This window comes from Oncorhynchus tshawytscha, unplaced genomic scaffold (genome assembly GCF_018296145.1).
Source record: "Oncorhynchus tshawytscha isolate Ot180627B unplaced genomic scaffold, Otsh_v2.0 Un_contig_5008_pilon_pilon, whole genome shotgun sequence".
NCBI lineage: Eukaryota > Metazoa > Chordata > Actinopteri > Salmoniformes > Salmonidae > Oncorhynchus > Oncorhynchus tshawytscha.
In genome coordinates this window covers 1-66,824 of record NW_024608542.1, presented here as the reverse complement: position 1 = coordinate 66,824, position 66,824 = coordinate 1, and the positions used below count along the sequence as shown (strand labels likewise).

At 44.0% G+C, this 66,824-nt stretch overlaps 4 protein-coding genes across 4 annotated transcripts; 3 read left to right on the top strand and 1 right to left on the bottom strand.

Moving 5' to 3' along the window:
- The first annotated feature begins 18,210 nt into the window (after positions 1–18,210).
- LOC112239082 (gastrula zinc finger protein XlCGF57.1-like) lies at positions 18,211–23,234 on the top strand. Its single transcript, XM_042313338.1, has 2 exons — positions 18,211–19,179; positions 21,710–23,234. The coding sequence occupies exons 1-2, from the start codon at positions 18,744–18,746 to the stop codon at positions 22,699–22,701; spliced, it is 1,428 nt and encodes a 475-aa protein (XP_042169272.1). The 5' UTR covers positions 18,211–18,743; the 3' UTR covers positions 22,702–23,234.
- Positions 23,235–28,681: 5,447 nt separating this feature from the next.
- On the top strand, positions 28,682–35,984 carry LOC112240710 (zinc finger protein 883-like). Its single transcript, XM_042313337.1, has 4 exons — positions 28,682–29,089; positions 29,541–29,638; positions 29,774–29,951; positions 34,158–35,984. The coding sequence occupies exons 1-4, from the start codon at positions 28,867–28,869 to the stop codon at positions 35,309–35,311; spliced, it is 1,653 nt and encodes a 550-aa protein (XP_042169271.1). The 5' UTR covers positions 28,682–28,866; the 3' UTR covers positions 35,312–35,984.
- An 8,910-nt stretch (positions 35,985–44,894) lies between these two features.
- Positions 44,895–50,448, top strand: LOC121843608 (zinc finger and SCAN domain-containing protein 31-like). The gene is made up of 4 exons (XM_042313336.1): positions 44,895–45,261; positions 45,446–45,543; positions 45,679–45,856; positions 50,012–50,448. Exons 1-4 carry the CDS (start codon positions 44,895–44,897, stop codon positions 50,446–50,448), a joined length of 1,080 nt encoding a protein of 359 aa, XP_042169270.1.
- A 9,362-nt stretch (positions 50,449–59,810) lies between these two features.
- LOC112240711 lies at positions 59,811–62,415 on the bottom strand. The gene is made up of 6 exons (XM_042313335.1): positions 62,398–62,415; positions 61,494–62,295; positions 61,191–61,403; positions 60,758–61,095; positions 60,211–60,470; positions 59,811–60,081 (listed from the first exon to the last, which is right to left on the bottom strand). The coding sequence occupies exons 1-6, from the start codon at positions 62,413–62,415 to the stop codon at positions 59,829–59,831; spliced, it is 1,884 nt and encodes a 627-aa protein (XP_042169269.1). The 3' UTR covers positions 59,811–59,828.
- Between the last annotated feature and the right edge of the window lie 4,409 nt (positions 62,416–66,824).

Below are 66,824 nucleotides of genomic sequence, written 5' to 3'. Positions count from 1 at the left end.
AACAACTAGTGTTAAAATATTCCACAATAAACACATGCTGGAGAAACTCTGGCCAATCAGAATCCAACCAGTCACTGACTGTATCTGGACATGCCCCCAAAAATCGACCTTCTTGAGCAGCCATCAACTCGGAACTCAAAAACATTTTTGAAAAAGTGGACATCCTAAATAACAATTTATCCTGGAATTACTCCAGAAACACTCAACAACACAGAAAACAATCACGAGACACTGAAGATCACCTCCAATACCTCCTGGACTGGACCAACATCACCAACAACATCCATCACCTCCAATACCTCCTGGACTGGACCAACAACACCAACAACATTCATCACCTCCTGGACTGGACCAACAATGCCAACAACATCCATCACCTCCAATACCTCCTGGACTGGACCAACAACATCCATCACCCCCAATACCTCCTGGACTGGACCAACAACATCCAATACCTCTTGGACTGAACCAACAACACCAACAACATCCATCACCTCCAATACCTCCTGGACTGGACCAACAACGCCAACAACATTCATCACCTCCAATACTTCCTGGACTGGACCAACAACATCCATCACCTCCAATACCTCCTGGACTGGACCAACAACGCCAACAACATCCATCACCTCCAATACCTCCTGGACTGGACCAACAACATCCATCACCTCCAATACCTCCTGGACTGAACCAACATCACCAACAACATCCATCACCTCCAATACCTCCTGGAACATGGACCAACAACATCCATCACCTCCAATACCTCCTGGACTGGACCAACAACATCCATCACCTCCAATACCTCCTGGACTGGACCAACAACACCAACAACATTCATCACCTCCTGGACTGGACCAACAATGCCAACAACATCCATCACCTCCAATACCTCCTGGACTGGACCAACAACATCCATCACCCCCAATACCTCCTGGACTGGACCAACAACATTCATCACCTCCAATACCTCCTGGCCTGAACCAACAACACCAACAACATCCAATACCTCCTGGACTGAACCAACAACACCAACAACATCCAATACCTCCTGGACTGGACCAACAACACCACCAACAACCAATACCTCCTGGACTGGACCAACAACATCCATCACCTCCAATAACTCCTGGACTGAACCAACAATACCAACAACATCCATCACCCCCAATACCTCCTGGACTGGACCAACAACATCCATCACCTCCAATACCTCCTGGACTGGACCAACAACATCCATCACCTCCAATACCTCCTGGACTGGACCAACAACATCCATCACCTCCAATACCTCCTGGACTGGACCAACAACATCCATCACCTCCAATACCTCCTGGACTGGACCAACAACATCCATCACCTCCAATACCTCCTGGACTGGACCATCATCACCTCCAATACCTCCTGGACTGGACCAACATCATCATCCAATACCTCCTGGACTGACCAACATCATCCATCACCTCCAATACCTCCTGGACTGGACCAACAACATCCATCACCTCCAATACCTCCTGGACTGGACCAACAACATCCATCACCTCCAATACCTCCTGGACTGGACCAACAACATCCATCTCCAATACCTCCTGGACTGAACCAACATCACATCCATCACCTCCAATACCTCCTGGACTGGACCAACAACATCCATCATCCCTCCAATACCTCCTGGACTGGACCAACAACATCCATCACCCCCAATACCTCCTGGACTGGACCAACAACATCCATCATCTCCAATACCTCCTGGACTGGACCAACAACATCCATCATCCAATACCTCCTGGACTGGACCAACAACATCCATCTCCTACCTGGACTGAACCAACATCACCAACAACATCCATCACCTCCAATACCTCCTGGACTGGACCAACAACATCCATCACCTCCAATACCTCCTGGACTGGACCAACAACACCAACAACATCCATCACATCCAATACCTCCTGGACTGGACCAACAACATCCATCACCTCCAATACCTCCTGGACTGGACCAACAACATCCATCACCTCCAATACCTCCTGGACTGGACCAACAACATCCATCACCTCCAATACCTCCTGGACTGGACCAACAACACACATCACCTCCAATCCTCCTGGACTGGACCAACAACATCCATCACCTCCAATACCTCCTGGACTGGACCAACAACACCAACAACATCCATCACCCCCAATACCTCCTGGACTGGACCAACAACATCCATCACCTCCAATACCTCCTGGACTGGACCAACAACATCCATCACCTCCAATACCTCCTGGACTGGACCAACAACATCCATCACCCCCAATACCTCCTGGACTGGACCAACAACATCCATTCATCTCCAATACCTCCTGGACTGGACCAACAACATCCATCACCCCCAATACCTCCTGGACTGGACCAACAACATCCATCATCTCCAATACCTCCTGGACTGGACCAACAACATCCATCATCTCCAATACCTCCTGGACTGAACCAACATCACCAACAACATCCATCACCTCCAATACCTCCTGGACTGGACCAACAACATCCATCACCTCCAATACCTCCTGGACTGGACCAACAACACCAACAACATCCATCACATCCAATACCTCCTGGACTGGACCAACAACATCCATCACCTCCAATACCTCCTGGACTGGACCAACAACACCATCACTCCTGGACTGGACCAACAACATCCATCACCTCCAATACCTCCTGGACTGGACCAACAACATCCATCACCTCCAATACCTCCTGGACTGGACCAACAACATCCATCACCTCCAATACCTCCTGGACTGGACCAACAACATCCATCATCCTCCAATACCTCCTGGACTGGACCAACAACATCCATCACCTCCAATACCTCCTGGACTGGACCAACAACATCCATCACCTCCAATACCTCCTGGACTGGACCAACAACATCCATCATCTCCAATACCTCCTGGACTGGACCAACAACATCCATCATCTCCAATACCTCCTGGACTGGACCAACATCACATCCATCACCATCCAATACCTCCTGGACTGGACCAACAACATCCATCACCTCCAATACCTCCTGGACTGGACCAACAACACCAACAACATCCATCACCTCCAATACCTCCTGGACTGGACCAACAACATCCATCACCTCCAATACCTCCTGGACTGGACCAACAACACCAACAACATCCATCACCTCCAATACCTCCTGGACTGGACCAACAACATCCATCACCTCCAATACCTCCTGGACTGGACCAACAACATCCATCACCTCCAATACCTCCTGGACTGGACCAACAACATCCATCATCTCCAATACCTCCTGGACTGAACCAACATCACCAACAACATCCATCACCTCCAATACCTCCTGGACTGGACCAACAACATCCATCACCTCCAATACCTCCTGGACTGGACCAACAACACCAACAACATCCATCACCTCCAATACCTCCTGGACTGGACCAACAACATCCATCACCTCCAATACCTCCTGGACTGGACCAACAACATCCATCACCTCCAATACCTCCTGGACTGGACCAACAACATCCATCACCTCCAATACCTCCTGGACTGGACCAACAACATCCATCACCTCCAATACCTGGACCTGGACTGGACCAACAACATCCATCACCTCCAATACCTCCTGGACTGGACCAACAACATCCATCACCTCCAATACCTCCTGGACTGGACCAACAACATCCATCACCTCCAATACCTCCTGGACTGGACCAACAACACCAACAACATCCATCACCCCCAATACCTCCTGGACTGGACCAACAACATCCATCACCTCCAATACCTCCTGGACTGGACCAACAACATCCATCACCTCCAATACCTCCTGGACTGGACCAACAACATCCATCACCTCCAATACCTCCTGGACTGGACCAACAACATCCATCACCTCCAATACCTCCTGGACTGGACCAACAACATCCATCACCTCCAATACCTCCTGGACTGGACCAACAACATCCATCACCTCCAATACCTCCTGGACTGGACCAACAACATCCATCACCTCCAATACCTCCTGGACTGGACCAACAACACCAACAACATCCATCACCTCCAATACCTCCTGGACTGGACCAACAACATCCATCACCTCCAATACCTCCTGGACTGGACCAACAACATCCATCATCTCCAATACCTCCTGGACTGAACCAACATCACCAACAACATCCATCACCTCCAATACCTCCTGGACTGGACCAACAACATCCATCACCTCCAATACCTCCTGGACTGGACCAACAACACCATCACAATACCTCCTGGACTCCAACATCACCTCCAATACCTCCTGGACTGGACCAACAACATCCATCACCTCCAATACCTCCTGGACTGGACCAACAACATCCATCACCTGGACCAACAACATCCATCACCTCCAATACCTCCTGGACTGGACCAACAACATCCATCACCTCCAATACCTCCTGGACTGGACCAACAACATCCATCACCTCCAATACCTCCTGGACTGGACCAACAACATCCAACATCACCTCCAATACCTCCTGGACTGGACCAACAACATCCATCACCTCCAATACCTCCTGGACTGGACCAACAACATCCATCACCTCCAATACCTCCTGGACTGGACCAACAACATCCATCACCTCCAATACCTCCTGGACTGGACCAACAACATCCAACAACATCCATCACATCCATCACAATACCTCCTGGACTGGACCAACAACATCCATCACCTCCAATACCTCCTGGACTGGACCAACAACATCCATCACCTCCAATACCTCCTGGACTGGACCAACAACATCCATCACCTCCAATACCTCCTGGACTGGACCAACAACATCCATCACCTCCAATACCTCCTGGACTGGACCAACAACATCCATCACCTCCAATACCTCCTGGACTGGACCAACAACATCCATCACCTCCAATACCTCCTGGACTGGACCAACAACATCCATCACATCCTGGACTGGACCAACAACATCCATCATACCTCCTGGACTGGACCAACAACATCCATCACCTCCAATACCTCCTGGACTGGACCAACAACATCCATCACCTCCAATACCTCCTGGACTGGACTGGACCAACAACATCCATCACCTCCAATACCTCCTGGACTGGACCAACAACAACAACATCCATCACCTCCCAATACCTCCTGGACTGGACCAACAACATCCATCACCTCCAATACCTCCTGGACTGGACCAACAACATCCATCACCTCCAATACCTCCTGGACTGGACCAACAACATCCATCACCTCCAATACCTCCTGGACTGGACCAACAACATCCATCATCTCCAATACCTCCTGGACTGGACCAACAACATCCATCACCTCCAATACCTCCTGGACTGGACCAACAACATCCATCACCTCCAATACCTCCTGGACTGGACCAACAACATCATCCATCACCTCCAATACCTCCTGGACTGGACCAACAACATCCATCACCTCCAATACCTCCTGGACTGGACCAACAACATCCATCACCTCCAATACCTCCTGGACTGGACCAACAACATCCATCACCTCCAATACCTCCTGGACTGGACCAACAACATCCATCACCTCCAATACCTCCTGGACTGGACCAACAACATCCATCACCTCCAATACCTCCTGGACTGGACCAACAACATCCATCACCTCCAATACCTCCTGGACTGGACCAACAACAACCCATCACCTCCAATACCTCCTGGACTGGACCAACAACATCCATCACCTCCAATACCTCCTGGACTGGACCAACAACAACAACATCCATCACCCCCAATACCTCCTGGACTGGACCAACAACATCCATCACCTCCAATACCTCCTGGACTGGACCAACAACATCCATCACCTCCAATACCTCCTGGACTGGACCAACAACATCCATCACCTCCAATACCTCCTGGACTGGACCAACAACATCCATCACCTCCAATACCTCCTGGACTGGACCAACAACATCCATCACCTCCAATACCTCCTGGACTGGACCAACATCACTGGACCATCATCACCTCCAATACCTCCTGGACTGGACCAACAACATCCATCACCTCCAATACCTCCTGGACTGGACCAACAACACCAACAACATCCATCACCTCCAATACCTCCTGGACTGGACCAACAACATCCATCACCTCCAATACCTCCTGGACTGGACCAACAACACCAACAACATCCATCACATCCAATACCTCCTGGACTGGACCAACAACATCCATCACCTCCAATACCTCCTGGACTGGACCAACAACATCCATCACCTCCAATACCTCCTGGACTGGACCAACAACATCCATCACCTCCAATACCTCCTGGACTGGACCAACAACATCCATCACCTCCAATACCTCCTGGACTGGACCAACAACATCCATCACCTCCAATACCTCCTGGACTGGACCAACAACATCCATCACCCCAATACCTCCTGGACTGGACCAACAACATCCATCACCTCCAATACCTCCTGGACTGGACCAACAACATCCATCACCTCCAATACCTCCTGGACTGGACCAACAACATCCATCACCTCCAATACCTCCTGGACTGGACCAACAACATCCATCACCTCCAATACCTCCTGGACTGGACCAACAACATCCATCACCTCCAATACCTCCAATAACTCCTGGACTGAACCAACAACACCAACAACATCCACGACATGGAAAAAAACGTGTACATTTGCCTGAAACTGGACCCTTTTGTAAATAGCTTGACAAAATGAACATCATATATTAACCAAAAGTCAACGGAACCTGTGCAAGCAACAGACCAGATTACAGACCAAAGAAACACACTTAAAGGATGCAGGGAAGAGGAATAACACACCAGGGTGAAGATGGAGGACCAATGAAACACACTTAAAGGATGCACATGCAACAGACCAGATTACAGACCAATGAAACACACTTAAAGGATGCAGGGAAGAGGAATAACACACCAGGGTGAAGATGGAGGTGAAGATGGGGGACCTCTCCCATCATCCTAGACAAATGTATATGTTTAAAAAAAAAAACATAATTGTATTTTATTAAATAATATAGGTAAAATTATTTTATCTTATACTATTGCCTAGAAAAAGGTGGTTATTCTTTAATGCCCAATAGAAATGATTGGTAAATCGTGTATTTTGCTGGTGTGGAAGTTTCATTCAGGGTCATATTCGTTAGTCCACACAGTTGCAGAAGGTTTTGCAACAGAAGACAACAACCCTCCCCCATTTTTGTCCCTCCCAGTTTCGGTCCGTTTGCTTCAGTTTAATTTCTATTGAACATGACCCTGATCTCTTTGTTATAATAAATAATCTGTTTTTGACAGGAGAAAGGCCAGACACAGAGGAACCAGAGCCAGAGACGTCCAAACCAGCAAGACCACACCACTGCTCCCTCTGTGGAAAGAGTTTTAGCCAGTTAATGAATCTGAAAAGACACGAGAGAACACACATAGGAGATAAGCCTCATCACTGCTCCCATTGTGGGAAGAGTTTTACCCGATTAGAACACCAGAAAAAACATGAGAGAACACACACAGGAGAGAAACCTTTCCACTGCTCCCAGTGCGGAAATAATTTTACCCGGTTAGGGAGCCTGAATGAGCATAAGAGAATTCACACAGGAGAGAAACCTTTCCACTGTTCCCTGTGTGGAAAGAATTTTACCTGGTTAGCAAGCCTGAATGAACATAAGAAAATTCACACAGGAGAGAAACCTTTCCACTGCTCCCAGTGTGGAAAGAATTTTGCCCGGTTGTGGAACCTAAAGGAGCATGAAAGAATACACACTGGAGAGAAGATATACAAATGTTCTCAATGTGGAAAGAGTTTTACCTGGTTAGGTGATCTGAAAAGACATAAGAGGACACACACAGGAGAGAAGCCTTAGCAATGCTCCCACTGTGGAAAGAGATTCACCCGGGCATGAGGGAACACGCAGACAAGAAAGCCTTACCACTGTACCCACGGTGGAGAGAGATTTACCCAGTTAGGGAAAGACCATGAAGGAACACACAGACAAAAAGCCTTACCACTGTACCCCAGGTGGAGAGAGATTTACCCAGTTAGGGAAAGACCATGAGGGAACACACAGACAAAAAGCCTTACCGCTGCTCCCAGGATGTAGAGAGATTTACCCAGTTAGGGAAAGACCATGAGGGAACACACAGACAAAAAGCCTTACCACTGTACCCCAGGTGGAGAGAGATTTACCCAGTTAGGGAAAGACCATGAGGGAACACACAGGCAAAAAGCCTTACCGCTGCTCCCAGGGTGTAGAGCGATATCAAATCAGTTCACAAGAGCACACACACTGCTCTGACATTTGTATTCTATATATTAAATGTGTTTTTTTATATGCCACATTAACTCAATTATACAGAATGTAATAAAACATAGAAACGTTTTTTTTATACACATGAATTGAATATTTTGTCTGTTTTAAATGTAGAATAAACCGTCCGTTTGAATGAATCTCAAACTGTCTCTCTGTGTGTGTTTCATCTGCACGTGGTGGAGGAGTATTAACACCTGACTACGAGCTACAGGGGGGGGGGATACACAGAGCTGATCCATAAGAATGAATACTCTCTCAAACTCTGTCTCTCTGTGTGTGTTTCATCTGCACGTGGTGGAGTATTAACACCTGACTACTAGCTACAGTGGGGGGGGGGACACAGAGCTGATCCATAAGAATGAATACTCTCTCAAACTCTGTCTCTCTGTGTGTGTTTCATCTGCACGTGGTGGAGGAGTATTAACACCTGACTACTAGCTACAGTGGGGGGGGTACACAGAGCTTATCCATAAGAAAGGACAGCAGAGGTTCAACTGTTTTTTTTCCTCCAGAAAATAATCTGATAGGATCATTCTGATCCAGATGCCACAATATCACAGAATCACAGAGGCTGTTACAGTGGTAGAGGAGGAGAAAGAATCATTCAGAATGAAAAAAGGGAGGAAGAGGAGGCTGTTATAGTGAAAGAATAACCTTTTAGAGAGGAAGAGCAGGCTGTTATAGTGAAAGAACAACCTTTTAGAGAGGAAGAGGAGGCTGTCACATTGAAAGAAGAAGATGAGGATTTCATAGTGAAAGAAGAGAAAGGACCTTTTGGAGTGAAAGACGAAGAGGAGACTAGAGATCTGATTAACACTAGTGAGTACTATCTTACAAACAGGAGCACCAACTCTGCAGTTGTTCAACTAATGTATGATTCTTAATAAGAGGCGTTCTACTGATGTTTTACACTTGAATATGTTATTCAGGGGTGCGTTCAGTACGAGAGAACAGTGTTCAGCATTTAATTAAACTGTGTGATTGGTGTCCCAGAGATTGTGCTTTCAAATGGTCACATCCATATTAAAGGAGAAATGTGCCTTAAAAAATATATAAATAAATATTTATACAACGAAATGTATATTTTTGATGTAAATGGCATGTTATAGACACTTGTTCTTGATTAATTACCCCGACCATTGATTAATTACCCCAACCATTGATTAATTACCCCGACCATTGATTCATTACCCCAACCATTGATTAATTACCCCAACCATTGATTAATTACCCCGACCATTGATTAATTACCCCATCCATTGATTCATTACCCCAACCATTGATTCATTACCCCAACCATTGATTAATTACCCCGACCATTGATTAATTACCCCAACCATTGATTAATTACCCCAACCATTGATTAATTACCCCAACCATTGATTAATTACCCCAACCATTGATTAATTACCCCAACCATTGATTAATTACCCCAACCATTGATTAATTACCCCAACCATTGATTACCCCAACCATTGATTCCCCAACCATTGATTCATTACCCCAACCATTGATTAATTACCCCACCATTGATTAATTACCCCAACCATTGATTAATTACCCCAACCATTGATTAATTACCCCAACCATTGATTAATTACCCCCGACCATAATTACCCCAACCATTGATTAATTACCATTGATTAATTACCCCATTGATTAATTACCATTGATTAATTACCCCGACCATTGATTAATTACCCCGACCATTGATTAATTACCCCGACCATTGATTAATTACCCCGACCATTGATTAATTACCCCAACCATTGATTAATTACCCCAACCATTGATTAATTACCCCAACCATTGATTGGTTGATTAGGGATGGACACAGTTATTTTAATATTCTTTACATTAAATAACCTTACACCCTCTGTGACATATCTCCATGAAAGGATACAAGGATAGTCCACGACAGTTTCATGAGTGCACCCTGTAAAATATACATACCGGTAGCCGACACACTTTTCATACGTGTAGCTTCTTCTTGTCAGCCAATCAAAGCAGCTCTACAGTCAGAGACTCCATTGAATTACAATTACGGAATGAAGTTGGTTAAATGACAAAGAGTCGGCTACAATTATCAACCAACAGGTAGGCTGCTGTTTAATCTGAATGGAGTTGTTGTAGACATGGACAGGTAAGGCAGCAAAATAGCCTCATTTAGCCTCGCTAGCTTCTTCACACTGCAGCTTTAAAGTCAGAGGCTCCATGTGAAAAAATCTGAATATTAGTCCAATAGTGAAATAATTTAAAATGCCCTCCTCTACCATCAATTCATTTCCTCCTCCTTGTTGTGCAGTATGGGGGTTCTGAACAAACAGGGACAACGGCTCCAAAAACACCCAAATATGTATTTTTAGGAAAAAAATAACAACTAAATAATGACTAGATGATGTCTGTATCATGTAGGGTTCTTGGGGTCTGACAGTATAACGACTAGATGTCTGTATCATGTAGGGTTCAGAGGTCATGGGGTCTGACAGTATAATGACTAGATGATGTCTGTATCATGTAGGGTTCAGAGGTCATGGAGTCTGACAGTATAATGACTAGATGATGTCTGTATCATGTAGGGGTCAAAGGTCATGGGGTCTGACAGGAGGCAGGTAGAGGTCTGAAAAGGGCCTAAAATGGCCACTTTCATCCTGATTGTCTCAGAAAGAGAATATGAGATAACAAAAATATTATCTTGGGGTGGAATCTGCCTCTTATCGTGTGGAAGTTTCATTCGGGGTCAAGTCAAATCAAATCAAATCAAATTGTATTTGTCACATACACATGGTTAGCAGATGTTAATGCGAGTGTAGCGAAATGCTTGTGCTTCTAGTTCCGACAATGCAGTAATAACCAACAAGTAATCTAACTAACAATTCCAAAACTACTGTCTTATACACAGTGTAAGGGGATAAAGAATATGTACATAAGGATATATGAATGAGTGATGGTACAGAGCAGCATAGGCAAGATACAGTAGATGGTATCGAGTACAGTATATACATATGAGATGAGTATGTAAACAAAGTGGCGTAGTTAGTGGCTAGTGATACATGTATTACATAAGGATGCAGTCGATGATATAGAGTACAGTATATACGTATGCATATGAGATGAATAATGTAGGGTAAGTAACATTATATAAGGTAGCATTGTCATATTCATTAGTCCACACTGTAGCAAAAGGTGTTGCAAACAGAAGACAAAAACCCTCCCTGTTTCGTCCCTCCCCATTTCAGACCACTTGCTTCTGTTTCATTTCTACTGAATAGACCCTGATCTCACTGTTAAACTAAATAATCTGTCTTTGGCAGGAGAGAGACCCGACTCAGAGGAACCAGAGCCAGAGATGTCCAAACCAGCAAGACGACTCCACTGTTCGCTGTGTGGAAATAGTTTCACCCGGTTAGACAGCCTGAAACGACATGAAAAAACACACACAGGAGAGAAGCCTCATCACTGCTCCCACTGTGGAAAGCAATTTAGCCAGTTAGTGAACCTGAAAGAACACAATAAATTGCACACAGAGGAGAAGCCTTACCATTGCTCCCTGTGCGAACAGAGATTTAAACGTTTAGGGCACCTGAAAAGACATGAGAGAACACACATAGGAGATAAGCCTCATCACTGCTCCCAGTGTGGGAAGACTTTTACTCGATTAGAACACCAGAAAGAACATGAGAGAACACACACAGAAGAGAAACCTTTCCACTGCTCACAGTGTGGGAAGAATTTCGCCCGTTCAGAACACAAGACAGAACATGAGAGAACACACACAGGAGAGAAACCTTTCCACTGCTCACAGTGTGGGAAGAATTTTACCCGTTTAGGGAGCCTGAATGAACATAAAAAAATTCACACAGGCGAGAAACCTTTCCACTGCTCCCAGTGTGGAAAGAATTTTACCCGGTTATGGAACCTGAAAACGCATAAGAGAATGCACACAGTGGAGAAGGCTTACCACTGCACCCAGTGTGGAAAGAGTTTTAGGTGGTTATGGAACCTAAAGGAGCATGAAAGAATACACACCGGAGAGAAGATTTACCAATGTTCTCAATGTGGAAAGAGTTTTACCTGGTTAGGTGATCTGAAAAGACACGAGAGGACACACACAGGAGATAAGCCTCATCAATGCTTCCATTGTGGAAAGAGTTTTACAGAGTTAGGTAGCCTGGAAAAACACAGGGGATTGCACACCGGAGAGAAGCCCTACCACTGCTCCCAATGTGAAAATGTTTTTACCCAGGTAAGACATCTGAAAAGACATGAGAGGACACACACAGGAGAGAGGCCTTTCCACTGCTCTCTGTGCAGAAAGAATTTTTCAGAGTTAGGGAATCTGAAAAGACATGAGAGGACACACACAGGAGAGAAGCCTTAGCAATGCTTTCAATGTGGAAAGAGATTTATCCTGGTTGGGAGCATGAAAATACATAAGAAAATAAATTCTGGAGAGAAGCCTCATCAATGCTCTCTGTTTGGAAAGATATTTACCTGGTTAAGGCGACTGAGAGAACATGAAAGAATCCAAACCTGATAAAATGTTCTCAATGCTCCCAGTGTGGAAAGAGATTTACCCAGTTAGGGAAAGACCATGAGAGAACACGCAGACAAGAAGCCTTACCACTGCTCCCAGGGTGGAAAGAGATTTACCCAGTTAGGGAAAGACCATGAGAGAACACGCAGACAAGAAGCCTTACCACTGCTCCCAGGGTGGAAAGAGATTTCAAATCACATTGACCTAAAGTTCAGCACACACACTTGCTCCGACATTTGACTTCTATTTTTTTTTTAAATGTGTGTGTTTTTTTTATGCCACATTAACTACATTATTTTAAAACCATGAATTGAATATTTAGCATGTCTGTTTAAAATGTAGAGTACGTCAGTCTGAATGAACACACTCTCAAACTCTGTCTCTGTGTGTTTTCTCTGTGTGTGTTTCATCTGCGTGTCTTTCCTCCAGCACTACAGATACATCTGTATCCTACAGAGCCTTTAAAGGGAATAGTCTGTTCACATCTAGAGAAGACATACAGGTAGTGGTGGAGTATAAATACCTGGTTGTTGTTCAGGGACATAGAGGTAGTAGAGGAGTATTACTACCTGGGTGTTGTTCAGGGACATACAGGTAGTGGTGGAGTATTAATACCTGGGTGTTGTTCAGGGACATAGAGGTAGTAGAGGAGTATTAATACCTGGGTGTTGTTCAGGGACATAGAGGTAGTAGAGGAGTATTAATACCTGGGTGTTGTTCAGGGACATAGAGGTAGTAGAGGAGTATTAATACCTGGGTGTTGTTCAGGGACATAGAGGTAGTAGAGGAGTATTAATACCTGGGTGTTGTTCAGGGACATAGAGGTAGTAGAGGAGTATTAATACCTGGGTGTTGTTCAGGGACATAGAGGTAGTAGAGGAGTACTAATACCTGGGTGTTGTTCAGGGACATAGAGGTAGTAGAGGAGTATTACTACCTGGGTGATGTTCAGGGACATAGAGGTAGTAGAGGAGTATTAATACCTGGGTGATGTTCAGGGACATAGAGGTAGTAGAGGAGTATTAATACCTGGGTGTTGTTCAGGGACATAGAGGTAGTAGAGGAGTATTAATACCTTGGTGTTGTTCAGGGGCATAGAGGTAGTAGAGGAGTATTACTACCTGGGTGTTGTTCAGGGACATAGAGGTAGTAGCGGAGTATTAATTCCTGGGTGTTGAACTTGACCACAAGCTACAGTGGGGAGAAATATACAGAGCACATATATAAGAAAGGACAGCAGAGGCTCTACTGTTTTTTTCTCCAGCAAATAATCTGATAGGATGATTCTGATTCTGATACCACAATATCATGATCACTGAGTCTGTATTTTCAGAGCTTTGGCCTCCACTTCTCCATCTACTGGACAGGTTGTGTTACTACTTCTACACTTGAAACAGACGAGTCAACTACTCTGAGGGTACAAAACACGGTCTTTCCATAACATAGACTATCCAGGTGATTTCACCATATCCACTTCAATCAGTGTAGGTCAAGGAAACTGGTAAAACAAGGAGTTTTATGCCTTGAGACAAATGAGACATGGATTGTGGATGTTTGCCATTCAGAGGGTGAATGGTCAGGACAAAATATTTAAGTGCCTATGATATGGTATGGTAGTAGGTGCCAGGCGCACTGGTCTGAGTGTGTCAAGAACTGCAATGCTGCTGTGTTTTTTCACGCTCAACAGTTTCCTGTGTGTATCAAGAATGGTCCACCACCCAAAGGACATCCAGCCAACTGGACACAACTGTGGGACGGATTGGAGTCAACATGAGTTGAGTCTGTTCTGAGGGCAAAGTGGGATGCAACTCAATATTAGGAAGGTGTTCTTAATGTTTTGTTCACTCGGCGTGCATGAATGAAGATTGATTATAAATAATAGAGCCTACATATGAAGTCAGTAGATGCATTTATCTGACACTTCTCAATATAACAAATACCAAATATCTAAACATACCTGACCATATATCTAAACATACCTGACCATATATCTAAACATACCTGACCATATATCTAAACATACCTAACCATATATCTATACATACCTGACCATATATCTATACACACCTGACCATATATCTATACATACCTGACCATACTAAACATACCTGACCATATATCTATATCTAAACATACCTGACCATATATCTATATCTAAACATACCTGACCATATATCTATATCTAAACATACCTGACCATATATCTATATCTAAACATACCTGACCATATATCTAAACATACCTGACCATATATCTATATCTAAACATACCTGACCATATATCTATATCTATACATACCTGACCATATATCTATATCTAAACATACCTGACCATATGTCTAAACATACCTGACCATATATCTATATCTAAACATACCTGACCATATATCTAAACATACCTGACCATATATCTATACATACCTGACCATATATCTATACATACCTGACCATATATCTATACATACCTGACCATATATCTAAACATACCTGACCATATATCTATACATACCTGACCATATATCTATACATACCTGACCATATATCTAAACATACCTGACCATATATCTATACATACCTGACCATATATCTATACATACCTGACCATATATCTATACATACTGGAGTCAAATTAACACAATGAACCTTTGGTTTTCAGATTTAAGAATGTTTTCTAAACCTCCTCACCTTAGCTCCATAGAAATGTATTGGTATCTGACCGTCCGACTGGACCCATCTGGTTGGCTGTCCGACTGGACCCATCTGGTTGGCTGTCCGACTGGACCCATCTGGTTGGCTGGCCGACTGGACCCATCTGGTTGGCTGGGCGACTGGACCCATCTGGTTGGCTGTCCGACTGGACCCATCTGGTTGGCTGGCCGACTGGACCCATCTGACCGGCCGACTGGACCCATCTGGTAGGCTGTCCGACTGGACCCATCTGGTTGGCTGGCCGACTGGACCCATCTGACCGGCCGACTGGACCCATCTGGTTGGCTGGCCGACTGGACCCACCTGGTTGGTTGGCCGACTGGACCCATCTGGTTGGCTATCCGACTGGACCCATCTGGTTGGCTGTCCGACTGGACCCAGCTGGTTGGCTGGCCGACTGGACCCATCTGGTTGGCTGTCCGACTGGACCCATCTAGTTGGCTGTCCGACTGGACCCATCTGGTTGGCTGGCCGACTGGACCCATCTGGTTGGCTGTCCGACTGGACCCATCTGGTTGGCTGGCCGACTGGACCCATCTGGTTGGCTGTCCGACTGGACCCATCTGGTTGGCTGGGCGACTGGTCCCATCTGGTTGGCTGTCCGACTGGACCCATCTGGTTGGCTGTCCGACTGGACCCATCTGGTTGGCTGTCCGACTGGACCCATCTGGTTGGCTGTCCGACTGGACCCATCTGGTTGGCTGGCCGACTGGACCCATCTGACCGGCCGACTGGACCCATCTGGTTGGCTTGCCGATTGGACCCATCTGGTTGTCTGTCCGACTGGACCCATCTGGTTGGCTGTCCGACTGGACCCATCTGGTTGGCTGGCCGACTGGACCCATCTGGTTGGCTGGGCGACTGGTCCCATCTGGTTGGCTGTCCGACTGGACCCATCTGGTTGGCTGGCCGACTGGACCCATCTGGTTGGCTGGGCGACTGGACCCATCTGGTTGGCTGTCCAACTGGACCCATCTGGTTAGCTGTCCGACTGGACCCATCTGGTTGGCTGTCCAACTGGACCCATCTGGTTGGCTGTCCGACTGGACCCATCTGGTTGGCTGTCCGACTGGACCCATCTGGTTGGCTGGCCGACTGGACCCATCTGACCGGCCGACTGGACCCATCTGACCGGCCGACTGGACCCATCTGGTTGGCTGTCCGACTGGACCCATCTGGTTGGCTGGCCGACTGGACCCATCTGACCGGCCGACTGGACCCATCTGGTTGGCTGGCCGACTGGACCCATCTGGTTGGCTGGCCGACTGGACCCATCTGGTTGGCTGTCCGACTGGACCCATCTGGTTGGCTGGCCGACTGGACCCATCTGGTTGGCTGTCCGACTGGACCCATCTGGTTGGCTGTCCGACTGGACCCATCTGGTTGGCTGGCCGACTGGACCCATCTGGTTGGCTGGCCGACTGGACCCATCTGGTTGGCTGTCCGACTTGACCCATCTGACTGGCCGACTAATCCGAATAAAGTGTCTTTGTAAAACGCAAAAAAACACATTTAATCCTGATTAAAGGTGAGATTGGATTACCAAATTCTTATCCCTATACAGAGGATCAGAATCTCATGTTTCAGTTTTAAAACATTTAATCCGATAGGGGAAATCCTAGCAGATAACTTTAGAAAAATTGGGGAAGGATATAACTGGAACACAACCAAACAATCCCTCATCCCAGTGTCAATAAGGCTGAATGATAATCACTAGTGGGTCCAGAGGTACAATAAGACTGAATGATAATCACTAGTGGGTCCAGCAGCACAATAAGGCTGAATGATAATCACTAGTGGGTCCAGAGGTACAATAAGACTGAATGATAATCACGAGTGAGTCCAGCAGCACAATAAGGCTGAATGATAATCACTAGTGAGTTCAGCAGCACAATAAGGCTGAATGATAATCACTAGTGAGTCCAGGGGTACAATAAGGCTGAATGATAATCACTAGTGGGTCCAGCAGCACAATAAGGCTGAACGATAATTACTAGTGGGTCCAGCAGCACAATGAGGCTGAATGATAATCACTAGTGAGTCCAGCAGCACAATAAGGCTGAATGATAATCACTAGTGAGTCCAGGGGTACAATAAGGCTGAATGATAATCACTAGTGGGTCCAGCAGCACAATAAGGCTGAATGATAATCACTAGTGGGTCCAGCAGCACAATGAGGCTGAATGATAATCACTAGTGAGTCCAGCAGCACAATGAGGCTGAATGATAATCACTAGTGAGTCCAGCAGCACAATGAGGCTGAAGGATAAGGCTGCTGAGTCCAGCAGCACAATGAGGCTGAATGATAATCACTAGTGAGTCCAGCAGCACAATGAGGCTGAATGATAAGGCTGCTGAGTCCAGCAGCACAATGAGGCTGAATGATAATCACTAGTGAGTCCAGCAGCACAATGAGGCTGAATGATAATCACTAGTGAGTCCAGGGGTACAATAAGGCTGAATGATAAGGCTGCTGAGTCCAGCAGGCCTGTCTACACTGGACAATGTGGTTGACAATGTACCGATGTGTAAATATTCTCATTTTCATTGTCTGCAGTTGTATTGATGTCATTTATATGCTTGTTATGTGTTTTCTGTACATAGATCCGCATACAGAATTTCCCAGTGAGATAAAGTCATGATCTTATCTTGTGTAGAGGAAAGTCTTGGCTGTAAGGGGTAAGAGAAAAACGTATTTGTTTATTTTTCAAATGATTTGTTATGGTTTTCTTTTTTTTCCAGAATAAACCATGTAGTGAATAACTGCTTTGCCAACTCCAGTCAGCAGATGGCGACTTAAGTCTTTCAGGTGATGCTCCTTGTGTGACGTATAATCTAGTGGACGGAACGCTTCTTCAACAACAACTCGGCTACTGATGCAGACAGTTCCGTATCTTGCTCGTCAACATAAAACCCACAAATTCAAATTCTTTGTCCGTATTTGTGTATATTAATCTGTGTTTTTAACGCAATTTTGTTTGCATATCTCCTAGTTAAATTGTAAAATAGCTTGTTAGATTGACTAATTCGTTAAGATTGATGCTTAGTCTAGTACTAGGCTAGTCGCTAATTCTAGCTAGCTTTCATCCCCGACCTAGGAGTGAAGTTGAGTCCGCTATCCTCGCTCGACCATGAGCTCACTAAGCTACTCCCTCCCTGCTAAAGAAGAAGAAGTCGGATGGACGGAGAAAGAAGATCTGAACATTGTCGTGAAAGAAGACGAGGAAGTGAAAGACGAGAAAGAGCCTTTTGGAGTGAAAGAGGAAGAAGGGATAGAGGCTGTCACAGTGGAAGAAGAGGAGGAGGTAGAAGCTTTCAGAATCAAAAAGGAGGAAATCACATTGAAAGAAGAGGATGTTACCGTGAAATACGAGAAAGAGCCTTTAGGAGTGAAACACGAAGAAGGAATAGAGGCTGTCACAGTGGAAGAGGAGGAGATAGAAGCTTTCAGAATGAAAAAGGAGGAAATCACATTGAAAGAAGAAGATGAGGATTTCATAGTGAAAGAAGAGAAAGGACCTTTTGGAGTGAAAGACGAAGAGGAGACTAGAGATCTGATTAACACTAGTGAGTACTATCTTAAAAACAGGAGCACCAACTCTGCAGTTGTTCAACTAATGTATGATTTTAATAAGAGGCATTCTACTGACAGTGTTCAGCGTTTAATTAAACTGTGTGATTGGTGTCCCAGAGATTGTGCTTTCAAATGGTCACATCCATATTAAAGGAGAAATGTGAAATACCTCAATTTGTGGGTCACGAAGCAAAACAAAAAAGTTTATTTAAGCATTAACCAACACACTCTGTGTGACAGACAGACACGTTGGCTGGATCAGAATACCCCAAAGGAAGGTTCCTTAGTGGCTAGATTATTAGAACCATAATCTACAGGTAAAGTAAGGAGAAATGCTGCATCTTTTTTGACTATTCGGATTCAGCCACTCACCATAAAGCCCAGGAAGGGTAGCCTAGTGGTTAGAACGTTGGACTCGTAACCGGAAGGTTGCAAATTCAAATCCCCTGACAAGGTACAAATCTGTCGTTCTGTCCCTGCTAACCCACTGTTCCTAGGCCGTCATTGAAAATAAGAATTTGTTATTTAACTGACTTGCCTAGTTAAATAAAGGTAAAATAAAAAAATCCCACAAGTTCATTGATGAATTCGCATGCAAAATTGGCATATATTCTCAGTCCCCCCCAGATGGATCATTCCATCAAACCTCATATATTCTCACTCCTAAAATCCCCCCCAGATGGAACATTCCATCAGACCTCATATATTCTCACTCCTAAAATCTCCCCAGGTGGGCCATTCTATCAAACCTCATTGTACATATTTGTTAATATGGTCCTCCTGACTACCAAATAAGATTGAGGTCAGAGAAGAGTTGATATCGCAAAATGTTGGCTGTGTTATCCGTGTTGGCCGTGTTATCCGTGTTGGCCGTGTTGGCTGTGTTATCCGTGTTGGCCGTGTTGGCTGTGTTATCCGTGTTGGCCGTGTTACCAGTGTTATCCGTGTTGGCCGTGTTGGCTGTGTTATCCGTGTTGGCCGTGTTACCAATGTTATCCGTGTTGGCCGTGTTGGCTGTGTTGGCTGTTGGCTGTATCCGTGTTGGCCGTGTTACCAATGTTATCCGTGTTGGCCGTGTTATCCGTGTTGGCTGTGTTGGCCGTGTTGGCCGTGTTACCAATGTTATCCGTGTTATCCGTGTTGGCTGTGTTATCCGTGTTGGCCGTGTTGGCCGTGTTGGCCGTGTTGGCTGTGTTGGCCGTGTTACCAATGTTATCCGTGTTGGCCGTGTTATCCGTGTTGGCTGTGTTGGCTGTGTTGGCCGTGTTGGCTGTGTTACCAATGTTATCTGTGTTGGCCGTGTTGGCTGTGTTGGCCGTGTTGGCTGTGTTACCAATGTTATCTGTGTTGGCCGTGTTGGCTGTGTTGGCCGTGTTGGCCGTGTTGGCTGTGTTGGCCGTGTTGGCTGTGTTGGCTGTTGTGTGGCTGTGTTGGCTAGCTCCTCCGAACAGTGTCCTGACGAGAGAGCACATGTTCTATGCCAGGCAAAATCACGCGTCATTAGTTTATTGTTATGGATGTATCCAAATAAATGTCACAAGAAAACATCTTAAACAAACGCAGCTACTTTGTTGTCATTCTGTTTGACGTGACCGTGTTAGCCATAGTTGGCTCGCAAGCACGGGATAAGAACGTTGCCAGCCGGCAACGGAAACATTACAAATGAACGACCGCGTTGCATCCATAGATGGACAACTAAAAGAAGTGGGTCGCGTCTCCCGGCAACTTAACCGATAGAATGAATGACCATTCGGCTTGTATAGCAGCCATAGATTTGTGTCGGGATTATATCTCATGGAAGGATTAAACAGACCACCCCCCCCGCGAGGCAGCCTTGATTTAATGTTTTAACCCAGGGAAGGATGAAACAAGGAACCAGAGTATTTAAGGATCAGATTTGACTCCTCAAAGTAAGTGCTGTAGTTTAGTTTGAACAAATACAAATGATCTTCCCACTGGTATCTGTTACCAGGACAACCAGCAGAGTTCTGTTAGTTGACAGGAAGATAGACTGGTGGATAGGGATGTTATGAATATCATAACACTGAAAAATGATTCTGCCAATGAACAGAGAGAAGCCAATTGACCACATAAAACCTTGATGAAAGTTAGATTTAGAGAGAAAGTTTCAAGATGATCCAATGTAAGGTGCATGTTTAACAAACATGATGGATGAAACAAGGGACTGTTATGGCCAGAGTATTTAGGTCTGCCCTCCCCTCAGGAGGGTGGCACAGTGTTACAACCTTGTAGAAGAGTCATTTCAGTCTCCCTGTGGATATATTTGTTTAATACAACTCTTAAATATAGAAGTTGTTCAGCTAATCTCTTGCATCCATCATAGCCTGAAGGAAGGGAGGAAGAGTTCCTCCTGCTGTTCCGAAAACCAAGCACCAGGGTCTTGAAGATGATGCATTTTATTGAGGGATCTTGTCTGGATTAAACCTTGTAGAAAGTGTTTTATCATGTAGAAGTTTCATTCAGGTCTTTCTGTTTAAGCAAATACTCTGTTTGTCTTTTTAGCAGGAGAGAGACCAGACTCTCACCCTGACCGTGGGAAGAGTCCAGACCCAGAGACGACCAAACCAGCAAGACCATACCACTGTTCCCAGTGTGGAAAGAGATTTATTCAGTCATCGCATTTGAAAGAACATGAGAGAATACACACAGGAGAACAGCCATTTCAATGTTCCCAGTGTGGAAAGAGTTTTACAAATGTAGGGAACCTGAAAACGCATGAGATGACACACACGGGAGAGAAGCCTTTCCACTGCTCCCAGTGTGGAAAAAGGTTTACCCAGTTAGGGAATTTGAAAACACATGAGATGACACACACAGGCGAGAAGCCTTATCACTGCTCCCATTGTGGAAAGAGTTTTAGACACTCAGGGCATCTAAAAGTGCATGTAAGAACACACACGGGAGAGAAGCCATATCAATGCTCCCAGTGTGGAAAGGGTTTTGGACACTCATGGCATCTTAAAGTGCATGAAAGAACACACACTGGAGAGAAGCCGCATCAATGCTCCCAGTGTGGAAAGGGTTTTGGACACTCAGGGCATCTAAAAGTGCATGAAAGAACACACACTGGAGAGAAGCCTTATCAATGCTCCCAGTGTGGAAAGGATTTTAGACACTCAGGGCATCTTAAAGATCATGAGAAAATACACACAGGAGAACAACCATTCCAATGCTCTCTGTGTGGAAAGAGTTTTACCCATTTAGGGAACCTGAAAATGCATGAGATGACACACACAGGAGAGAAGCCTTTTCACTGCTCCCACTGTGTAAAAAGTTTTACCCAGTTAGGGAACTTGAAAACGCATGAGATGACACACACAGGAGAGAAGCCTTTCCACTGCTCCAAGTGTGAAAAGGGTTTTAGAACCTCTGGGAACCTGAAAACGCATGAAATGTCACACACAGGAGAGAAGCCTTTCCAATGCTCCCAATGTGGAAAGAGTTTTACCCAGTTAGCGAGCCTGAAAAGGCATGAAGGAACACACACAGGATAGAATCCTTTCCAGTGTTCTCAGTGTGGAAAGACATTTTCCCAGTCAGAAAGACCTGAAAATCACACTAGAGAAGAGAGACACTGTTGTGGGTGGCAGAATTTGGGGTGAGCTGTTGTAACTTCTCCAGGTTGATGCTCTGTTCTGTGATGAACTGCATTTCATAAATGACTATGCCTATTACCTGTCTGCACCCTAACACATTGTTGCCATTGTCGTCTGTAACTGTTGCATTTTAATTAAGTACTATTATCACCTTTCTCTATATGAGGGGACATGCAACTATCTGCATTTTTTTGGTGAGTTCTTCCCTGACTATGATCAGCGAGACAGATCTCACTTGCTTGTATTTAAGATGTACTATTATCACACCTTAAATAGTCTCTGATCTTTGGGATTGAGTGTGTTCTGACTTTAAAAAAAAATTGCAATGGGTTTCATTGGTTTATGGCCACATGAAATCAAATTGTATGAAACTCAAAAAACAGGCCTACTTTGTTAGCCGGACCTTTACGTCTCCAAGCAACAAAAAATAAAAACAGAACATATTTAAAATGTATTTGACTTTGATTCATTTAGTCACTGTATCTTATTTAGTTAATTTGTGTAGAAGTTATCAAGCTAAACATGTATGAAAATGTGACGACGTTGTTATGACAACAGTTGACAACAGTTGTTGACTGGGAAACCCAGACGCGAGCTGCCCAGTGACGCGAGCTTACCAGACAGGCTAAATGCCTTTTTATGCTCGCTTCGAGGCAAGCAACACTGAAGCATGCACGAGAGCACCAGCTGTTCTGGATGACTGAGTGATAACCCTCTCGGTAGCCGATGTGAGCAAGACCTGTAAACAGGTCAACATTCACAAAGCCACGGGGCCAGACGAATTACAAGGACGTGTACTCAAAGCATATGCGGACCAACTTGCAAGTGTCTTCACTGACATTTTCAACCTCTTCCTGACCCGAGTCTGTAATACCTACATGTTTCAAGCAGACCACCATAGTCCCTGTGCCCAAGGAAGCGAAGGTAACCTTCCTAAATGATTACCACCCGTAGCACTCACGTTGGTAACCATGAAGTGCTTTGAAAGGCTGGCCATGGCTCACATCAACAGCATCCTCCCAGATACCCTAGACCCACTCCAATTCGCATATCGCCCAAACAGATCCATAGATAATGCAATCTCAATCGCCCTCCACACTGCCCTTTCCCACCAGGACAAAAGGAACACCTATGTGAGAATGCTGTTCATTGACTACAGCTCAGCGTTCAACACCATAGTGCCCACAAAGCTCATCACTAAGCTAAGGACCCTGGGATTAAATACCTCCCTCTGCAACTGGATCCTTGACTTCCTGACGGGCCGCCCACAGGTGGTAAGGGCAGGCAACAACACGTCTGCCATGCTGATCCTTAACTGTGGGGCCCCTCAGGGTTGTGTACTTAGTCCCCTCCCGTACTCCCTGTTCACCCACAACTGCGTGGCCAAACACGACTCCAACACCATCATTAAGTTTGCTGATGACACAACAGTGGTAGGCCTGATCACCGACAACGATGAGACAGCCCATAGGGAGGAAGTCAGAGACCTGGCAGTGTGGTGCCGGGACAACAACCTCTCCCTCAACTGCGACCTGGCCAAGATAAAAGCGCAATAAGGTAAGGCACTAAGGTAAGGCACTAAGGTAAGGCAATAAGGTAAGGCACTAAGGTAAGGCAATAAGGTAAGGCAATAAGGTAAGGCACTAAGGTAAGACACTAAGGTAAGGCAATAAGGTAAGGCACTAAATAGGTTGTGGGTAAAATGGCATCAGTAGTACTACTACTATCACTACTCAGGTGAGTGAAGCCTGATAGGAATTGGAAGACGCCAAGTAGAGCTACAGTTTAGTACCGTTTTCATTTGGATTTAAGTTACCTGCTACTTCATCATTTTTGTACCTTTTTAAAGGTGACCATTTTTCACATCAGTTGGAATCTGTTATACCTCACCTGGATTACAGTTCTTTCTTTTACCACCATCCAGGAATCTGTTATACCTCACCTGGATTACAGTTCTTTCTTTCACCACCATCCAGGAATCTGTTATACCTCACCTGGATTACAGTTCTTACTTTTACCACTTACCATCCAGGAATCTGTTATACCTCACCTGGATTACAGTTCTTTCTTTTACCACCATCCAGGAATCTGTTATACCTCACCTGGATTACAGTTCTTTCTTTTACCACCATCCAGGAATCTGTGTGACAAACAATGAATATTCAATTCCAAATGTGATTTTCCTGTGTTTTATATATACTTCCACACTGAGGTTGGAATAATACTGTGAAATTGTGAAAAAAATATGATAATATCCTTTTTAGTGTAAAAGCTTTTTTTTTTTAGAGATGGCCTGAAATTTCAGCTTGTTTTGGTTGGGTTGGAGTTGGTGGTTATCCACTGGTGACATCACCAAGATGTAAATGAGTTAATAGACCAATAAGAAAGAGTTCTAAATCTCTCTGCCAATAACAGCTAGTTTTCAGTTTTCCCCTCCCCGCTCAGACCACTCCCAGACAGTCCTAGCAAAAATTGTTGCTTGAGAAATTGCTCTTTTGCTAAGAAGCTATTTTTGTTTATTTTTTTACCATTTTAATTGAAAACAATCCCAGTAAGGTACTTAATCGTTACTCAGAAAGAATTTGATATTGAGACAATGACTGTGTTGGACCTTTTAACCAAAACAGAGGCAGGGTGCCTGATTTGTTGTTGTTTGAACCCCAGATTGCCCTTTTAAGTAGCCTACCAAATAAAAATAACGCACAATTAAAGTATAGCCTATAGCCACTCTGTGATGACGTGCTCTGCTCTTTTATTGAAAAGATCTAGTCTGGATTAAACCTCATAGGAAGACAGTTTTTTTTTTTAATCTTGTGGGTGGAGCAAGGATGGAAAATATTTTTGGTATCTCACATTGTTCCGGCAATTCTCACGTAGAAACTTCCTTGGGAGGAAGGATGCTTGACATTCTTTTTACATTTGTATCTCAATTATTTGGGGTGAGAATCATGGTGGAATTGGAACGTTTAGGTCATCAAAGTTTACGTAAACTAAATACAATTAACAACGGTGTGTGTAGTCAATCAGTAGTGTTTAGTCAGTAGTGTACAGTCAGTAGTGTACAGTCAGTAGTGTACAGTCAGTAGTGTACAGTCAGTAGTGTTTAGTCAGTAGTGTTTAGTCAGTAGTGTACAGTCAGTAGTGTACAGTCAGTAGTGTACAGTCAGTAGTGTTTAGTCAGTAGTGTTTAGTCAGTAGTGTACAGTCAGTAGTGTACAGTCAGTAGTGTTTAGTCAGTAGTGCACAGTCAGTAGTGTACTGTCAGTAGTGTACAGTCAGTAGTGTTTAGTCAGTAGTGTACAGTCAGTAGTGCACAGTCAGTAGTGTTTAGTCAGTAGTGTACAGTCAGTAGTGTACAGTCAGTAGTGTACAGTCAGTAGTGTACAGTCAGTAGTGTTTAGTCAGTAGTGTACAGTCAGTAGTGTACAGTCAGTAGTGTACAGTCAGTAGTGTTTAGTCAGTAGTGTTTAGTCAGTAGTGCACAGTCAGTAGTGCACAGTCAGTAGTGTTTAGTCAGTAGTGTTTAGTCAGTAGTGTTTAGTCAGTAGTGTTTAGTCAGTAGTGTTTAGTCAGTAGTGTACAGTCAGTAGTGTACAGTCAGTAGTGTACAGTCAGTAGTGCACAGTCAGCAGTGTTTAGTCAGTAGTGTACAGTCAGTAGTGTACAGTCAGTAGTGTACAGTCAGTAGTGTTTAGTCAGTAGTGTTTAGTCAGTAGTGTTTAGTCAGTAGTGTTTAGTCAGTAGTGTACAGTCAGTAGTGTACAGTCAGTAGTGTACAGTCAGTAGTGTTTAGTCAGTAGTGTTTAGTCAGTAGTGTTTAGTCAGTAGTGTACAGTCAGTAGTGTACAGTCAGTAGTGTACAGTCAGTAGTGTTTAGTCAGTAGTGTTTAGTCAGTAGTGTACAGTCAGTAGTGTTTAGTCAGTAGTGTTTAGTCAGTAGTGTTTAGTCAGTAGTGTACAGTCAGTAGTGTACAGTCAGTAGTGTTTAGTCAGTAGTGTACAGTCAGTAGTGTTTAGTCAGTAGTGTACAGTCAGTAGTGTACAGTCAGTAGTGTACAGTCAGTAGTGTTTAGTCAGTAGTGTTTAGTCAGTAGTGTTTAGTCAGTAGTGTACAGTCAGTAGTGTACAGTCAGTAGTGTACAGTCAGTAGTGTACAGTCAGTAGTGTTTAGTCAGTAGTGCACAGTCAGTAGTGTTTAGTCAGTAGTGTTTAGTCAGTAGTGTACAGTCAGTAGTGTACAGTCAGTAGTGCACAGTCAGTAGTGTTTAGTCAGTAGTGTTTAGTCAGTAGTGTTTAGTCAGTAGTGTACAGTCAGTAGTGTACAGTCAGTAGTGTACAGTCAGTAGTGTACAGTCAGTAGTGTACAGTCAGTAGTGTACAGTCAGTAGTGCACAGTCAGTAGTGCACAGTCAGTAGTGCACAGTCAGTGTGTTTAGTCAGTAGTGCACAGTCAGTAGTGTTTAGTCAGTAGTGTTTAGTCAGTAGTGTACAGTCAGTAGTGTACAGTCAGTAGTGTACAGTCAGTAGTGTTTAGTCAGTAGTGTACAGTCAGTAGTGTTTAGTCAGTAGTGTTTAGTCAGTAGTGTACTGTCAGTAGTGTACAGTCAGTAGTGTACAGTCAGTAGTGTTTAGTCAGTAGTGTTTAGTCAGTAGTGTACAGTCAGTAGTGTTTAGTCAGTAGTGTACAGTCAGTAGTGTTTAGTCAGTAGTGTACAGTCAGTAGTGTTTAGTCAGTAGTGTTTAGTCAGTAGTGTACAGTCAGTAGTGTTTAGTCAGTAGTGTACAGTCAGTAGTGTACAGTCAGTAGTGTACAGTCAGTAGTGTACAGTCAGTAGTGTACAGTCAGTAGTGTACAGTCAGTAGTGTACAGTCAGTAGTGTTTAGTCAGTAGTGTTTAGTCAGTAGTGTTTAGTCAGTAGTGTTTAGTCAGTAGTGTACAGTCAGTAGTGTACGAGGGTGTTTGCGTAAATGTGATAATAAGAGGTGTTGAAAGGTGCCAAAAGCAAACAAACAGAACAGCCACAACCAAACCCTGTCAGTGTGTCTGCGTGAGGGAGAATAATGCAAGAACGGCCAATGTTCTGAATTCTGTCGCTGAACATTTCAAAAGTGCTGAACAAATAGTTATGTTGAACTCGTCCTAGCTCGCTCATTAATGTCTTGATCGAAATTACGGATTGCCTGTTATCTGCTCCTCGATCCTTTATGCTATAGTTTGTACATCTCAATTGCAGTAGAAACCACATTTGTCAGCCACATCAGCTGTGTTTTTTCAAGGCAGGAAATGAGGCTGAATGAACTGTTTAGCTACAAGACAAGGCTCAGTTGATAACCAGGTGTAGCGGTGGTAAGGATTCACTCCATGGTGCTGAAAATACATTTCTGCTTTTGGGACAGCTTTATGTCGGCCCTAACAGATTGTCACTGTTATAGTGCAATTCATGTATTGTTTAGTGCTGTGTTGTGTAGTGGCTTTGCTGGCATGCATGTAAAAAAACAATTACTTGAGTCACATGACTTAGGCATTCTGATCGGTTTTATGTAATAATTGCAGAGGTGTGGACTCGAGTCACATGACTTGGTCCCATCATTCTGTAATGATGGGCTGTCGTTTCTCTTTGCTTATTTGAGCTGTTCTTGCCATAACATGGACGTGGTCTTTTACCACATAGGGCTATCTTCTGTATTACTCTGACTTGTATGATAAGTTTGTCTCTCCTCATTTGATAATACAAACATAACCACCACACGTTACCAACTCCAGTCAGCAGATGGCGATGTGAGTTTTTGCAGGTGATGCTTCTTGTGTGACGTATAATCTAGTGGACGGGACTGGAGGCTTCTTCAACAGCGACAAAAGCCTACTGATTCAAACCACGCAGTGGTTTGCTAGCGAACATAAAACCGAAACATTAAAGATCTTTAGACCAATCTTGTTTATATTAATCTTAGTGTTTAGAACACAATTATATTTACGTATCTACTGGTTCATTTAAACGTGATTTGCTTGTTAAATTAGCAAATGTGCTAAATTGATACTGCACGAGGCTAATCTCCCGGAGCATGAGGTCACTTAGCAAGACGGAGAAAGAAGCTCTGGTGAAAAGAGAGGAAGAAGCTTTCAGAATGAAAAATTATGAAGATGAGGCTATCATATTGAAAAAAGAGAATGGATTGAAAGAAGAGCCCTTTGGAGTGAAAGAGGAAGAGGAGGCTATCTCTATAAAGGAGGAGGAGGAAGACGTTTTGGGAGTGAAAGAGGAGACTGAAGATCCGATTACCACCAGTGAGTACTGACTTAAAAACAGGGGCACAAACTATGCAGTTGTTTTTAAAGGGGAATTATACTGAAGTTCTACACTTGAATATGTTGTTCAGTACTGTAGGAATTGTTGAAGGGTCAATCTGCCATTGGTACATATATTTTTGGGACTTTTCAATTAGATTGATTGAATTCTCCATGTGGTCAATATTAAAGTGCTCTAAATCTAATATAACAGGCTTTTAAAATTCTATATTGGTGCATAATTTCTACTTAAAATATCAAATGGACGCAAAAGGCACCCATTTTGTGGAACGACCCTTTAGCATTTACATCACAAACACTATTTTACAAAATCATGATGAAAGTGGCCATTTTAGGCCCTTTTTAGACATATTCATGCCTCTTGTAAGACTCTGTGATTGCAATAGATGATCATAAGTTTACCATCTGTTTGATGTTCTCATTCACACAGGAGAGAGACATGACTATGGTGGATCCTCTGGGAAGCCTCAACAACATCCTGATGCTGACGAGGCAGAGAAGAGTCTCTCCAGATCAGAACACCAGATGGTACAGCTTGGTCTGGTCTAGTATACAGTTTGCTCTCTCTGGGTCTGGGATGGGTTTCTGTAAAGCACTTCATGACAACAGTGACATCAGCATCCATAATGATATGTGTCTGTGTCCCCTCTTTATGGTTACCAGGACAACGCTAGCCCTTCCTCCCTCCCGGAGTCCCTGTATCGTGCCTCTCCCGGTAGCACCTTACTGCTGGGTATGAAGAGGTTGTCTGTGCTGCTGGTGGACTGCAGGAAAACAACGGGGCTGAGTGGAACTGTGAGAGGAGGAGAAGAGAAGAAAGGATCAGATTTGACTCATCAAAGTAAGTGCTGTAGTTTAGTTTGAACAAATACAATAGATCTGTCCACTGGTATCTGTTACCAGGACAACCAGCAGAGTTCTGTTAGTTGACAGGAAGATGGCCTGGTATCTGTTACCAGGACAACCAGCAGAGTACTGTTAGTTGACAGGAAGATAGACTGGTGGATATGGATGTTATGAATATCATAACACTGAAAAAGGATTCTGCCAATGAAAAAAGAGATATATAAAACATATAAAACCTTGATGAAAGTTAGATTTAGAGAGAAACCAATAGACCATATAAAACCTTGATGAAAGTTAGATTTAGAGAGAAAGTTTCAAGATGATCTGATGTAAGGTGCATGTTTTACAAAACCTTTTCCTAAAAACATTATGGATGTTACATTGCCTGTCCCAGTCAACGCCCCTATCTTTACAAGACTCTAGAATAGGCAAACTCCAGACACTTCAACCGATTGAAGTTATACAAAAGGTACCAGTTGGACAGCTCCATCTGTGACGTTTCAAGCTGTGGAGTTCTCACCTCCGTTACACATGTTCAGGTTGACAGAATTGACCATACAGTGGGGGAAACACTTATTTAGTCAGCCACCAATTGTGCAAGTTCTCCCACTTAAAAAGGAGAGAGGCCTGTAATTTTCATCATAGGTACACTTCAACTATAACAGACAAAATGAGAAAAAAATCCAGAAAATCACATTGTAGGATTTTTAATGACTTATTTGCAAATTATGGTGGAAAATAAGTATTTGGTCAATAACAAAAGTTTATCTCAATACTTTGTTATATACCCTTTGTTGGCAATGACAGAGGTCAAACGTTTTCTGTCAGTCTTCACAAGGTTTTCACACACTGTTGCTGGTATTTTGGCCCATTCCTCCATGCAGATCTCCTCTAGAGCAGTGACGTTTTGGGGCTGTTGCTGGGCAACACAAACTTTCAACTCCCTCCAAAGATTTTCTATGGGGTTGAGATCTGGAGACTGGCTAAGCCACTCCAGGACCTTGAAATGCTTCTTACGAAGCCACTCCTTCGTTGCCCGGGTGGTGTGTTTGGGATCATTGTCATGCTGAAAGACCCAGCCACGGTTCATCTTCAATGCCCTTGCTGATGGAAGGAGGTTTTCACTCAAAATCTCACGATACATGGCCCCATTCTTTCCTTTACACGGATCAGTCGTCCTGGTCCCTTTGCAGAAAAACAGCCCCAAAACATGATGTTTTCACCCCCATGCTTCACAGTAGGTATGGTGTTCTTTGGATGCAACTCAGCATTCTTTGTCCTCCAAACACGACGAGTTGAGTTTTTACCAAAAAGTTCTATTTTGGTTTCATCTGACCATTTGACCATAGCCTGCAAAATAATGTCATACTTTCCAGGCCCATACCCAAACAGTTCGAACTACTAATTTGAAAAATTACTCTCTCCAGAAATAAGTCTCTCACTGTGGCCGCCTGCTACCGACCCCCCTCAGCTGCCAGCTGTGCCCTGGACACCATTTGTGAATTGATCGCCCCCCCCATCTAGCTTCAGAGTTTGTTCTGTTAGGTGACCTAGACTGGGATATGCTTAACACCGGCAGTCCTACAATCTAAGCTAGATGCCCTCAATCTCACACAAATCATCAAGGAACCCACCAGGTACAACCCTAAATCTGTAAATAAGGGCACCCTCATAGACGTCATCCTGACCAACTGGCCCTCCAAATACACCTCCGCTGTCTTCAACCAGGATCTCAGCGATCACTGCCTCATTGCCTGTATCCGCTACGGATCCGCAGTCAAACGACAACCCCTCATCACTGTCAAACGCTCCCTAAAACACTTCTGCGAGCAGGCCTTTCTAATCGACCTGGCCCGGGTATCCTGGAAGGATATTGGCCTCATCCTGTCAGTTGAGGATGCCTTTTCATTCTTTAAAAGTAACTTCCTCACCATTTTAGATAAGCATGCTCCGTTCAAAAAATGCAGAACTAAGAACAGATATAGCCCTTGGTTCACTCCAGACCTGACTGCACCAGCAGGTGTATCTCACTGATCATCCCTAAAGCCAACATCTAATTTGGCCGACTTTCGTTCCAGTTCTCTGCTGCCTGTGACAGGAACGAATTGCAAAAATTGCTGAAGTTGGAGACTTTTATCTCCCTCACCAACCTTCAAACATCTGCTATCTGAGCAGCTAACCGATCGCTACAGCTGTACATAGTCTATCGGTAAATAGCCCACCCAAATTTACCTACCTCATCCCCATACTGTTTATATTTATTTACTTTTCTGCTCTTTTGCACACCAGTATCTCTACTGATCATTTATCACGCCAGTGTTAATCTGCAAAATTGTAATTATTCGCCTACCTCCTCATGCCTTTTGCACACAATGTATATAAACTAAATAAATAATAAAGTATAGACTTTTTTTATTTTCTTTTTCTACTGTATTATTGACTTGTTAATTGTTTACTCCATGTGTAACTCTGTGTTGTCTGTTCACACTGCTATGCTTTATCTTGGCCAGGTCGCAGTTGTAAATGAGAACTTGTTCTCAACTAGCCTACTTGGTTAAATAAAGGTGAAATAAAAAAATGACATTCTCCCAATCTTCTTCTGGATCATCCAAATGCTCTCTTGCAAACTTCAAATGGGCCCGGACATGCACTGGCTTAAGCAGGGGGTCACGTCTGGCACTGCAGGATTTTAGTCCCTGGCGGCATAGTGTGTTACTGATGGTAGGCTGTGTTACTTTGGTCCCAGCTCTCTGCAGGTCATTCACTAGGTCCCCCCGTGTGGTTCTGGGATTTTTGCTCACCGTTCTTGTGATAATTTTGACCCCACGGGGTGAGATCTTGCGTGGAGCCGCAGATCGAGGGAGATTATCAGTGGTCTTGTATGTCTTCCATTTCCTAATAATTGCTCCCACAGTTGATTTCTTCAAACCAAGCTGCTTACCTATTGCAGATTCAGTCTTCCCAGCCTGGTGCAGGTCTACAATTTTGTTTCTGGTGTCCTTTGACAGCTCTTTGGTCTTGGCCATAGTGGAGTTTGGAGTGTGACTGTTTGTGGTTGTGGACAGGTGTCTTTTATACTGATAACAAGTTCAAACAGGTGCCATTAATACAGGTAACGAGTGGAGGACAGAGGAGCCTCTTAAAGAAGAAGTTACAGGTCTGTGAGAGCCAGAAATCTTGCTTGTTTGTAGGTGACCAAATACTTATTTTCCACCATAATTTGCAAATAAATTAATTAAAAATCCTACAATGTGATTTTCTGGATTTTTTTTCTTCTCATTTTGTCTGTCATAGTTGAAGTGTACCTATGATGAAAATTACAGGCCTCTCATCTTTTTAAGTGGGAGAACTTGCACAATTGGTGGCTGATTAAATACTTTTTTGCCCCACTGTATGTATGTGTGTGTATATATATGTGTTGAATATTTGTGAACGTCACAAAAAAATGAACCCTTTCGACAATGGGGAGATGCTACTGATGTGTTTTTGTGTTATTTGACGTAAAAACAGGTTTTGGACTTATTTTAAGTTTAAGGACGTGTGTAGATCACATTCTGTATCATACAGCGATGAAGGTTATATATTTACAACCACCTGCTTGATAGGAATCCGGCTATGTCGGAGTCTTGAGTGTCGTAGGACTGTCTAGTATTTTGTGTTCTGACTTATAAAACAGGATTACGTTAAAACTGGCCTTAGATTATTGATAATCGATATGAATCCAGTGATGTCTGGGTTTTGAGTGTCATAGAACTGTGTAGTTTTTTTGTGTTCTGATTTATAAAACAGGATTACGATTGGCTCAGATTAACCCTAACCAATCTAGTTAAAACTGGCCTCAGATTATTGAACATAATGAATAAAATATAATGAATAAAATATAATGAATAAAATATAATGAATAAAATATAATGAATAAAATAGGTAATGTAAACATCTCAGTAATTACCAGGATGCTCTACAACAAAGGGTTTTGATGATAATAATAATAAGAGTGAACAAATACAATAGATTTACCTACTGGTATCTGTTACCAGGACAACCAGCAGAGTTCTGTTATTTGACAGGAAGATGGACTGGTATCTGTTACCATGACAACCAGCTGGTAACAGGTTATTGAGGGATCTGATTTAACCTCCTAGCAAGAGTTGTGGAGGTTTCATTCAGGTCTCTATTTAAATAAACCCTCTGTCTTTGGCAGGAGAAAGACCAGATTCAGAGGAACCAGAGACGTCCAAACCGGCAAAACAACACGACTGTTCCCACTGTGGAAAGAGTTTTACAGAGTTAGGCAACATGAAAAGGCATGAAAGGACACACACAGGTGAGAAGCCTCATCAATGCTCTCACTGTGGAAAGACTTTTACCGAGTTATGGAGCCTGAAAACACATGAGAGAATACACACAGGGGAGAAGTTGTACTACTGCTCCCAGTGTGGAAAGAGTTTTACCCGGTCAGGGCACATGAAAGAACATAAGAGAACACACACAGGGGAGAAGCCTTACCTCTGTTCCCAGTGTGGAAAGAGTTTTACCCACTTATGTAACCTGAAAACACATGAGAGATTACACACAGGGGAAAAGCCTTACCACTGCTCCCAGTGTGGAAAGAATTTTACCAGGTCAGGGCACATGAAAGAACATAAGAGAATGCACACATTGGAGAAGCCTTACCTCTGTTCCCAATGTGGAAAGAGTTTTACCCACTTATGTAACCTGAAAACACATGAGAGGTTACACACCGGGGAGAAGGATTATGAATGCTCTCCGTGTGGGTTGAGGTTTACCACTTTAGGGTACCTGAAATCACATGAGCGAACACACACAAGAGAGAAGCCTTTCCACTGCTCACAGTGCAGAGAGATTTTCACCCAGTTAGGGAGCCTGAAAAGGCATGAAAGGACACACACAGTTGAGAAGCCTCATCATTGCTCTCACTGTGGGAAGACTTTTACCCAGTTAGGGAGCCTGAAAAGACATGAGAGAATACACACAGGAGAAAAGCCTCATCATTGCACTCACTGTGGGAAGACTTTTACCCAGTTAGGTGGCCTGAAAATGCATGAGAGAATACACACAGGGGAGAAGCCTTACTGCTGCCCCCAGTGTGGAAAGAGTTTTACCCGGTCAGAGCACATGAAAGAACACAAGAGAACACACACAGGGGAGAAGCCTTATTGCTGCTTCCAGTGTGGAAAGAGTTTTACCTACTTATGTAACCTGAAAACACACGAGAGAATACACACAGGGGAGAAGCCTTACCACTGCTCCCAGTGTGGAAAGGGTTTTAACCAGTTAGGGGTCCTGAAACGACATGAGAGAAAACACACAGGAGATAAGGATGTAGGATGTTGAATTGTAGAACATTGGATGGATATAGGACAGATGCTGGCTGAACAGTAGAATATAGGACAGATATAGCCTCTGAACAGTAGGATATAGGACAGATGCTGGCTGAACAGTAGGATATAGGACAGATATAGCCTCTGAACAGTAGGATATTAGGACGGATATAGCCTCTGAACAGTAGGATATAGGACAGATATAGCCTCTGAACAGTAGGATATAGGACAGATATAGCCTCTGAACAGTAGGATATAGGACAGATGCTGGCTGAACAGTAGAATATAGGACAGATATAGCCTCTGAACAGTAGGATATAGGACAGATATAGCCTCTGAACAGTAGGATATAGGACAGATGCTGGCTGAACAGTAGGATATAGGATAGATATAGCCTCTGAACAGTAGGATATAGGACAGATATAGCCTCTGAACAGTAGGATATAGGACAGATGCTGGCTGAACAGTAGAATATAGGACAGATATAGCCTCTGAACAGTAGGATATAGGACAGATGCTGGCTGAACAGTAGGATATAGGACAGATATAGCCTCTGAACAGTGTATGTTCCATACTGCATGTATTATAGTGGATTTGTTTGCTGACTTCACAAAATAAATGTCCATGTAAATGGGCTAGGTCTAAATGTCGATGTAAATGGGCTAGGTCTAAATGGGCTAGGTCTAAATGGGCTAGGTCTAAATGGGCTAGGTCTAAATGGGCTAAGTCTAAATGTCGGCTAAATGGGCTAGGTCTAAATGGGCTCGGGCTGGTCTAAATGGGCTAGGTCTAAATGTCGGTGTAAATGGGCTAGGTCTAAATGGGCTCGGGCTGTAAATGGGCTAGGTCTAAATGTCCATGTAAATGGGCTAAGTCTAAATGTCCATGTAAATGGGCTAGGTCTAAATGGGCTAGGTCTAAATGGGCTAGCTAGGTAAATGGGCTAAAATGTCCATGTAAATGGGCTAGGTCTAAATGTCGGTGTAAATGGGCTAGGTCTAAATGTCGGTGTAAATGGGCTAGGTCTAAATGTCGGTGTAAATGGGCTAGGTCTAAATGTCGGGCTGTAAATGGGCTAGGTCTAAATGTCGGTCCATGTAAATGGGCTAAGTCTAAATGTCCATGTAAATGGGCTAAGTCTAAATGTCGGTGTAAATGGGCTAGGTCTAAATGTCCATGTAAATGGGCTGTCTTAATGGGCTAGGTCTAAATGTCCATGTAAATGGGCTAGGTCTAAATGTGGGCTAAGTCTTAATGTCGGTGTAAATGGGCTAAGTCTACTGTATTTTGTATATCGTACTTTGCTCTCATTTTGAGAGAAATAAAATCCAGTTCGATTCCCAACTCAGTAACTCAGATCAGCTTTAATATTGAACATAGATTGTAACTCAGACCTTGGGGGAAGATCAGCTTTAATATTGAACATAGATTGTAACTCAGGCCTTGGGGAAGTTCTGCTTTAATATTGAACATAGATTGTTGATTCCATCAATGTAATTGTCTGCATCATTTCCAATTTTGTAAATTAACAAAAATATAAACACAAAATGCATTAATTTCTAACATTTGACTGATTTACAGAAAAAAGTAAATTGAAATAAATTCTTTAGGCCCTAATCTATGGTTTTCACATGACTGGGAATAGTGCTATGCATCTGTTGGTCAACGATACCTTAAGAAAAAGGTAAGGGTATGGATCAGAAAACCAGTCAGTATTTGATGTGACCACCATTTGCCTAGAGTTGATCAGGCTTTTGATTGTGGCCTGTGGAATGTTGTCCCACTCCTCTTCAATGGCTGTGCAAAGTTGCTGGATATTAGCGGGAACTGGAACATGCTGTCATACACATCAATGCAGAGCATCCCAAACATGCTCAGTGGGTGATATGTCTGGTGAGTATGCAGGCCATGGAAGAACTGGGACATTTTTCAGCTTCCAGGAATTGTGTCCAGATCGTTCTGACATGGGGCCGTGCATTATCATGCTGAAACATGAGGTGATGGAGGTGGATGAATGGCACGACAATGGGCCTCAGTATCTCGTCACGGTATCTCTGTGCGTTCAAATTGCCAACGATACAATCAAATTGTGTTTGTTGTCCGTAGCTTATGCCTGCCTATACCTTAACCCTACCACCACCATGGGACACTCTGTTCACAACATTGACATCAGTAAACCGCTCGCTCACACAACACCATATACATGTGAGGCCAGTTGGACGTACTGCCAAATTCTCTAAAACAACATAGCTTATGGTAGAGAAATTAACATTAAATTCTTCTCTGGCAGCAGCTCTGGTGGACATTCATGTAGTCAGCATGCCAATTGCACGCTCCCTCAACTTGAGACATCTGTATCATTGTGTGACAAATCTGCACATTTTAGAGTGGCCTTTTATTGCCCCCAGCACAAGGTGCAACTGTGTAATGATCATGTGATAAAATAATGTATATGTTGAAAGATAATGCTAAAATAATTCCACTCTGAAACCTTATAACTGTATGAAATTGATTAGAATCATAAAATTATAATCTGACGATGTGTGTAGTTTTAGTCAGAATTAGGTTAAACAATGTATCTGTATAGTGGAAAAACACAGACTGTCTGAGCAAGGCGTAGCTTAGGATTTTAACTTGTATGCGGGTGCCTAGGAAAATACCGTAGAACAATTAAAACTGTGTTTGAACCGACCTGGCTAGGCCTCTGAGGAACCTATGAGAGCACAGGGAGTACTTCTCAAGGTTTCCCTAATCTCGGGGGAATGGAACTGTCGGCTGGGTAGTGATACACAGTGGTGAGAACTACGGAGAAGGATAAAACTCACCTACTGTTTGTGTGGAAGTTTGTGATTAGGATACCTACTGTTTGTGTGGAAGTATGTGAGTAGGATACCTACTGTTTGTGTGGAAGTTTGTGTGGAAGTATGTGAGTCAGGATACCTACTGTTACCTGTTTGTGGAAGTATGTGATACCTGTTTGTGTGGACTGTTTGTGTGGAAGTATGTGAGTAGGATACCTATGTTTGTGTGGAAGTATGTGAGGATACCTACTGTTTGTGTGGAAGTATGTGAGGATACCTAGGATACCTACTGTTTGTGTGGAAGTATGTGATCAGGATACCTACTGTTTGTGTGGAAGTTTGTGATTAGGATACCTACTGTTTGTGTGGAAGTATGTGAGTAGGATACCTACTGTTTGTGTGGAAGTATGTGATCAGGATACCTACTGTTTGTGTGGAAGTATGTGAGTAGGATACCTACTGTTTGTGTGGAAGTATGTGAGTAGGATACCTACTGTTTGTGTGGAAGTATGTGATCAGGATACCTACTGTTTGTGTGCAGCTATTAAATGGATGTCTTTGTATAATGGACTTCAGAACGTTCTCTGAATAAACTGTACCATCTTTTTGCATAAACTGAGTCTTTGACTATTATTAAACCCATGGTCTTACAGATCCCGGGTCAGAGCTATTGATTGTCATTTGTTATCATTGGGATTGAAAATTGTCATGACATCATGCTGTTTAATCGGCTTTTTGACATCCCACATCGGTCAGGTGGAGAAATGCTCACTAACAGGGATGTAAACAAATGTGTGCGCAAAATTTGAGAAAAATAACACATTTTTTTGTGTGTCTATGAAACCTTTCTGGGATCTTTTTTTATTTAAGCTTGTGAAACATGGGACCAACGTTGGATTTATATGGTTGTTTTAGTGTAGATACAGTGCATTCTGAAAGCATCCAGACCCCTAGACATTTCCACAGTTTGTTACATTACAGCCTAATTCTAAAATTTGAAAAAAAGTTGAATCTCACTCAATCTACACACAATACCCAATAATGACTAAGCACTCATTCATGGGTTTTTCCTATTATTTTTTTTAAATCCTATTTTCTACATTGTAGAATAATAGTGAAGACATCACAACTATGAAATACCACATATGGAATCATGTAGTAACCCAAAAAAAGTGTCCAACAAATCTAAATGTATTTTAGATTCTTAAAAGTAGCCACCCTTTGCCTTGATGACAGCTTTGCACACTCTTGGTGTTCTCTCAACCATCTTCACCTGGAATGCTTTTCCAACGGTCTTGAAGGAGTTACCACATATGCTGAGCACTTGTTGGCAGCTTTTCCTTCACTCTGCGGCCCGCCTCATCTCAAACCAATCTCAATTGGTTTGAGGCCAGGGATTGTGGAGGCCAGGTCATCAGATGCAGAACTCCATCACTCTCCTTCTTGGTAAAATAGCCCTTACGTGACACTTGGCATTCAGGCCAAAGAGTTCAATCTTGGTTTCACCGGACCAGAGAATCTTGTTTCTCATGGTCTGAGAGTCTTTAGGTGCCTTTTGACAAACTCCAAGCTGGCTGTCATGTGCCTTTTTACTGAGGAGTGGCTTCCGTCTGGCCACTCTACCATAAAGGCCTGATTGGTGGAGTGCTGCAGAGATGGTCGTCCTTCTGGAAGGTTCTCCCATCTCCACAGAGGAACTCTAGAGCTCTGTCAGAGTGACCATCGGGTTATTTGTCACCTCCCTGACCAAGGCCCTTCTCCCCGGTTGCTCAGTCTAGCCAGGCGGCCAGCTCCGGGAAGAATGTTGGTGGTTCCAAACTTCTTCCATTAAAGAATGATGGAGGCCACTGTGTTCTAGGGGACCTTCAATGCTACAGAAATGTTTTGGTACACTTCCCCAGATCTGTGTCTGTGGCACAATCCTGTCTCAAAAGGAATATTTCACATCAAATATAGGCTACTTAAAGTGCAAGAGAGAACACACATTCTGTTTCTACACTTGTCTCATGTTTTTTACAATTTATAACTTGAATTGTGCTTTTGGTCGTTAAGCCTCATTAAATCAAACTGTATGAAGCTGTATGTATTTTATTTCAACACCTGCTCCTGATCTGTACCTCAGTACATTGTCTCTGTACTGGTACCCCCTGTATATAGCCTCCACATTGACTCTGTACTGGTACCCCCAGTATATAGCCTCCACATTGTCTCTGTACTGGTACCCCCTGTATATAGCCTCCACATTGACTCTGTACTGGTACCTCCTGTGTATAGCCTCTACATTGACTCTGTACTGGTACCCCCTGTAAATAGCCTCCACATTGACTCTGTACTGGTACCTCCTGTATATAGCCTCCACATTGACTCTACTGGTACCTCCTGTATATAGCCTCCATGTTGACTCTGTACTGGTACCTACTGTATATAGCCTCCACATTGACTCTGTACTGGTACCTCCTGTATATAGCCTCCACATTGACTCTGTACTGGTACCTCCTGTATATAGCCTCCACGTTGACTCTGTACTGGTACCTCCTGTATATAGCCTCCATGTTGACTCTGTACTGGTACCTCCTGTATATAGCCTCCACATTGACTCTGTACTGGTACCTCCTGTATATAGCCTCCACGTTGACTCTGTACTGGTACCTCCTGTATATAGCCTCCATGTTGACTCTGTACTGGTACCTCCTGTATAAAGCCTCCACATTGACTCTGTACCGGTACCTCCTGTATATAGCCTCCACATTGTCTCTGTACTGGTACCCCCTGTATATAGCCTCCACATTGACTCTGTACTGGTACCTCCTGTGTATAGCCTCTACATTGACTCTGTACTGGTACCCCCTGTAAATAGCCTCCACATTGACTCTGTACTGGTACCTCCTGTATATAGCCTCCACGTTGACTCTGTACTGGTACCTCCTGTATATAGCCTCCATGTTGACTCTACTGGTACCTCCTGTATATAGCCTCCACATTGACTCTGTACCGGTACCTCCTGTATATAGCCTCCATGTTGACTCTGTACTGGTATCTCCTGTATATAGCCTCCATGTTGACTCTGTACCGGTACCTCCTGTATATAGCCTCCATGTTGACTCTGTACTGGTACCTCCTGTATATAGCCTCCACATTGACTCTGTACCGGTACCTCCTGTATATAGCCTCCACGTTGACTCTGTACTGGTACCTCCTGTATATAGCCTCCACATTGACTCTGTACCGGTACCCCCTGTATATAGCCTCGTTATTGTTATTTTATTGTGTTACTTTTTTTTTCTCTTTAGTTTATTTAGGAAACATTTTCTTACCTCTTATTTTTCTTAACATTGTTGGCTTGTCAGTATGCATTTAACGGTAACGTCTACACCTGTTGTATTCATGTGACAAATAACATTTGATTTGAACTAAATATGGAGTATGTCCGTTTCAATGTTACGGTCTGTAATTAAATTATATTTTTCAAATTCAGGTTGTCTGTTTATCTGCGTCATTCCTTGATCATTCCTTTTTCCCTCAGAACAGACTCAATTCGTCGGGGCATGGACTCAACAAGGTGTCAAAAAGCGCCCATGTTGACTCCAATGCTTCCCACAATTGTGTCAAGTTGGCTGGGTGTCCTTTGGGTGCAGTGGAGGCTCCTCAGAGGAGGAAGGGGAGAACCATCGTCCTCAGTTATTTTCAGAAAAATAAAAATAGTTGAATATTTACAAGTTCTTTTTAGATAAAACTATACTAAATATAATCACATCACCAAATTATTGATTAAAACATACTATTTTGCATCCTCCTCTGGGTACATTGACTTCAATACAAAACCTAGGAGGTTTATGGTTCTCAAGGCTTCCATAGACTTACACAGTAATTATGACAACTTCCGGAGGATGTCCTCCAACCTATCAGAGCTCTTGCAGCATGATCTGACATGTTGTCCACCCAATGAAAGGATCAGAGAATGTATCTAGTACTGAAAGCATAAACTACAGCTAGCTAGCACTGCAGTGCATAACATGTGGTGAATAGTTGACTAAAAGAGAGAAAAATACAATAGTTGAACAGTTTTGAACAAATTATTTTATTCCAAAATGAAGGAGAAGCGAGAGAGAGATATTTCGTCATTTATTTTCCACTTTCATTTTCTCTTACTTAGCTAGCAAATGCAGCTATCTAGTTTAGTCTACTCAAACACTTGGCTCAAACAGAGGGATGTTATGTTAGCTAGCTGGCTATGACTATCCAACACAACACTGAAACTCTTCCTAGTCAAGGTAAGCTTTTGGTTTTACTAATTTATTGCCACTGGGACCCACCAAGGTAAGTGCTAAACTGCTTACTGACTGTACACTGGTTTACTAACGAGTTAGTTCTATTAGCTCTGTTGACAATGATGTTATTTTAGCTAATATGTTGACAACAATAACGTTACTGCATGATTGTAGCAGGTTTACTAACATGTTAGTTATATTAGCTCTGTTGACTATGATGTTATTTTAGATAATATGGTGACAACAATGTAAGCTGTGTGTTTCAGTCATGATATGGTTTGACTTGTGAATTCGTTCTGCCGATTCATGAACAAACGTTTTCTTAAACAGAACAAAACGGGGATAAACATACCTGAATTTGTCCAATATAATCTCTATTTCAGCTAGACGCAGGCGAGAGTGTGCAAGGCGGTATTGAATGTGTCACTGTCTGTCTATGTGTCACTGTCATCGCAAATGTTTCTCTCGACCTGTGTGAACCTACATTCTAAACTGTCATTCATAGGCCAGGTTGTAGCAACCTCACGATGGTTATAGGGGAAATGTTAGTATCATGTAGCAGTCTAAACCTATCGCTGTTACATTGAACAGGGTGACTGGATTATGAATTACAGTCATCCAATATGCTGTAATAGAAAGAAGGCCATGCTCATGAAAACAAATTGTCCAGCCTCATCTTCAACGGCACTGACCTCCACTGTTTGGGTGGTGGACCACTCTTGGTACACATGGGAAACTGTTGAGCTGAAAAACCCAGCAGCGTTGCAGTTCTTGACACAAACCGGGGCGCCTGGCACCTAATACCATACCCCGTTCAAAGACAAATATGTTGTCTTCCCCATTCACCCTCTGAATGGCACACATACACAATCCATGTCTCATTTGTCTTAAAAATCCTTTTTTAACCTGTCCTCCCCTCCCCCTCATCTGGATTTAACTAGTGACATCAATAAGGGATCATAGCTTTCACCTGGATTCACCTGGTCAGTCTAAGTCATGGAAGGAGCAGGTGTTCTTAATGTTTTGTAGACTCAGTGTAAAGCACTATAGTTAATCAAGTGCTATTTGCATGTGATGCATTTGTCATATTGTGTCCAGCAGGGCAAGTAGTTCTGACATCATAATACACCCTTCTGATAATCAAGTGATATTTGGAATGTCTGGGTGGTTCTATATGATGTCATAATACACCCCTCTGATAATCAAGTGATATTTGGAATGTCTGAGTAGTTCTATATGACCCCTCAAGGGCTATTTGCATGTGATGCATTTGTTCTGTTGTTTACAGGATGATTTGTATGGCATAGAGCGTGGCTTTAAGGGAAAAGTATGGTCACATCTAATAAAAACGAATGTGAAAAATGAACAGAGTATTAACACAAATGTGTATTAACACGCTACCTATTCGTAGAAGTATTTATTAATCATCTACATATTCATAATAAGCTTCTACGTCTGTGTACAGAAACGTATTATTTGTAAGACGTCAGAGAAAATATATCAGCTTATTGTTAAATAATTAGGACGTTCTTTCCAATACAGAAAGTGTTGTAACTTTTGTTTCCAAACTGCGTTACCCACTCCAGTCAGCAGATGGCGATGGGCGTCTTTCGGGTGATGCTTCTTTCGTGACGTATAATGGACTGGACGGACGCTTCTTCAGGAACAACAAGGCGACAACTCTTTCAACCACCTCGGTAGCCTGCTAGACAACATAAAACTGTCTAACTATCTAACTTAAAACCGAAATATTGACGCTTTAGACCACGGTTATGTACGTTAGCAAATCTCAGTGTTTTAAACACAATTATTATGTTGACGTATCTACTGGTTAACTTTAACCTAATGTGCTTGTTCAATTTGCAAACTTGTTAAAGATTGATACTGAGCCTAGCACTAGGCTAGTCGCTAATGCTAACTAGCTAGCTAACATCCCTGACCATGAGTTCATTAAACTACTCCTCCCCTGCTAAAGAAGAGGATGTCTGCTGTACGGAGAAAGAAGCTCTGGCGCTGAACATTGTCGTGAAAGAAGAAGAAGAGGAGGATATCACAGCGAAACGAGAGGAAGAACCTTTCAGAATGAAAAAGGAGGAAGAGGAGGCCTTTATAGGGAAAGAAGAGGAAGAATATTTTGGAGTGGAAGAGAGGATAGAGGCTGTCACAGTGGAAAAGGAAGAGGAAGACACTTTCAGAATGAAAAAGGAGGAAGAGGAGACTATCACATTGAAAGAAGAAGAGGAGGATGTTACCGTGAAAAAATATAAAGAACCTTTAGTAGTGAAAGAGGGGATGGAGGCAGCCAGAGTGGAAGAGGGGATGGGATGGAGAGGGTCAGAGTGGAAACTTTCAGAGCCAGAGTGAAGAGGACTATGGTGAAAAAAATGACAGCCAGAGTGGAAGAGGGGATGGAGGCAGCCAGAGTGAAAAAGCCAGGGGATGGAGGCAGCCAGAGTGGAGAGAGGGATGGAGGCAGGCCCCAGAGTGGAAGAGGGGATGGAGGCAGCCAGAGTGGAAAGAGGTGGATATGGAGGCAGCCAGAGTGGAAGAGGGGATGGAGGCAGCCAGAGTGAAAGAGGGGATAGAGGCAGCCAGAGTGGAAGAGGGGATGGAGGCAGCCAGAGTGGAAGAGGGGATGGAGGCAGCCAGAGTGGAAGAGGGGATGGAGGCAGCCAGAGTGGAAGAGGGGATAGAGGCAGCCAGAGTGGAAGAGGGGATGGAGGCAGCCAGAGTGGAAGAGGGGATAGAGGCAGCCAGAGTGGAAGAGGGGGATGTTATAGGGGGGAAAGAGGAAGAACCTTTTAGAGAGGAAGAGGATGCTATCTCAATAAAGGTGAAGAAGGAAGACGTTTTGGGAGTGAAAGAGGAGGACACAGAGGATCCGATTAACACCAGTGAGTACTGTCTTAAAAACAGGGACACAAACTATGCAGTTGTTGAACTATAATATATTTAAAAATCATGATGAATGTGGTCATTTTAGGCCCTGTTTAGACATATTCATGCCTCTTGTAAGACTCTGTGGTTGCAATAGAAGATCATAAGTTCACCATCTGTTTGATGTTCTCATTCACACAGGAGAGAGACATGACTATCGTGGATCCTCTGGGGAGCCTCAACAACATCCTGATGCTGACGAGGCAGAGAAGAGTCTCTCCAGATCAGAACACCAGATGGTACAGCTTGGTCTGGTCTAGCATACAGCTTTCTCTCTCTGGGTCTGGGCTGGGTTTCTGTTAAGCACTTTATGTCAACAGTGACATCAGCATCCATAATGATATGTGTCTGTCTCCCCACTTTATGGTTACCAGGACAACGCTAGCCCTTCCTCCCTCCCGGAGTCCCCGTGTCGTACCTCTCCCGGTAGCACCTTACTGCTGGGTATGAAGAGGTTGTCTGTGCTGCTGGTGGACTGCAGGAAAACAACAGGGCTGAGTGGAACTGTGAGAGGAGGAGAAGAGATGAAAGGATCAGATTTGACTCATCAAAGTAAGTGCTGTAGTTTAGTTTGAACAAATAAAATAGATCTGCCCACTGGTATCTGTTACCAGGACAACCAGCAGAGGTCTGTTAATTCTGGGATCGAACCCGGGTCTGTAGTGACACCTCAATCACTGTGATGTAGTGCTTTAGGCCGCTGTTTGGTTGACGTCGAGGGACCGGTTGTTTGTCCTCAGGGGTTCCCCACGGCATCTGAGTCATTATGCTCGAAGTGGGAGAAAATGTATTTTATCTCATCCGGTAGGGTGGCGTTGGTGTCCGCAAGGTGACTAGTTTTTTGTATTTTTTTGTATTCTGTGACCGTTAGAAGCCCCTGACACATTATGCCTTGTGACTCACTAAATAAGTCTTCAACATTTCTATGACTACTATCACATGGATAGACTGACTACTACCACATGGACAGACTGACTACTACCACATGGACAGACTGACTACTACCACAGACTGACTACTACCACATGGACAGACTGACTACTACCACATGGACAGACTGACTACTACCACATGGACAAACTGACTACTACCACATGGACAGACTGACTAGTACCACAGACTGACTACTACCACATGGACAGACTGACTACTACCACATGGACAGACTGACTACTACCACAGACTGACTACTACCACATGGACAGACTGAGGAGCACAATTATTATGATATCACTGGTTAGGCTTGTTCTACTACCACATGGACAGACTGACTACTACCACATGGACAAACTGACTACTACCACATGGACAGACTGACTAGTACCACAGACTGACTACTACCACATGGACAGACTGACTACTACCACATGGACAGACTGACTACTACCACAGACTGACTACTACCACATGGACAGACTGACTACAACCACATGGACAGACTGACTGCTACCACATGGACAGACTGACTACTACCACATGGACAGACTGACTGCTACCACATGGACAGACTGACTACTACCACATGGACAGACTGACTGCTACCACATGGACAGACTGACTACTACCACAAGGACAGACTGACTAGTACCACATGGACATACTGACTACTACCACATGGACAGACTGACTACCACCACATGGACAGACTGACTACCACCACATGGACATACTGACTACTACCACATGGACAGACTGACTACCACCACATGGACAGACTGACTACTACCACAGACTGACTAGTACCACATGGACAGACTGACTAGTACCACATGGACAGACTGACTACTACCACATGGACAGACTGACTACTACCACATGGACAGACTGACTAGTACCACATGGACAGACTGACTACTACCACATGGACATACTGACTAGTACCACATGGACAGACTGACTACCACCACATGGACAGACTGACTACTACCACATGGACAGACTGACTAGTACCACATGGACAGACTGACTACTACCACATGGACATACTGACTAGTACCACATGGACAGACTGACTAGTACCACATGGACAGACTGACTAGTACCACATGGACAGACTGACTAGTACCACATGGACAGACTGACTACTACCACATGGACAGACTGACTACTACCACATGGACAGACTGACTACTATCACTACTACCACATGGACAGACTGACTACTACCACATGGACAGACTGACTAGTACCACATGGACAGACTGACTACTATCACTACTACCACATGGACAGACTGACTACTACCACATGGACAGACTTCATTACTGTGTTTGTGTGGGGAGCATGCTGTTTATTTAGTCAGGCTGTTTATTTAGTCAGGCTGTTTATTTAGTCAGGCTGTTTATTTAGTCAGGCTGTTTATTTAGTCAGGCTGTTTATTTAGTCAGGCTGTTTATTTAGTCAGGCTGTTTATTTAGTCAGGCTGTTTATTTCGTCAGGCTGTTTATTTAGTCAGGCTGTTTATTTAGGCTGTTTATTTCAGGCTGTTTATTTAGTCAGGCTGTTTATTTAGTCAGGCTGTTTATTTAGTCAGGCTGTTTATTTAGGCAGGCTGTTTATTTAGTCAGGCTGTTTATTTAGTCAGGCTGTTTATTTAGTCAGGCTGTTTATTTAGTCAGGCTGTTTATTTTAGAATTTATTTAGTCAGGCTGTTTATTTAGTCAGGCTGGTTATTTCTGTTTATTTCGTCAGGCTGTTTATTTACAGGCATTTCGGGGCTGTTTATTTCGTCAGGCTGTTTATTTAGTCAGGCTGTTTATTTAGTCAGGCTGTTTATTTAGTCAGGCTGTTTATTTAGTCAGGCAATGCCCACATTATTCTGACATATTTTAGAATGTTAATTATGTGAACAGGCCAATGCATAATACCATTGGGTGGTTCTATTATGGGACACAGGCCAATGCATAATACCATTTTGTTGGCAAATTATAACAATAAAAATGATTGTTCAAATGGTAATGCATATGTTTTTAGCAGACTGACTACTATCACATTTTGGGGGTAGTTTTTATGCTTATAGACTATTACAACAATTACACTTAAAAGGTCGGTCCTTGAAAATTACAATGAAGTGCTTGAAAAAAGCCCTTAAGTTCTTGAATTTGACTAGCCAATGTCTGCATGAATTCCTGCGACTTTGCTCAGCCAGCAAATGAAAGATAAAATAATCTGCTATTTAAATTATTCAGTTTCCTGGCATTTAGTTAGATCTTGTCCCCCGGACAGTAAATCTCAGTCTGCCGCTGGCAAATGTACCTGAATGTTCAACCCTTTGTGTGCGGTGCGTGTAGGGTCTATATGTCTACCACTTATGTCTTCGCCGTTAGCGATGCTTATGTCTTCGTGTAGCCGTTAGCGATGCTTATGTCTTCGTGTAGCCGTTAGCGATGCTTATGTCTTATGTCGTGCTTATGTCTTCGTGCCGTTAGCCGTTAGCGATGCTTATGTCTTCGTGTAGCCGTTAGCGATGCTTATGTCTTATGTCTTATGTCTTCGTGTAGCCGTTAGCGATGCTTATGTCTTCGTGTAGCCGTTAGCGATGCTTATGTCTTCGTGTAGCCGTTAGCGATGCTTATGTCTTCAGGTAGCCGTTAGCGATGCTTATGTCTTCAGGTAGACGGAAAGACAATTAAAAAGTATCCTATGCCTACCTGGCAGAATCGTGATTATTTGCATCAATGCATTGGCCATTTTGTTTTGAAAACTCCCCGTAACAACTGCGCTACAGAAACACTGCTGGACAAACAAGGCTGTCTGGCTGGTGCCACTTGAATTAAAGGGTAACTACACATTGAGGTTTTCCCAGATTTCCCCTGATGTGGTTTAAGCTTGTTGTGGAATTAGAACATTCAATTATGTTTTTCTATTGATTTTGAGAGAGAGAAAAAATGGGGGAAAATCATCCTCACATTTTTGTTTTGTTGTCGTGGTATCTCTTTTCTTTGCTGTTACGGTAAATGAATCTAAGAACACAGGGGAATGTTCATTTAAAAGATTGCTAGTCATTATTAGCCTCGTTCTATTATGGGACACAGGCCAGGTCATTATAAATTATCACATTTAATTGAGGGAAACTGTATTTACTATCACTGTTGTGGTTGTCTCACCAAGCTACCTTAAGATGGATGCACTAACTGAGGGAAATTGTATTTACTATCACTGTTGTGGTTGTCTCACCAAGCTACCTTAAGATGGATGCACTAACTGAGGGAAATTGTATTTACTATCACTGTTGTGGTTGTCTCACCAAGCTACCTTAAGATGGATGCACTAACAAGTTGCTCTGGATAGTGACCATACTATTCCCTTAAAGCCACACAGTGTAAAATACATGGGTCATGTGAACAATGGAGTACATGGGTCATGCTGAACAATGGAGCACATGCATCACATGCTAAGAGACAATGGAGCACATGCATCACATGACAATGGAGCACATGCATCACATGCTAAGAGACAATGGAGCACATGCATCACATGCTAAGAGACAATGCATCACATGCTAAGAGACAATGGAGCACATGCATCACATGCTAAGAGACAATGCATCACATGCTAAGAGACAATGGAGCACATGCATCACATGCTAAGAGCACTTGACTGTAAGTCTCTGTGGATAAGAGGGTCTGCTAAATGACTAAAATATAAATATATGTGGAGATTTCATTCAGGTCTCCCTGTTTTAACCACTCTGTTTATCTTTGGCAGAAGAGAGACCCGACTCAGAGGAACCAGAGACGTCTGAACCAGCGAGACGACACCACTGTTCCCAGTGTGGAAAGAGTTATACCCGTTTATGGAGCCTGAAAAACCACAAGAGAACACATGCAGGGAAGAAGCCTTATCACTGCTCTCAGTGTGGAAAGAGTTTTACCCGGTTAGGGAACCTTGAAATACATAAAAGAATACACACAGGAGACAAGCCTTACCATTGCTTCCAGTGTGGAAAGAGATTTATCCAGTCAACACATCTGAACGAGCATAAGAGAATACACACAGGGGAAAAACCATTCCAATGCTCTCAGTGTGGAAGGACATTTTCCCGATCAGGGGACCTGAAATCTCATAAAAGAATACACACAGGGGAAAAGCCTTACCACTGTTCCAGTTGTAAAAGTAGTTTTAGCTGGTCAGGGCACATCTGAACGAGCATGAGAGAACACACACCGGGGAAAAGCCATTCCAATGCTCCCAGTGTGGAAAGAGCTTTACAAGGTTGGGGTCCCTGAAATCACATAAGATATATATACACACACACAAGAGACAAGCCCTATAACTACTCCCAGTGTGAAAATAAGTATTTATCATTAGGGGACAAAAAAAGCAAACACTCTGTAGAGAGGCCTTTCCAATGCTCTCAGTGTGGAAAGAGTTTTACAAGGTTGGGGTCCCTTAAATCACATAAGATATATATACACACACACAAGAGACAAGCCCTATAACTACTCCCAGTGTGAAAATAAGTATTTATCATTAGGGGACATAAAAAAAGCAAACACTCTGTAGAGAGGCCTTTCCAATGCTCTCAGTGTGGAATGGGATTTATCATCATGTCATCATGTCATGGCATCTGAAAGTGCATAAGAGAATACACACGAGAGAAGCCATTCCAATGCTTGCAGTGTGGGAAGAGTTATACCCGGTAAGGGAATTTAGAAACTTATGAGACACACATGAAATCAAAATGTAGGTTTCCAACCTAAATAGACATAACCAAAAGTAACTGCTATTTCATGTGTAATTACATTATCCTGACATGCTAAAACGTGGTATATTTGGAAAGAAGACATCTGGGAGATTGAGGAATGATCAGAAGATAGGAGTTACATAGTTCAGAATACACAAAATACATGTTTTATTTTTTATTTTGGCTCAAAAGATCAATGGAGGTAATGCATTACCTCACCAGTTCTCCTATTACTATTATGTGCCCAGTTGGTGTTGTAATGTTAACTTTAATGGGAGGAATTATGATGTTATTTTTCTATCATTGTAAATTGTGTATAGAGATTGAGCTGATAATTTATTATTTCATGTATATTGTTAATTGGATTTATATTGAAATAATGCTCTCTTTCATCCTGTTTACCTCTGTACACAGACTCTGTATACTCTGGTTCATCATTAAAACTCCTACTGTTAGACTGAGCTTCTGTGCCTGTTATCACTCTTTGACCGGGTGCTCAAAACCTCTATAAGCACATGCCCCCTTTTTTTTTCTTCAATTTTCGCCTAAAATGACAAACGCAAATCTAACTGCCTGCCTTCTTGGTACCATTTGAAAGGAAACACTGACGTTTGTGGAAATGTGAAAGGAATGCAGGAGAATATAACACATTAGATCTGGAATGCAGGAGAATATAACACATTAGATCTGGAATGCAGGAGAATGTAACACATTAGATCTGGAATGCAGGAGAATATAACACATTAGATCTGGAATGCAGGAGAATATAACACATTAGATCTGGAATGCAGGAGAATGTAACACATTAGATCTGGAATGCAGGAGAATGTAACACATTAGATCTGGAATGCAGGAGAATAAAACACATTAGATCTGGAATGCAGGAGAATGTAACACATTAGATCTGGAATGCAGGAGAATATAACACATTAGATCTGATCTGGAATGCAGGAGAATGTAACACATTAGATCTGGAATGCAGGAGAATGTAACACATTAGATCTGGAATGCAGGAGAATATAACACATTAGATCTGGAATGCAGGAGAATGTAACACATTAGATCTGGAATGCAGGAGAATGAATGTAACACATTAGATCTGGAATGCAGGAGAATATAACACATTAGATCTGGAATGCAGGAGAATGTAACACATTAGATCTGGAATGCAGGAGAATATAACACATTAGATCTGGAATGCAGGAGAATGTAACACATTAGATCTGGAATGCAGGAGAATGTAACACATTAGATCTGGAATGCAGGAGAATGTAACACATTAGATCTGGAATGCAGGAGAATATAACACATTAGATCTGGAATGCAATGTAACATTAGGAGAATGTAACACATTAGATCTGGAATGCAGGAGAATATAACACATTAGATCTGGAATGCAGGAGAATATAACACATTAGATCTGGAATGCAGGAGAATATAACACATTAGATCTGGAATGCAGGAGAATGATAATGCACATTAGATCTGGAATGCAGGAGAATATAACACATTAGATCTGGAATGCAGGAGAATGTAACACATTAGATCTGGAATGCAGGAGAATGTAACACATTAGATCTGGAATGCAGGAGAATCTGATCTGAATGCAGGAGAATATAACACATTAGATCTGGAATGCAGGAGAATATAACACATTAGATCTGGAATGCAGGAGAATATAACACATTAGATCTGGAATGCAGGAGAATGTAACACATTAGATCTGGAATGCAGGAGAATATAACACATTAGATCTGGAATGCAGGAGAATGTAACACATTAGATCTGGAATGCAGGAGAATGTAACACATTAGATCTGGAATGCAGGAGAATGTAACACATTAGATCTGGAATGCAGGAGAATGTAACACATTAGATCTGGAATGCAGGAGAATGTAACACATTAGATCTGGAATGCAGGAGAATGTAACACATTAGATCTGGAATGCAGGAGAATGTAACACATTAGATCTGGAATGCAGGAGAATGTAACACATTAGATCTGGAATGCAGGAGAATGTAACACATTAGATCTGGAATGCAGGAGAATATAACACATTAGATCTGGAATGCAGGAGAATATAACACATTAGATCTGGAATGCAGGAGAATATAACACATTAGATCTGGAATGCAGGAGAATGTAACACATTAGATCTGGAATGCAGGAGAATATAACACATTAGATCTGGAATGCAATGTAAACATTAGATCTGAATGCAGGAGAATGTAACACATTAGATCTGGAATGCAGGAGAATGTAACACATTAGATCTGGAATGCAGGAGAATGTAACACATTAGATCTGGAATGCAGGAGAATGCAGGAGAATGTAACACATTAGATCTGGAATGCAGGAGAATGTAACACATTAGATCTGGAATGCAGGAGAATGTAACACATTAGATCTGGAATGCAGGAGAATGTAACACATTAGATCTGGAATGCAGGAGAATATAACACATTAGATCTGGAATGCAGGAGAATGTAACACATTAGATCTGGAATGCAGGAGAATGTAACACATTAGATCTGGAATGCAGGAGAATGTAACACATTAGATCTGGAATGCAGGAGAATGTAACACATTAGATCTGGAATGCAGGAGAATGTAACACATTAGATCTGGAATGCAGGAGAATGTAACACATTAGATCTGGAATGCAGGAGAATGTAACACATTAGATCTGGAATGCAGGAGAATGTAACACATTAGATCTGGAATGCAGGAGAATGTAACACATTAGATCTGGAATGCAGGAGAATGTAACACATTAGATCTGGAATGCAGGAATGTAGAAATGTGTAACACATTAGATCTGGAATGCAGGAGAATGTAACACATTAGATCTGGAATGCAGGAGAATGTAACACATTAGATCTGGAATGCAGGAGAATGTAACACATTAGATCTGGAATGCAGGAGAATGTAACACATTAGATCTGGAATGCAGGAGAATATAACACATTAGATCTGGAATGCAGGAGAATGTAAACATTAGATCTGAATGCAGGAGAATATAACATGATCTGGAATGCAGGAGAATGTAACACATTAGATCTGGAATGCAGGAGAATAGATCTGGAATGCAGGAGAATGTAACACATTAGATCTGGAATGCAGGAGAATGTAACACATTAGATCTGGAATGTAACACATTAGATCTGGAATGCAGGAGAATGTAACACATTAGATCTGGAATGCAGGAGAATGTAACAGATCTGGAATGAGGAGAATGTAACACATTAGATCTGGAATGCAGGAGAATGTAACACATTAGATCTGGAATGCAGGAGAATGATAATGCAGGAGAATGTAACACATTAGATCTGGAATGCAGGATCTGGAATGCAGGAGAATGTAACACATTAGATCTGGAATGCAGGAGAATGTAACACATTAGATCTGGAATGCAGGAGAATGTAACACATTAGATCTGGAATGCAGGAGAATATAACACATTAGATCTGGAATGCAGGAGAATGTAACACATTAGATCTGGAATGCAGGAGAATATAACACATTAGATCTGGAATGCAGGAGAATGTAACACATTAGAGGAATGGAGAATACATTAGATCTGGAATGCAGGAGAATGTAACACATTAGATCTGGAATGCAGGAGAATGTAACACATTAGATCTGGAATGCAGGAGAATGTAACACATTAGATCTGGAATGCAGGAGAATGTAACACATTAGATCTGGAATGCTGGAGAATGTAACAGATCTGAGAATGTAACACATTAGATCTGGAATGCAGGAGAATGTAACACATTAGATCTGGAATGCAGGAGAATGTAACACATTAGATCTGGAATGCAGGAGAATGTAACACATTAGATCTGGAATGCAGGAGAATGTAACACATTAGATCTGGAATGCAGGAGAATGTAACACATTAGATCTGGAATGCAGGAGAATGTAACACATTAGATCTGGAATGCAGGAGAATGTAACACATTAGATCTGGAATGCAGGAGAATGTAACACATTAGATCTGGAATGCAGGAGAATGTAACACATTAGATCTGGAATGCAGGAGAATGTAACACATTAGATCTGGTAAAAGATAATACAAAGAAAAAAACAACTTTTTTGTACCATCTTTGAAATGCAAGAGAAAGGCCATTCCAGCCCAGGTGCAATCTACATGGCAGCAGCGTACATGCAAAGTTTTAGTCTGATCCAATGAACCATTGCATTTCTGTAAAAAAAAATTGTATGAAGACTGCCAAAATGTGCTTAGTTTGTTAATTAACTATTCATGTTCAAAACTGTGCACTCTCCTCAAACAATAGCATGGTATTCTTTCACTGTAATAGCTTCTGTAAATTAGACAGTGCAGTTAGATTAACAAGAATTTAAGATTTCTGCCAATATCAGATATGTCTATGTCCTGGGAAATGTTCTTGTTACTTACAACCTCATGCTAATCTCATTAGCCTATGTTAAATCAACCGTCCCGAGGGGGACAGACCAATCCTGAAGTTAATATGCATTTGCGCCTGGAGCTGATTGGTTGGCGTTACACCATCAAGAGCAGTTTGAAGAAAGTGCATCTGGGCCACTGACCTGTGGACAAAAATGTTTATACTTGCACAAGTTAAGCTATTCATGCCTTATATTGTTTAACCTATGTGTTATCGCTACTGCTATAAGAGCTATCTGAGCAGCAAACCAATCGCTGCAGCTCAACATAGTCCATCTGTAAATAGCCCCACCAATCCACCTACCTCATCCCCATACTGTTTTTATTTACTTTTCTGCTCTTTTGCACACCAGTATCTCTACTTGCACATCATCTGCCCATGTATCACTCCAGTGTTAATCTGCTAAATTGTAATTCTTCGCTCCTATGGCCTATTTATTGCCTACCTCCTCATGCCTTTTGCACACACTGTATATATACTTTCTTTTTTTCTACTGCGTCAGTAAGTTGTTAATTGTGTTATTGGCTTGTTTATTGTTTATTCCATGTTTATTTGTTTGTGTCATTGGCTTGTTTATTAATTACTCCATGTGTAACTCTGTGTTCTTGTCTGTATCGCACTGCTTTGCTTTATCTTGGCCAGGTCGCAGTTGTAAATGAGAACTTGTTCTCAACTGGCCTACCTGGTTAAACTACCATTATGATGGTTAAATAAAGGTGAAATAAAAAAAACTGCTGTTGAAAAAAAACATTTAGCTCTACCATGAAGTTGAGTTTTCATGATATGAAATGAGAAATCATGTTTGCTTTGTATTTGTATATTTTAATGTTTATAATTTAACATCAAGTCACAAAAATATCCTGTGGTGGACTGCAATAGCATCGAATAGTCCCCGCGATATGCAACTGTTCAGGGAAGTCAGGAACCAATACACGCAGTCAGTCAGGAAAGCTAAGGCCAGCTTCTTCAGGCAGAAGTTTGCATCCTGTAGCTCCAACTCCAAAAAGTTCTGGGACACTGTGAAGTCCATGGAGAACAAGAGCACCTCCTCCCAGCTGCCCACTGCACTGAGGCTAGGTAACACGGTCACCACCGATAAATCCATGATTATCGAAAACTTCAACAAGCATTTCTCAACAGCTGGCCATGCCTTCCGCCTGGCTACTCCAACCTCGGCCAACAGCCCCCCCCATGCAGCTACTCGCCCAAGCCTCTCCAGGTTCTCCTTTACCCAAATCCAGATAGCAGATTTTCTGAAAGAGCTGCAAAACCTGGACCCGTACAAATCAGCTGGGCTTGACAATCTGGACCCTCTATTTCTGAAACTATCCGCCGCCATTGTCGCAACCCCTATTACCAGCCTGTTCAACCTCTCTTTCATATCGTCTGAGATCTCCAAGGATTGGAAAGCTGCCGCAGTCATCCCCCTCTTCAAAGGGGGAGACACCCTGGACCCAAACTGTTACAGACCTATATCCATCCTGCCCTGCCTATCTAAGGTCTTCGAAAGCCAAGTCAACAAACAGGTCACTGACCATCTCGAATCCCACCGTACCTTCTCCGCTGTGCAATCAGGTTTTCCGAGCCAGTCACGGGTGCACCTCAGCCACGCTCAAGGTACTAAACGATATCATAACCGCCATCGATAAAAGACAGTACTGTGCAGCCGTCTTCATCGACCTTGCCAAGGCTTTCGACTCTGTCAATCACCATATTCTTATCGGCAGACTCAGTAGCCTCGGTTTTTCGGATGACTGCCTTGCCTGGTTCACCAATTACTTTGCAGACAGAGTTCAGTGTGTCAAATTGGAGGGCATGCTGTCCGGTCCTCTGGCAGTCTCTATGGGGGTGCCACAGGGTTCAATCCTCGGGCCGACTCTTTTCTCTGTATATATCAATGATGTTGCTCTTGCTGCGGGCGATTCCCTGATCCACCTCTACGCAGACGACACCATTCTATATACTTCCGGCCCGTCCTTGGACACTGTGCTATCTAACCTCCAAACGAGCTTCAATGCCATACAACACTCCTTCCGTGGCCTCCAACTGCTCTTAAACGCTAGTAAAACCAAATGCATGCTTTTCAACAGTCCGCTGCCTGCACCCGCACGCCTGACCAGCATCACCACCCTGGATGGTTCCGACCTTGAATATGTGGACATCTATAAGTACCTAGGTGTCTGGCTAGACTGTAAACTCTCCTTCCAGACTCATATCAAATATCTCCAATCGAAAATCAAATCAAGAATCGGCTTTCTATTCCGCAACAAAGCCTCCTTCACTCACGCCGCCAAACTTACCCTAGTAAAACTGACTATCCTACCGATCCTCGACTTCGGCGATGTCATCTACAAAATTGCTTCCAACACTCTACTCAGCAAACTGGATGCAGTTTATCACAGTGCCATCCGTTTTGTCACTAAAGCACCTTATACCACCCACCACTGCGACTTGTATGCTCTAGTCGGCTGGCCCTCGCTACATATTCGTCGCCAGACCCACTGGCTCCAGGTCATCTACAAGTCCATGCTAGGTAAAGCTCCGCCTTATCTCAGTTCACTGGTCACGATGGCAACACCCATCCGTAGCACGCGCTCCAGCAGGTGTATCTCACTGATCATCCCTAAAGCCAACACCTCATTTGGCCGCCTTTCGTTCCAGTTCTCTGCTGCCTGTGACTGGAACGAATTGCAAAAATCGCTGAAGTTGGAGACTTTTATCTCCTCACCAACTTCAAACATCTGCTATCTGAGCAGTTAACCGATCGCTGCAGCTGTACATAGTCTATCGGTAAATAGCCCACCCATTTTTACCTACCTCATCCCCATACTGTTTTTATTTATTTACTTTTCTGCTATTTTGCACACCAATATCTCTACCTGTACATGACCATCTGATCATTTATCACTCCAGTGTTATTAATCTGCAAAATTGTAATTATTCGCCTACCTCCTCATGCCTTTTGCACACAATGTATATAGACTCCCCTTTTTTTCTACTGTGTTATTGACTTGTTAATTGATTACTCCATGTGTAACTCTGTGTTGTCTGTTCACACTGCTATGCTTTATCTTGGCCAGGTCGCAGTTGCAAATGAGAACTTGTTCTCAACTAGCCTACCTGGTTAAATAAAGGTGAAATAAATAAAATAAATAAAAAATATATATATTTGTATATTTTAATGTCTATCTCTTTTTCTTAACAGGTGCATCACGATTCTGTCTGTCTGTCTTCGCTATACTATGTAAATAACTATGAACTTTGAACTATGTAAATAAAATGTTCACATGCTCATAAAACATTTTGCTTGGGACCGACGTTAGTCTGGTGTCTCGCCTCAGACCTGCCTACCATGGGTTAGTCCAAATCCAATTAACATTAAATAAATGAATATTTAATGTCAATCCTTTTTTTTTACAGGATTTTGTTTGGGAACGGACCGATGTTAGTCTGGTGTCTCGCCTCAGAACTGCCTACCATGGGTTACCCTACCAGTAGTCTTATAGACTACAGACAATATAGCTCTGAGGGTCCTCAACACACACAAGCCTCTACACCGCGCTCAAGGTCTTGGTCCAGGTAGAGGGGAACAGTGAACTATTTACAAATAAAAACGTCCGACCATCACAGCCAGTGGCTCAGTGTCTTTCACCTCTCCCCTTAGTGTCCTTCACCTCTCCCCTTAGTGTCCTTCACCTCTCCCCTCAGTGTCCTTCACCTCTCCCCTTAGTGTCCTTCACCTCTCCTCTTAGCGTCCTTCACCTCTCCCCTTAGTGTCCTTCACCTCTCCCCTTAGCGTCCTTCACCTCTCCCCTTATTGTTCTTCACCTCTCCCCTTCGCGTCCTTCATTTCCTCCAGCCACTGGGCCACGGTCTTACCCCCAGCAACAGAGCAGAACGACACTCTGCCGAAGCGGCTGTGCCCCGTCTCCCTCGGCAACCCACATCTGGAGCAGACATACTGCTCGCGTTGCCTTTCTCCCCTCCTCTTTGTCCTCCGCCATTGTCGTTGGCACTGGAGGGCTTGCAGGGTTTGGGAGGGGCCAGGAAGTGGAGGGCTTGCAGGGTTTGGGAGGGGCCAGGAAGTGGAAGGCTTGCAGGGTTTGGGAGGGGCCAGTTAGTGGAGGGCTTGCAGGGTTTGGGAGGGGCCAGGAAGTGGAGGGGCTGTTGCTCCAGGTGGGCGTGTGGGACCGGGGGGCGTAGGGAAAGAGAAGATTGCCTGGATTCAGGGGGTGGGTGGTGACGCTGGGGGCAGCAGCGAGCCCCAATCGCTGCTGCAGCACCATCCTCTCCCTCTCCTTCTGACACCGGGAACCTGAAACAGGGAGAGAAAACAAACAAGCTGTCACTCAGATGGTCATTAGTCACGTCACACATGTAACAAGTCCTTCATAAGTTAATGTCTTACCACTGACTAATGGTTCTTTGATTCAGCTCAAAGAGCTGAAGGTTGGTCTGGGCCATCAACCTCGGGCTGTTCAGCACTGCCTCCCTGATGCCCACGTAGTCTGCCAGAATGAGCGCCCACCTGCTCTTCTTGACGCCGGCAGACTGCGTGGCGCTGGGATGGATTTGACAGAGCTGACTGCAAATGGCCTCCACCAAACGGCTAGTGCCCGGCCAATTTGCAGGGCCCGAGTTGAGTCCGAGAAGGCAACTGAAACAGAGGAGATAAATAATTAGAGAACATTGAAAAATGATAGCCATCGCCTGACCTTCATATGCATTTAATGTAGAGGCAGGCAATAAAATAGTAAGGTGGAGGACATGAACACTAACAACATACCGTTGGAGAGAGTCTTTTCCTAGGACAATGGACGACTTCCCCTTTGTTGCTTTGAACCGCCCCTGAACGATCCTCTCCTGGTGTCGGGCAGGGTAGATCAAGCGCTGTTTGTCGAAGTCTGGCAGCACCAGCCACAGTGCCACCAGACCGTCTACCCTGCGGTCCGACAACCCCTGACGGTTCCACACCCCCACCAAGGCCCTGGCAAGCCTGCGGACATGCTGGTAGCCTGGCATTGCATCAGGGCCTTTAGTCTCCTCCTGAAGATAAAGAGATAATGTCCTACATTTAGGGTAACACTTAAGATGTTTCTACAAAGGAATAGATGTTATTTTACATTGTGTAACTAACAGAAAATCACACTGATGGATTCTTTTAAAATGAAACTCTTGTGTTGTGAGCTTTCTAAAATGTTTGCACTCAGCCGATGGCATCCTTGTTATTAAACACCCAAAACTTGTGTCTTGAGTTTGTCTCAATTCCTTATTTAAAAGAGGTTGCAATAGCATGTATTTTTTTACCAACACAAAAGGTCAAGTATAATTACCTCTGAATCAGAGGAGTGGTCAGGGTGAGGAGAACAGTGTCGACCAGGGGCCTCATGAGAGCTTCCGTCTTCAGGGGCGGTGGGACTGGATGGCCCAGACCTGGGTGCGTCAGCGGGTTCCCCTGACAGAGGTGCCGCTGAGCTTGAGGACGGGGCGCTCATACGAGGGACATGAGGGATGTGGACTGTCTGGTCTACATCCTCCTCCTGAAAGCCCTCGTCCTCCTCGTCGAGCTGCTCGACGGCGGCTGCCTCTTCCGGAAGGTCAGGGTCCCCGCTGACATCCTGCAGCACTCTGCCAGTCTGCGAGTACAGGTACTCCACTCCGAGGAGTTCCCCTATGAAATAAAAAAATAAAAAGCAGAGTAGAGAAGTGTTAATGGGATGTAATTAATGTAACTGATGTAAATGTTCATTCTCTTACTTGACTTACCTGTGTACTCGCTAGGCTTGGAGTAGTCCTTAACCTGTTCCTTGCCAAGCACCCTTTGGCTGCTAAGGTTAAGGATGTGCTGCAGGTGGCCACTGTAGGAGAGCAGGGGCTGCCTGTTCTTTCCCTCCACTGCTGCCTGCGCACGGTCCTCGTTCCACCTCACCAGTCCATCCAACAGGAATGCCTGGAAATGCATTGCATTTGCCCTGGTACCTGAGAGAACAATGCACGATTAGGGTGGGAGAGCTGTTGCTGTTAACATTAAACATTAAGCATTACTTTAAGCTCCACAATGACAATTACCTGGGATGAACCGGTTGAGGTGGAGATGGAATGACTCCAAGGATGTGGAGCCCCGTGCGCAGCGATAAACCGGCAACATCACGCCGCCCTTGGTGATTTTGCCGGTCTCGGTGTACAACTGTACACCGGGTGGGTCCTGTATGCAGTGGAGGTGGCGCCTCTGCTCTTTCCAGATTGCCTGGATGCGGATGGAGTCCAGCAACGGGATGCCCAGGGTGTCGACCCCTGACCTCTCGCTGTTGAAGGTCTCGAGGAGGTCAAGGAGAAGGACTTCGGTCGCCGCAGCTCCACGCGTACGACGCCGACAGTGAAGCGCAATCTCCTTCCTGCCGATCTTCCTCGAAACCTCTGCCTCGGTGAGGCCGACCATCCCGTGCTTCCCCTCCAGCTCAGACCTCTTGGCCTCCAGCAGTCGGCGGACATCGCCTGCATCCCACTCAAAGATGCAGGCTGACAGCTGCCGCATGAAGGGACCGTAGAGCTGGTGGCTCTCAGTGGTGACACCTGACGCGAACCGCCACATCAGGTGCCAGATGTCCAGCCGAACAACCAGCTGGTCCCAGTCATTGTACAGCTGTTTTTGATCCTCCGAAGCTGGAGCAGCAGTCTCGGTCCACGTACATGAGCTGGGGGGGCGCCTCCCGGGGAGCCGGTACCGCTCCATGAGACCAGCCGCCATGGGGAGCAGGCCCTCACCCTCACCGGCAGTGAGGACACTGACGAGGACCTGCCCATGCTCGTTACCGACGTTGGTAACCCAGGCGGCTGTGTCTGCAGCGGTACTCGCGAGCTTTTTAGTCACCTGGAGACAGACACACAAAGACAGAAAGGTAAAGACATTATTTAAATATAGATATAAAAAATCAGACATGACTCATCTTCACATTTTTAAGTGAAAACTCACCTTCTTGGTAGAGTCCATCTCTAAGATGGACCCAAAGACGGAGGTGACCCTGGCCTTCACCTCGTCCAGCCGCGACAGCACGTCACGGCTGTAGACCGTCAGCAGCCAGACGGGTGAGGGCACCCGGGGGCATCTCCGGTGGATCAGTGAACTGCCGCCCAATGCCCAAGGCCAGAAACTGCTTGCACTCCCCGAGGTACCGTATACAACTCCGCATCCAGGACTCGCTGTGACTTTCACACAGCTTGCTGTAGGTCTGTGACGCACTGTTCCCCAAAGTGCGCGACCTCAGCATCCTCACAACCCGCAGGTCACAGGACAGCCTAGAGGAGAGAGAAAGAGAGAGAGAGAGAAAGCATATGAATGACATGCAATTAATTTGACTTCATTACTAACTCACAAAATTCTTGTGAACTTACTTGTATGTCAATATTGCTGGAAACTGCCAGCGATGCCGAGCGTCCAGCTGACTGACAAGGTCCCGTGACCACCCCGCGACCTTCTTCTTACACCGGCCGCATTCCAGGTACTCAGTGGCCATGAGATACCAGCGGTCGATGTCCAAGACCCTCCGGATGGTCTTGTAGAGCCCAGCCTTGCACAGTGTGCCTCTGCACCCAGACTGGGGACATGCCAGCCTGTATGCCCATATACGTACGGGCATCCAAAGGAACAGCTGACATGTGAAGAAGGGCTCGGGGGATGCAGGTGGCTGATTGTAGATCGGCTGTGGTTGGGGAGGGTTATGACAGCTGACATGTGAAGAAGGGCTCGGGGATGCAGGCGGCTGATTGTAGATCGGCTGTGGTTGGGGAGGGTTATGACAGCTGACATGCGAAGAAGGGCACGGGGGATGCAGGTGGCTGATTGTAGATCGGCTGTGGTTGGGGAGGGTTATGACAGCTGACATGCGAAGAAGGGCTCGGGGGATGCAGGTGGCTGATTGTAGATCGGCTGTGGTTGGGGAGGGTTATGACAGCTGACATGCGAAGGGCTCGGGGATGCAGGTGGCTGATTGGGGCTTATGGGATGCAGGGGGATGGGGTGGCTGATTGTAGATCGGCTGTGGTTGGGGAGGGTTATGACAGCTGACATGCGAAGAAGGGCTCGGGGGATGCGGGCGGATGATTGTAGATCGGCTGTGGTTGGGGAGGGTTATGACAGCTGACATGCGAAGAAGGGGTCGGGGGATGCGGGTGGCTGATTGTAGATCGGCCGTGGTTCGGGAGGGTTCCACCACGTGACCAGGTCAGTGGTGAGTGTCGACCTCCCAAAGCTGTTCCTGGTGAACAGCGTGCGGCCGATCCACCGCTGCTGCTCCTTGGTGAGAGATGAACGCCAACTCTCTGGAAGCAGCAGCTGAGTGAGAGGAGAGAGTGATGGGGGAGAAGGGATGGTGATGTTTAAGAGAAACGGACAGGGAGAGAGGACGCAGGAGACAAGACAACTGTGTTCAATGTTTAATATCTTAACAATGTGGAGTAATTACAGTTGATGAATTTACCTCAGCACTTTCTGAGGCGGGCCTTGGAGGCAGGAAGGACTGCCGGGGCAAATCCTCCTCTTCGCTCCGCCCTAGTAGGACAGGAGCAGGGGCCGGGTCAGGAACCGGGGCAGGGACCGGGGCTCGGTCATTTGGAGGCAGAGGCCCGAGGGAGCGATGGGTGGAGCTGTAGGGCTACGGCTTTTGCAGTGACACAGAAATAAATAGGTTAAATTAATGAATAAATGCTTGCATGAATGAACAGACATATTACAAATGTAGATAACAGTGATTAAGTTAATAGCACAATTCCAACATGCCCAGATGAATATCAATCAGTGATAGGATGTAACAAAATAATTAAATGAGTGTTGGTCAAGTGTGAGTGTAAAAAACTTAAATGAAATTAGTGATTAAAATGGAAAATAGAAAGTCATGATTACGTGACATACAGGATGACAGCTACATGCAGGATGACAGCTACATGCAGGATGACAGCCACATACAGGATGACAGCTACAGTGGCAAGGTAAGATATGTAATAGTGCATACATGCAGTGACTCTCCTCTAAAACCCCGATGACTCTTACCAATACATTTCCTTGGGCTGATGATAGGGAAAAATATTTAAAACACTTTAATACATGTCAGCAAAAACTTGAACTGAATAATTATCAAATGTCCTGTGTCAATTAATAGTGATGTAAAAACATACATGTGTCTATGTCATCAGCTGCTTTGACCAGCTCTGCGTCTGATATATCTGTTGGTAGCAGTGCTGGTCGAGGGAAAGACACCCCTATATCACGTGGAGAGAGAAAGGATTGGGAGCTACACAGCTTATCGAAACGTTTTATTTTTTATCTTACATGTGAAACTAGACACTCACCTTGAACTGCAGGCTGAGAAGCAATGAGTTTCTTCATCTTCTGGGGCGAGAGAGCGCCTTGAAAGGAACGCAGAGACCGCAGGACCAAGAGGCCTTTGAAAACAAAACAGCAAATATGTCACCATTTCCAACTGTGTGGAACAAGTAGAATTATATTTTCCTTTAAGATATGTAACACTTACGTAGTCGCACTGTTGGGCCGGGTGTTACTGGCGGGGATGGTGCTGGCTGCGGCGGGCCTGGCCACAGCAGCTACCCCCTCCCGGTCTCTGCGCTGAATGTAATCAATCAAGGCGGCCATCGCACTCCCAGGATAACGGGGTGTCTGCGTCCTCATGCTCCTGACATATCTGTGTGAGACACAGCAGAGGGAACGTTTCAGATGTAAAATGTTGCATAAAACACACTGAGATGAACATAGAAAACACAAAAGACGCTCGCCCCTTACTTTATCCTGTCTGCACCCGTAGCCTCATACAGGTCCTGCAGCGTGTCCCACTTGTACTTCCCAATGCCGACAAGGGCCTTGCCCTCCTGGCCTGAAATCAGCACAGGAACCAATTAACTGTCAGAGCAAAAGAGTTACATCTTACATACAATGAGGAGAATCAAACAAACTCACCTGGCTGGGAGGACAGGACTTTAGCTTCCTCGTGTGCCCGGTTGAACCTGACCATCTCAGCGAAGGCCGGATAGGCGCACGAGTAGCGAGTCAAGGCGTCCTTGTTGGCCATCAGGGGATGCTGGGAAACACTGCGCTCTCGCTCCCTCGCCTTCTGATGCACTGTTACCACGTGCACCATGTAGCCCACGTCGTTCTCCATCATCCACTTGAAGGTCTGACCACGGTACTTGCCGAACTGAACCGTGCACCGGCTCAGGACGACCATCTCTGCACCGGGGTCACCTCCCTCGGAGACGACACGGGCTCGAGCCTCTGCTTCCACTTCCTCCCACTTCTTAGCCCTCACAGGAGGGCCCTGGGCACCAGAAGCAGGGGGGCCGTCAGCGGCCACTTTAACTGCCTGCGGTGTGGACTTGAGGACCAACTCCTGTGAGGGTGTGAACCGGAAACTAGGATTTTCCATCTTAGGAGACAAGAAAAATACTATTATCATGACTGATGAGTGCAGTGACAAGTGACAGCATAACCATATTAGATACATATAAAGGAACTTACGTTTGATAAGTCTGCTAGGAGGAGGACAGCAGTGAGGGGGGAGGGGGTATAGGAAAATATTAGTGATATGGAGAGGGGTTAGGTTGATTATTAGCTCATATGCAGTTAAATTCAGTTTAGTCAAAATCATAGAAAGCCACGTTTGCCCCAATGACCATCAATACAATTCATTCAACTACATACACTTCAAACGCATGCCATCAAAAAAACGAAGGAAAATAGACAATTAAATAGTATACAATTCCAAGTTTGAGTTGATATAGATGTTAGCTAAGGTTTTACAGTAGCTAGCGATCTACAGATGTTGTTAAATTACACAGTTTGGGTAGCTCCTGTAGTCAAACAATTCGGTTGGCTAGACGTGTTAATGTCATATTTCATCACATTTATAGTCCTTGATGTGGATTTCTTTGCAAATTAAGCGCAATTACCACAGATACTCACCGGGTAGGTATGATCAGAGCTACAGTAGCTAGCGATCTACAGACGTTGTTAAATTACACAGTTCGGGTAGCCTCTGTAGTAAAAAAATGCGGTTGGTTAGAGGTGTTAATGTCATATTTCATCACATTTATAGTCCTTGATGTGATTTCTTTGCAAATTAAGCGAAATTACCACAGATACTCACCGGGTAGGTATGATCAAAAAATGGCTGCCGGAAAATATTTTTGGGTGGTCAAGTTACGTGGTCAAGTTACGTTCCAGGACTTTCGGAGAGTGATGATTGGCTGAAAAACATTTGAAACAAGCTAGACTTTTCATTGGTGGGTTTTTGCTCTCTTTCTCCAATTTGAAACAAGCTAAAGCTCTGATTGGAGGAGGGTATTTGGAACATTTGAAACATTTGAAACAGAGAAGAACGCGCTGAGAATAGC

Excerpts from the sequence above, each read along its gene's own strand:
- LOC112240711 (XM_042313335.1), bottom strand. Across the intron at positions 60,471-60,757 it reads ACCACTCCTCTGATTCAGAG|GAGGAGACTAAAGGCCCTGA; the intron begins GTAATTATACTT and ends CTTTATCTTCAG. Across the intron at positions 60,082-60,210 it reads GGAAAAGACTCTCTCCAACG|TTGCCTTCTCGGACTCAACT; the intron begins GTATGTTGTTAG and ends CCTCTGTTTCAG.
- LOC112239082 (XM_042313338.1), top strand. The coding sequence starts at position 18,744 with ATGAGCTCACTAAGCTACTCCCTCCCTGCTAAAGAAGAAGAAGTCGGA. Across the intron at positions 19,180-21,709 it reads TAGAGATCTGATTAACACTA|CAGGAGAGAGACCAGACTCT; the intron begins GTGAGTACTATC and ends TTGTCTTTTTAG.
- LOC121843608 (XM_042313336.1), top strand. The coding sequence starts at position 44,895 with ATGGAGGCAGCCAGAGTGGAAGAGGGGATGGAGGCAGCCAGAGTGAAA. Across the intron at positions 45,262-45,445 it reads AGAGGATCCGATTAACACCA|GAGAGAGACATGACTATCGT; the intron begins GTGAGTACTGTC and ends TCATTCACACAG. Across the intron at positions 45,544-45,678 it reads CCAGATCAGAACACCAGATG|GACAACGCTAGCCCTTCCTC; the intron begins GTACAGCTTGGT and ends TATGGTTACCAG.
- LOC112240710 (XM_042313337.1), top strand. The coding sequence starts at position 28,867 with ATGAGGTCACTTAGCAAGACGGAGAAAGAAGCTCTGGTGAAAAGAGAG. Across the intron at positions 29,090-29,540 it reads TGAAGATCCGATTACCACCA|GAGAGAGACATGACTATGGT; the intron begins GTGAGTACTGAC and ends TCATTCACACAG. Across the intron at positions 29,952-34,157 it reads ATCAGATTTGACTCATCAAA|GAGAAAGACCAGATTCAGAG; the intron begins GTAAGTGCTGTA and ends TGTCTTTGGCAG.